Source organism: Pteropus vampyrus, unplaced genomic scaffold (assembly GCF_000151845.1).
Source record: "Pteropus vampyrus isolate Shadow unplaced genomic scaffold, Pvam_2.0 Scaffold331, whole genome shotgun sequence".
NCBI classification, from domain to species: domain Eukaryota; kingdom Metazoa; phylum Chordata; class Mammalia; order Chiroptera; family Pteropodidae; genus Pteropus; species Pteropus vampyrus.
The window spans coordinates 969,254-1,041,342 of NW_011889112.1; the positions used below are offsets into that span (position 1 = coordinate 969,254).

The 72,089-nt window shown below is 42.8% G+C and overlaps 1 protein-coding gene across 4 annotated transcripts; it reads right to left on the reverse strand.

Moving 5' to 3' along the window:
* Positions 1 to 14,263: 14,263 nt before the first annotated feature.
* TMEM72 (transmembrane protein 72) lies at positions 14,264 to 37,424 on the reverse strand. 4 transcript variants are annotated; one of them, XM_011378142.2, is made up of 5 exons: positions 36,867 to 37,424; positions 22,666 to 22,732; positions 19,030 to 19,101; positions 18,079 to 18,218; positions 14,264 to 16,639 (listed from the first exon to the last, which is right to left on the reverse strand). In XM_011378142.2, the coding sequence occupies exons 1-5, from the start codon at positions 36,934 to 36,936 to the stop codon at positions 16,161 to 16,163; spliced, it is 828 nt and encodes a 275-aa protein (XP_011376444.1). In that variant the 5' UTR covers positions 36,937 to 37,424; the 3' UTR covers positions 14,264 to 16,160. The 4 variants fall into 4 exon arrangements, with proteins under 4 accessions (XP_011376444.1, XP_023377883.1, XP_023377882.1 ...); XM_023522115.1 differs by having other exon boundaries at positions 19,030 to 19,093; positions 36,867 to 36,942; XM_023522114.1 differs by having other exon boundaries at positions 19,030 to 19,205; positions 36,867 to 36,938.
* Between the last annotated feature and the right edge of the window lie 34,665 nt (positions 37,425 to 72,089).

Consider the following 72,089-nt stretch of genomic DNA (forward strand, 5'->3'; position numbering starts at 1 on the left):
TTCTTTCTGTCAGATTCAGGTAAGGAAACATACTCAAGGAGGCTCATTATCCTATCCAAGGGGACACAGCAAGTGAAGTGGTAGAATCTGTATTTATGCTCTATGGCCCTGGGAATTCATGTTCATGCTATCAGAGAGCGAGGGGAGAACATCATCTACCTCCATCGGAAGATCAGGCCTCAGGGGAGCTGAGGCCACACAGAAGTTTCTACAAGACTCCTTGCTCTAGGGCATCACCCCAATAAAGAAGGCCTCTGGGAGTCCATTAAGGGAACCAGGCATTATCCTGTTCATCTTGGGCAGTCTCATTTTTTATAGCATTCTTGAATCAGAAAGTCTTTAGAAAAGCCATTATTTTGTGAATAGTCCAGACTGACTTGTAAGATCCATAAAAAGCCAAATGAAAACACTTATGATTCAACATTTTTAGTCAAGAAAGAACCATGCAGAGTGAATTTATATTTGATTTGCAAGTGGAGAAACTTAAAAGAGCCTAATAGTTTACAAAACACATGTGACGTCTTAAGCCAGGTAAGGCTGCCACTGGGCAGGGTGTTCTCAACTTTTGCTTGAGGCTTCTTGGCATCAGGGCCAAGAAAACTGAGAAATTACCTTCTTCCTTCTGGTGCTTCTAGAAGCAAGTCATGAAAATGTCTGGGTATAATCACATGTTGTTGAGGTGCAATTTAGATTTTTCTGAGTTTTGAAAAATAGATTTATATATGTTAATGTAAATAACATTAATAATGAGGATCATTTTTAAGGCCATTTCCTTAAAACAGTAAAGGGGAGTTGGAATTAAAATTACTAGTTAATTGCTTAAGGCCTTTTATTGATGGCTTCAATTTTTTTTTCTTCGTTGTCTCTGACATAAGATTCAGAACAAGTGACTTTTTAAAGCAAGTTTTCAAAAAAGTCTGCATGATTCCAAATGTAATTCTTTAGAACACAATTGAATAATTGCCCTTGATTGAGATCCGTAAGATCCGGTTTAAACCAAGCAGCTTTTCTTTGCTTTTAATGGGCTCTGTTTTATAAAACCTACCAGCAGGAAGAGACCACTTACAGAATGCTTCTTGTACCATTTGCTTTGGTGGAATCCTTGCATAGCGAGGTCATTCCACTGTGTGATCTTAACATACAGAAGGATTTGCCATCAGTTTTCAGGTGATTTCTCAAATAATCTGCATACCTCCTTTCTATCCTCCTTTCCTATATGAAACAGTTTCCATTAACTCCATTTGTTAGCATATCAATAATAACTTGAGGTTAACATACAGAACTCCTCGACCCACACCAGAGGAGAATTTGTTCTCCAGATGGACATAAATTTTAATGGCATATACCACACAGGTGCCTTCCCATTAAACACACACGCACACACACACACACATACACTTTATATATTAGTTGCCCTTTATGATTGTGATTTGGAAAAACTTTTGCATCCCACCCTGCAGAACTAATAAGTGCCTAGCCAGGTTTCCTAGGAGGGAAGAAGTTGCTTTCCTAGAGAAGTTGCTTTAAAAGGTAAAACTTGCAGCTGAAACTTCTTTTTGTGGAAAAATAACTACTTGGCTCAAGCTCTTTCTCCACTTGGTACTGAGTAAAGAGTATGACTGTCCTGAGGTCTGCTCCAAAAACCTAAGTGAAGATAAGGAGGGCATGAACATCTATAGGCAGCAGAAACAGGCCTGGCTTATCAATGAGTCTTTCTCGTCACCTTCTCTTCCTATCTTCTTGACACTGGACATATATAATTTGGGGTGGGGGGGGTGGTTCATCCAACACTACAAATCAGAAGGTTAGGGGAGGAATACCTCTCTACTTTCTTAGGCCTTTCCTGTGTCCCCACCCATCCACACTTCATAGATCTTTCTACCTTCAACTTGGCTATACTCCCAGAAGATGCTGACAATGCGGGACTGCTAGAAAGCCGATTATTTTGGATGGATGTTGTAATTGCTATGAGTTGAAAATGTCTTAAAAATATGATGAAAATAATTATGATGATGCAATACTCCTGAACAAACTGGATTTTCAATATAATTTTAATAATAGAACAACATAGCAAGACTATTTGCTGGACACAGGGAGCTAGGCAGGAACAGTACAAGGACAGGAGGATCTACAGGACAGTGCTTTTCAAAGGAGAATGTCTTAACTGAGGATTTACCTCCACAAAGAGTCTGGTGTTGCTTGGGAGCCAGAATTTCTATGAATAGCAAGATACTGACATTCAAAGCTGAGAGCAATTAAGACCTTCCCTCAAGCCAGGATGTTAAACGGCTGAAGGAAGTGGAAAACTTCCAGTTGAAAAAGAAGAAAACTTGAGTGCACAGAGCGTTTGCACAAACAAGGGGCATTTGTCCAGCTCCTGGGCTGTGTATTTCAAAACAGGTCAGCCTCAGGGCACTCTGGGGAGACTTGCCAGCTAGAGAATGTGGCTGCTGCTATGTCCTGGAGGGGAGAGCTGCACTCTCTACCTCTTCTTCCAAGCATGCAGCTTCCCAAGGAATGTAAGATATCCCTAATGGGGGAAGGGCAAGCCCACCAGACTTGACCTGTTAACCCTGTGTTTAAAAAGATGTTACAGCTGAGTTGACCTCACCTCCGAACCTATCATCAAAGACACCACTGTTCAGCCTCTGTTGTGACAGGGGCAGCCATCCCCAAGTTTCCTTCCAACCTTTGTAACTGTGAACCAAGCACCTTTGTGTTTAAGTGAGGGTAGTAACATATAATTGCTAAACTTCAGAAATTTTGCATTCACTTGTGAACCATCTCTGGCTATTCACTTTGAAAATTCTTAGTGTAACAAATTAGATGTTCACTTAAAGCTGGGACAGAATTAGGATAAGCAGTGTGTTAGGGTTCACAAGCTAAATAGAACTAGTAGGAGATAGGTATATTTCCTATTGAGATCAACTGATAGAATGATGGGAGAGAGAGGGAGAGAGAGATTTTAAGGAATTGGCTCATTTAATTATGGGGGCTGACAGGTCCAAAATCTTTTAGGATGGCCAACAGGCTTGAGATTCAGTCTTGAGTCTGAAATCTGCAAGCCAACTAGCTGGAAACTCAGGCAAGATTGTGTGCTGAATCTTGAGGCAGAATTATTCCTTCATTGGGAAATCTCTGTCTACTCACTTAAAGCCTCCAGCTAATTGGTTGATGCCCTGCTACATTATGGAGGGTAACCTGTTTTACTCAAAGTCTATCGGTTTAAATGTTAACCACATCTAAAAAATACCTCACAACGTCTGGACTGGTGTTTGATCAAACAATTAGTACTATAGCTTAGCCAAGTCAACACATAAAATCAATCATCACAAGTGAGTTGACCAATGGCTCATACCTCTTCATGCCCCTCTCAGGAGAGACTCTGTGGCAAGGTGTGGCCTGATACTAGGCATTCCAGGACTCTACAGAAGGTAACAGTGCTTCTTTGAATGCATCTATATTATCTACGGCAATTTTTGAGGAACTTCTGCATCTCTGTTGGCCAACTGGGTCTACATTAGGCGTTGGCTTGATAGCAATTATTTTCATCTCTCTTGCCACTACTCAAGCAAAAGCAGCCATAGGCAATTTGTAAGTGAATGGCATGGCTGTGTTCCAGTAAAACTTTATTTACACTTGATCTTGGCCAAAAAGCTGAGAAGCAATACAACTTTATTTACAAAAACAGGCAGAGGGCCTGATTTGGTCTATAAGTAAAGGGAGAGTTTGGTATGATATCAGACCTTTTCTCTCTGCCAAACTTGACAAAGGGGTGGGATGCCTTTAGCTATGAGGAATAAAAAACTCAAACAAAGGGAGTTTTTTATCTTACACAATAAAAATCCCCAGGAATGGGTACTTCCAGGGTTGGTTAAGTCAATGTCTCAAAAGACATCTTCAAAGACCCTGGTTCTTTCCACCTCTGTGCTCTGTCATCTTAAGCATATTGGTTAAGTTCACCCAGGTATTTTCAAACGGTTCCCATATTTATTGGCAAACATGACCACAATTCAATAGAAGAAGAAGAAGAGTGTGCTCTAGTGAGACTCATTTTAGTAGCAAGGAAACTTTTCCCAGAAATCACTGTTATGTTTCCCCTCAGTTTTCATTGGCCAGAACTTGGGTGTGAGTGCTGCAGAGGATGGCCAAGGGGATCAAGGTAGATCAGCCATGAAAACTCAGGCTCTACCAGCAAGCAAGGGCTCAATGGTGCCTCTAGAAAGAAGCCCAGTAACACCTGTTCTAACTGCAGAGCCCCAGGCGATAAGGTGGGCCCATTCCAAGGGGAGCGAAGTCACTGCCTTGTGATGAGTGAGCAGGGTTTGAATGGGGAGAAGGATGGAAACATGCAGGAGAGAATTCAAGAGAGCAGTTTCCTCTATTGAGTCCCATGTATGAGGCTCTGGGCAACTGGAAGAGTACCCCAGCTAGAGAAAAGTAGTGAGACCATGAGCAGTCAAGCCACCCAAGGCAGAAAAACAGGAACTGAAAATGCCAGTGGAGAAATGATAAATGGCTGCAGGGGCCTGAGGCCAGAAAGGATCCCTGCCAGCTACTGGGGAAGCCTTAGCCATGGAGCTCTGGCTGGTCTCTTTCTGCTAAACTTTATAAGCTCCAGACTGGAATGCAGCAAGCAGGAGCAGCAGGAGACTTGAGCCCAAGAATGAAACTGGAGGGGTTGCCCTGGTATTTATGCTGTCTTCCTAAGTGTCAAAGTGACATTTACTTAGTCACTTTTTACCTGCATTGGGGCAGAAGAGATGCTGCCGAGGCTGGGATTTTTATCCTCGGTTTGAAGGCCAGCTATGTAGAGGGCTTGGCACAGCTCCCAGGCTCAGCTGGGTCCAGATCTGCTCAGGCCCATCATCAACCCAGGGAAAATCCAAAAGGCATCAGGCCTTTGGCAGTATGAGCAACACAACAGGTTGATCATGCTGAATGTGGGAGAGCTCAGCAGGCCTAATCAGACTGTACATGTGTAGGGGTGGAGATGCTTAGTTCTCAGAACAGAAGTTGCCCCTGAACATACGAGCACAAGAATGAAAAGTGAAAAACATGCTCAAAAACAAAGTGGGGAGCTGGTCTTCTGCCTTGTCTCAACTAAGTTAGCTTTCCCCATTCTCTTACTTCCTTTATCTCTCCCTGTCCCTTGCCTTCTCTCTATTTATCCCTGAGAAAAATTAGAATCTAGGATAACTTAGTTGGAAGGGACCTTAGGGTCATCTGGTCAATATCCTTCTCATTCAAAAGATGAAGAGAGAGAGGTCCAGGGGAAATGGTGTGGCCAAAGCCAAGTGCTGGTGAGGTCTGTGGCCAGTCTTAGACTGGCATTAAAAATCCCAGGAACCTAGAATGAATACTGTGCCAATGTTCAAGTTACTAAATTTTCCATTCTATGGCTTCCTACCTATAAATGTGATCATGACAGACCTTGCCTCATAGGTTGTGAAAACTAGAGGAGAGGGGACCTGCAAATCACTGAAGGCCTGGCCCACTCAGGTCTCAGTTCTACCAGTTGTTATTGTCATTGTTGTTGATATGTCTCTTTGCCTTATGCTTTTTATACTGCACAAAAGTCTTCTTTGTTATTTGAGGAGACTATATCTGCTGGCTTCAGACTCTGATGGATTTGGTCATGCTTCCCTTGTCCTGGGATAGACAATTACATACCTGATAATATTCTAGTCCTATTTTTGAAGCTTAACACAAATGTACTTTCCTAGATTTCTCTCTGAATTCATCTCTCATGGCACATAGTTAGCAATTTCATTGTAACAGTTATACCTGCCTCATGTCAGCCACACGTAATGGTTCATCTATGGGATCAGACAGCATGTCTGACTCACCTCTCCAGCCCAGCACCTTGCAGGGAGCCTAGACCACCAGTAGGTTCTTAATGAATACTTGTTGAGTTAATTTGACTCTTGTCCCTGGCAACCTATTCTCTAAGTTTATGTTGGTGCTCTGGCTTAAAAGAAAGGAAGGTGTTCCACTCTGAAAAGAGGAACCCAAGACTCAGCCTACAAACATCTCATTGAGTTTCCTGGAAACTGAAAACTGAAGTAAAACTGAAGCTAGTGACACCCTCACTCCTACTCTAGGCCACATGAAGCCTCAGACAGAAGCAGTTGTATAAAAACAAATGAATAATCATAGGCATTGCCCATTCACTTTACTTGTTATCCTCTCTTTGAAGGGGAAATTTGATTTGAGACTCACAAAGGCTTTCAATATTCATTAGGTGGTAAACATTCCATTGGATGGGCCCCAGTATCCTCTCAGAATATTTTCTCCATTCTAATGCTTCTCACTTTCTCAGATCACTTTCCTGAGACTATGCACATTTCTCAGAAGTTCATACTATTAAAAAAAATCTCACCGCCTCTCTTCAGAGTCAGTATTAGATTTTCCTTGGGTTTGCTATGTAGTTTGGGCAAATGCTCCCTGTTAATGTGCACAGCTGGGTGTCTCTTCCCTGTGGCTCAGAGCTGGCAGATCCTTTAGAGGTGACCTTATTCCCTTAGGCTGCATACAAGGAATGACCCAAGGCCCTAAATCTCAGCAGAGCCAAGTGAAACCATATTCTTAGCCTCCTGGAATCTTCTTTCTGTGAAGTTGTTTACTCACCCTTGTCATAATGTTACATACACTTAAATGAAATTTGGTCCCTCTGAATTCCACTTCTCTCCTGTGTAAAGGTCTTGACTTATCAGTTCTTCCTTCCTCTTGCGACAATGATAAGATAACCTTATGCAAACCTTATGGGTGCAGCCTGTGTCCAGTCAATGAGGACAGTTCCTCGTCTCCCAAGAGCGTTACATTTCCTCTACTCTCCAGGTGCTCAAACAGATGGCTGTCCACTGGCCAGCCAGCATCTCTTGACTTCAGCTGAGCCCAGGGCTTTGAGAGGAAAATGCAGGCTGGATGACTGACCAGTTTGTAGAGGAAGCTAGAAATTTTTTGCAGGCAGAGAGATCAGTGAGGTGTGGGATGGTTTAAACCCCAGGAAAAGAGGCTCAAGTCTGTTCCTGGGCCAAACGCACTGTTGGCATGGAATTCGGTCCTAGCTGAGCTGAATAGACTAGGTGGGACTTGGCAAGAGTAATGTGCAACCTGCAGAGAGAGCTGCATCTCAGCAGAACTGATCAAGGAAGGAGCAAAAGATCGCACAGTGGCTATAGGCTCCCATGTCCAAGAAAGGAGCATTGAAAGACCAGGAAGACCAGGAGGCTCATGTTGACTGAGTCCTTGGCAGCTACTACTTTATTCATATCATCATATTTCACCTTCAGTCAATTCTTAGAGGTAGGTACTATTATTATCCCTCTTTACAAATGGAGGCTTAGAGAGGTTACATGAGCTCTGGCTACACAGCTGGTGAGAACAGATCTAGGGCTCAAGCCTGGGTCTTGTGCACTTGTCACAAAATTCTCACTAATGTACTACATTTCTTCATGGTTGTGGCAAAAAAAAAAAAGGTGGGGGCAAGACTTCTGGATTGGCAGTGTGAGGAACTCGAGGAACTCTCTTTCCAACAAAACAACTATTTAAGAAAATTTTAAATATCAATTATTTAAAATCTCTAGAAGTTGGCCCAAGGGCATATAGGAAATGGAGAAACATTCATTAAAAAGTCTATTTGACCTTGGTAAGAACGGGGAAGTCTATGGCATTTGAACCATGACCCATTCCCTCACTTCTTCTCAGCTTGGAAGTTACTTCAGGCACTCTACTCTGGGCAGGTGTGGCCAATAACACAGGGGCTCCTTCTCCTTCCGGCTCCCAGTTTAGGTACAAATTTGCTCCTAGAGGGGCAAATGTTAGTGTTTCTCATCCCCTGAGGTCTTGTGTTGAAAAAATTCTATTCTAGGGAGGCATAACCAAGATGACTGAAATCTCCTTCTCCCACTGAGCCCTCACTCATACAGCAGAAGTTCTGCTCCATGCACAGCAGGCTGAGAATACCTGGGCCTCAAATGCCCACCCCAGCTCACTCCTAAGATAGAGATTCCATGCTGGGAGGGACAAGCTGAGAATAGTAGGGGTTATTCCCCCATCCCCGTACCTACTTGTAGAGTTGGGGTATCATTCCAGGGAAGCAGATATCTTTCCCCATCTCTGGCTCTTGTGCAGTGCTGCAGAGGTTCTGCCCAGGGAAAAAGAAGCTAGTAAGGATGAAGAGCTTAAAGCTCTGTTTGAAGGGACTGATTTTACTTAGACCAGAATGTGGAGAATTTTGCGCATCAGGGAGTTGTTGAAAACAATGAAGATCTTGGTGAAGAGCAATTAAAATGATACTCATCACTCCATGGTACTGGTAGCAACAAGTAAAAGGTCAGAATAACCAGAAATTTACTAGAGAACTGGGTAGAGACAGCCAAGAAGAGTCTTCTTGGGATCACAGTCATCTGTGGGGGCCAGGAAGGTTGTGTCCATGTATCACACAGCACCCACTCACAAGCAATCAGCAGGATATGATGCAGATTTGAAAACATCCCCAGTCCAAACATAGATTAATCAACAAAAGATATATACCTTACTGGCTCAAAGAGCTTAAGCACACTCTGACCAAATACTGGACCAGGGCAACATCCAGAAATTCAGACTTAAAAATAAAATCACAAACATCCCTGATATTCTGGCATACAGTTTCATGTGCCTAAGGCTATGCCCTCAGGAATGATCAGAGAAGAAATATCCAATCTACTAGTCTCTGGCTGAATGTGGGGGAAAATCTAAATTCCTGTAACCATACTAGAAATCTTCAAATCTCCAAATCTCTCTCTCTCTCTTTCTCTCTCTCTCCCTCTCTCTCTCTCTCACACACACACACACACATACACACACACATACAATGGTAAGGGCTACAAAGGCCTTAATCATAAGTTTTGACGAATAAGTGGCTTTTGTTGATGCGAGGGAAACTCCTAGGCAACCAAGCTAAAAAATTTAAATGCAAGGAAAAAATATTGATCAGGATATTGGAGACTGAATACTGGGGAAATATTTATTGACCTTAGAGAATTAGTATAGCCAGTGAGTAAACAAACAAGTTAATAAACAAGAAGAGACACAGGCATGGGTGAGAGGAGCACTAGTATCTAGAGCAGCTACTATATATCATCTAAAATGTCCATTTTAGAGATATACAAAGAAAGAACATGTGATAAACAGTAGATAAAAGTAGGCAATAGACACAGTGTTTGAGGCGGCCAAAAGTGGGATTTAGCTGACAAAAACCTTCAAAGCAGCTTTTATAAGTATGTTCAAAGAACTAAAGGAAACCATGTTTCAAGAATTAGAGGAAAACACAATGATGTCTTACCAAATAGAGAGTAAGAATAAATAAAGTAAATAAAACAAAGAGATAAATTGTTTTAAAAAAGAAACAAATGGAAATTCTAGAGTCAAAAAGTACAATAAGCAAAACGAAAAATTCACTAGACTCAACAGGAGATTTGACATAGAGGAGAAAAGAATAAGCAAACTTGAAGATAGATTAATGGAGATTACGCAATCAGAACAGAGAAGAAAAAGTATTGAAGAAAAATGAACAGAGCCTCAGACTAGTATATACCAACATATGCATAATGAGACTACCAGAAGGGAAGGAGAGAGAAAAGGGGGAAGAATAAATATTCTAGGAAATAATGGCTGAACAATTCATAAGTCTGATGAAAAATATTCATATATACACCCATGAAGTTTAAAAAATTACAAGTAGAAGAATTCAAAGAGACATTTAGGCAGATCATAGTCAAAATGTTAAAAGACAAAAACAAAGAGAGAATCTTGAAAGCTATAAGAGAAATAACCCATCCTGTACAAGAGAAACTCAATAAGAATAACACTGACTTATAATCAGAAACAATGGAGGCTAGAAGGTAGTGTGAGGATATATTTAAAGTGCTAAAAGTTGACTCAACACACACACACACACACACACACACACACACACACACACTAAAACTGTCCACCAAGAACATTATATCCAGCAAAATCATCTTTCCAAAACTAAATGAAATAAAGATATTCTCATACAAACAAAATCTGTGATAATTTGTTGCCAGCAGATCTGCCTAATAAGAAATATGAAAAGAAGTTCTTCAGGCAATGACAATCACAGCACAAAGAAGGCAGATAGAAACAAAGCTATTTTGAAATAAGGAAATGACCAGATGGTAACTTAAACTTAAAAAAGGAAATGAAGAGAACCAAAATGGCAAATAGGAAGGTTACTATAACAACCTTCTCTCAGCTTCTTTAAGAGACATTAAGATTGCAGAAAGTAATAATTACAACAATGTATTGTTGGGTTTGTAACATTTATAGGCCATATGTATAAATAATACCATAAAAAGTGGGGACAGAATGGAGCTATATAGAAGTAAAGTTTCTCTATTTCAGTGGAATTAAGTTAATATAAATGTAAACTAAATTTCGATAATTTAAACTGTATATTGTAATTCCTAAGACAACCACTAAGAAAATCATTAAAAATACAATTTAAAAAAATATTAAGGGAATTAAATTTTACACTAGAAAACATGTACATAATACAAAAGAAGGCAGTAAAGGAGGAGTAGAGAAACAAAAAATACATGAGAAATATAGAAAACAATGAGCAACATAGGAAATATAAATCATATCAATAATATTAAATGTAAATGAATTCAACAACGTAAACAAAGACAGAGGTGACAAGATTGGATAATAAAACAAGATTGAACTATATCTTGCCTATGAGAAAAATACTTCAGTTTCAAAGATACAAATAGGTTGAAAGTAAAAGGTGAAAAATATATACCAGGCAAACAGTAATCATAAGAGAGCTGTAGTGGATAATGTCAGAAAAAAAATCTACTTTAAAACAAGAAATATTACTAAAGATAAAAAGAGACATTTCATAATTATAGTCAATACATCAAGAAGATATACAATTAAAAACATATATGTATCTAACATGAGAATCCTAAACACATAAAACAAAAACTGGCAGAATTGAAGAGAACATAGGGGGTAAGCAAACTTTTTGACATCAGTCTTGGTGATCATTTTTTGGATTTGACATGAAAAACAAAGGCAGCAAAAGCAAAAATAAACAAGTGAGACTACATCAAACAAAAAAGCTTCTGCATAGTCAAGAAAGCAATTAACAAAATAAAAAGGCAATATATGAAATGGGAGAAAATATTTGCAAATCATGTATCTGATAAAGGGTTGGTATCCAGACTATATAAAGAAATCATATAACTCAATAGCAAACGACAAATAATCTGATTAAAAACTGGGCAGAGAAACTGCATAGACATTTTTCCAAAGAAGACATACAAATGGCCAACAGATACATGAAACATAACTAATCATCTTGGAAATGCAAATCAAAATCACAATGAGCTATCACCTCACACCTGTTAGAATGGCTATTATCAAAAAGACAAGAAATAACAAGTGTGGGTGAGGATGTGAAGAAAAGAGAACTGTTTTGCACTATCGATAAGAATACAAATTGATGCAGCCATTAGGGAAAACAATACAGAGGATCCTCAAAGAAATAAAAATAACACTCCCATGTGATCCAGTAATTACATTCCTGGGTCTATATCCAAAGAAAATGAAAACAGAATATCAAAGAGATAGCTGCACTATCATTGCAGCATTATTCACAATAGCCAAGATATGGAAACAACCTGAGTTGGTCAATGGATGAATGGGTAAAGAAGATGTGATATATATACATACAATGGAATATTATTCAACCATGAGAGAGAAGGAAACCCTGACATTTGCAACATGGATGAAGCTTGAGGGCACAGTGAAATAACTCAGATAGAGCAAGACAAATACTGCATAGTATCATACAATACCACCAACAAAAAAAAATCTAACTCTTAGAAATAAAAACAAAAAGTAGAAATAGAAAAGTCTAACTTTAAGATATAGAAAGTAGAAAAGGGGCTGCCAGGGGCTGAGAGGTAGGAAAATTTAGAGAGGTTCATAAAAGGGTACAAACTTTCAGCTTTAAGATATATAAGGTCTGAGGATCTAATATAAATCATGGTGACAAGAGATGATAATACTGCACTATATAATTGAAGTTAAAAAAATAAGGAAGTTCAGCAAGTTTGTGAGATATGAGAACCAGTTGTATTTCTACATACTAGCATCTGAAATGAAGTGTTAAATAAAGCTTGCTGTGTTATATGATAGATACGTTAATTAACTTGACTGTGAAAATAATTTCATGATATATACATATATCAAATTATCACATTGTGCACTTAAATATATGTAATTTATTTGTCAATCATATCTCAATAAAGCTGGGGAAAAAGGAAACCTCTTCCATTTACAAAAACATAAGAAAATAGAACAAAAGTAGTGCAAGATTTGCACATAGAAAACTATAAAACATTATTGAAAGAAATTAATGATGATCTAAATAAATGGAAAGTCACCCTATACTCATGGACTGGAAGATTTAACAGTGTTAAGTAGGAATACTTCCAAAAGTGATCTGGAGAGTCAATGAAATTCCCATCAAAGTTTCAGTTTGCTTTTTTGCAGATATTGACAAACTGATCCTAAAATTCATATGGAAGTGTGAGAGACCTCTTGAAAAAGAACAAAGTTGGGGGCTTACACTTCCTGGTTTCAAAATGTACTTACTACAAAGCTACAAAGCATTTGAGTAGACATTTCTAAAGAAGCTATACAAAAAAATAGTCAATAATTACATGAAAAAATTCTCAGTCCCATTAGTAATTATAGAAACACATACCAAACCATAGTAAACAGATGAGTATAATAAAAAAGACACACAATAATAAATGTTGGCAAGGATGTGGAAAAGTCAGAACACTCATACATTGTTGGTAGAATGTAAAATGATGCAGCCCCTTTGGAAAACAGTCAATAGTTTCTCAGGAAATTAAACATTAGGTTACCATTTAACCTAGCAATTCCATCTCTAGGTATATATCTGAGAGAAATGAAAATATGTTTACCCAAAAACTTGTACATGAATGTTCATAGCAGTGTTATTCATAATAGGCACAAAGTAGAAACAACCCAAATGCCCATCAACAGATGAATAGAACATAATGTAGTATATCCATATGATGGAATATTATTCGACCTCTAAAAGGAATGAAATAAAGATACATGTTACAACATGAATGAACCTTGAAAACATTATGCTAAGTGAACAAAGCAAGTCACAAAAGACCGCGTCTTATATGATTCCATTTATATGAAATGTCCAGAAGGATAATCTATAAAAACAGAAAATAGATTAGTGGTTGCTTAGGGTGGGGTTAGGGTAGGGGAGAAAGTGACTACTAATGTTTTATTTTGGGGGGCAGTGATAAAAATGTTGGGAACTTAGATTATGGTGAACTTGATTATGAATATACTAAAAACCATTTAAATTGGTGAATTTTATGATATGTGAATTATATCTCAACACAGATTTTAAAAACTAAAATGAAAATCTCTTAGGACTGATGGGAGAGACCTGTTATACTAGGTGACCTCTAGAACATGGCTCCTCACATTTAGGGGTCTGCTGTGGCTCCCTAAGGTGGAAGATGGTGGCGGCACCCTCCTTAGGCTCAAGCACTGGATTCTAGAACTGAGAAAGAAGCTTTTGGATCTGCACTGGCCTGGCCAAGGGACAAGTGTTAATGGTGTTTCCTCAGTGCTTCCTTACTTTAGGGCTTTCTCACTGTGAGGCCCACACAGCAATAGGAAAGTGCATTCACACTCACGTGGGTGATCTGTAATCTGAAGAGCACTTTCTCCACCTTTCTTAGTTGAGTGATCACACTAATCCTGAGAGAAATTCTGTTATTTCCATGTAATAGGGGAAACTGAAACCAGAGAGGATGGCCAAGATCAATCAGCATTTAGTGGCAGATTTCATGATTCCCAGCCCAATTTTCTTTCTACTTCCAATTGCGCTGTTTCACATCTACAAAATGTCTGCTCCGCTTTCTGCTGAGAAAGGGAGACAGGCTACAACAGTGTCAGCCCTTCTGTTGTTCTCAGCAGAGATGAGGGCCATTATGGCATCTGTGCAGGATATCAATAGATAAGAATGTAGTTGTCTTGGGCTGAGAGTCAAATGGAGACATATGATGCCATCTGCTTATGGTTCTCTGACAGAGGTCTATGTCTCAGAATCACATGCACATCATATTACCTAGAACTCTCAATGCCCCCTCATCTTTAAGACACATCAAAAACAATGCTCTAGCACTTGGATTTACAGAAATATTTATTAAATGGAATCTGACAGCTTTGACATTACATTTTCAGGTGTGCTTCTTGCAACCTGGTCATTCATCCAGCTCTGCAGGCTGGGGTTCTGAGAATGGAGTGCGAACATCGGGGTCCACAGAGGGTGGCCGTGCCTGTGCTGTGCCCATCCCTCTTCTCCACATGACAGGTGCAAGACCCTGGGTTCTCTCTTCTTGCAATCCTTTTGTGCATGGGTGTTCTGCCTAGGACACCTCCCCATTAGGAACTGGGCACAATTCCCACTTATCCATACCCCATGTTTCATATTATTCACTCTCGCCTGATTGTGACTCACAGATCCTGAAGTCTCTCCTCAGTAGCAGGTAAAGAAACAGCTTTACTGCTTCCCCCATGGAGGACTTATGGGAATGTGTTTGTCTTTATTCACCTGGTTTTATGTATGAAGTGGGTTACTAAAGAAAGAGGTCTGCTTATGTGAGACACTTGCTGAATTTAGGTACCAAAATGATACTAGCTTCTGGTTGGCTATTTCCATACTTTTGCAAAATACCTTGTAGAGGGTGTTGAAAAGGGTACCAAAATGAACACACATTTCTTATCTAGACCTTAAAGTATGTGCCCTGAGGTATGTTTTGCAGAACTGTTGTGTTTGCTCACACACACGAACTGGGGAGCCATGTAACTGTTTTTTCGGATTGCTCATTAATTAAGATTGCCTGTGAAGAAGTGTTTGCTCTTTCTTGCAACAATCCCATGACCAAAGATACTTTTTAGAAATGAAAACTACATTGCAAGTCTTTTAATTAAGGAATAGCTGATGGAAATTTCTTTGCTCAATCTGGGTTAACTGTCACTTTCATGGCCTCATGACAGAGAGCTAGCCTGCCTGCTCACTTTTCTCCTTTCCTCCCTCTTCCTCTCCTCTTCCCTTCAATTTTGAACAAACATTTTTATTGTTGTTGTTCTGCTACCAGGCATCTAAGCATGGCAGAGCCACTTCTCTGTGCTGTGTGAGTCTTCAGGGCATTACCTCTGTGGTCCCTGCATATAATAGTAGGCACTGTGTCCTGTGCTGTGGCATTCACTGCTGAAGGTTGACATTGGTTTTCAGGATCCTTTAGGTTACATCATCTACTTGGAATCTTGGAAAAGTTCATATGGTTGGGATGCAGAGAGCCCTCAGTGATGCTTCTGGAATGAGTGTCACTCATCTGGCCTGGCTCTCCCCACAGTGAGCACAGAATGGCATTGTTTCCCTGAGCAGCTCTGTGACTCTTTGCTGCCCAGCACCAGCTCCAGAGCAGACAGAATGCAGCTCACTGCTGGGTGCTGTTCCACCCTCTGCAGGCCTGCAGCTTGGACTGTCCTCCCCATTCTGAGCAATATTGGTTAGGGGTCAGGACCCATGGCTACCTTCAACTCCTGCTTTTGACATGCGTAAGTTTCCAGTGCATCCCTGGGCCTTCAGAATGGAGATCTTGCCTCAGAGATGGGACAGGCCAAGTCCTTGCTAAGTGCTGGGCTCTGTATCAGGAGCAGAAGAAGCCTGGTGGCTTCTCCTGGGGCTGAGGCAGCCTTGTGTGAAGTGGGTGTGACGATCTCTTTGGGGGAAAGCACAAGGGTTTTTCCACTCTGTGTCCAGAAGGAGGAACTTGTGCTGGCTTGAGGCAGCGTGGGCTTCATTTGTACTTCCCTCAAGGCTTCTGCAAGACCAGACAGGCTACTTGATGGCCCCAGAGGCCCAGTCATCACAGGATATCTGGTTACCCATTGAAGAGCTGACCTGCGAAGACTCTGTGCTCCCTAGAGGGCCCACGGATATCAGGAAACTTCACACAGGGCCATCAATCTAGGCAGACCCCTCACTGAGTGTCCCCTAGGCTGGAGCAAGCAGTTCAGTAGAGGCCAGTGCCCGTGAGAGAAGACAGGAAGAGCGGAGTCTGAGGTGGAGGGATGATAGGGGTGGTGTCAGAGGTGGTTTCCTCTGGCTCACTGTCCTCATCTTCCAGGCCTTCAGTGAGGGCTGGGATGATCCTGACCACACTGTCTTCAAAGTGTACCTGCTTCTTCTTGGCCAGAGAGTCAGCTGGCTCCAGCGTCAGCTCTGTCAGGGCATCGGGGCACTGGAAAGCACTGGGCTTCCTAGTTCCCTTCAGAATGCTCTTCATGTGGATGAAGAGGGAGCTGGGCCCCTCCTTGAGGGATCCGCGGAAAGTGTAGGTTTGCTCAGTGTCCCCAGAACCAGTGGTGCTAATGGCGCTGCTAGAGGGGTCTGTGTACTGCTCTGGAGGGGCTAGCACCTCAGGGGCAGCTTTACTCTTCTTCCGCTTGCTCAGCAGGAAATAGGCCAGGCCAGTGATGATGAGCATGGAACCTGGAAGAGATCTGGGAGGTCAGGATGCAGGATATGTCCTGGAGAAAAGCCAGAGGCTGTACGGGCCCACTGTTCCAAAAGGCCACTGCAGCATTCTTGTGTGGCTACGCTCAGGCCCCCTGTGCTCTAGTCTTTTCACCTAACTTGTCCTCACACAACCACATCAGACTCAGGTGGCAGGCCTGACACCCAGCCGAGGCATGTCAGCAGGGCCAGTACCATGCTAGGGCCCTTACCTTGACCATTAGCTAGAGGACACTGTGCCTGAGGCTCCCTTCCTATTGACAGCTGACCCTAGTGCTGCCTAAACAGCCTTCTGTCACCGTGCTCAGCGTCCCTCTCAGAATGACTTGTTGGAGGTGGACTTGTGATACCTTCACTGGGCTTGGACTCTGTCTTAGATACAAGGCCCCATCTGCTGAACCTCATCCCCATCCCAGAAGTGGGGGACCCCTTCAGTTCACAGAAGGAAGTACAGATACCCTTGGGTGGGGCTGGTGTAGCACTGGCCCCACTCCTGGCCCTTGCACAGACTCCAGGAATGAGGACTTTCTGTCCTAGGCTGAGACTTGCTGCTCTAGTTTCTCTGCTGGGAGCCCTGCTCTGTCCAGAGGAAGGAGGGATGGTAGCTGTTCTTCCTGCCAGGCCCAGAGCCTCCTATGACTCTCTCAGTTTCTAAGGAGTGGGAGGCTGTGGCTTGCTTGAGTCTCTGCAGTGCTGAGCCCTGCCCAGGAGTCCATTGGAGGACCACGTGGAGCGGCCTTGAGAGGCTATGACTGGTACATTAAGAGAAACCACAGGAAGGGAAAGGAGGCTCTGCCTTTCAATCTTGTCTCACTGGGAAGTTGGCTTCCTGGCATTTCAGATGGGTTGTGAGAAGGGCACAGGTTTCACAGCTGGGAGGAGGGTATTAGCAGAAAACATCATGGACAAAACCCAGAGGTGGGAGCATTGAGTCCTAGGAACTGGGCTGACCAATAGGGTCTATGTGGTGGAATTGGAGAAAATATTGTGGCTCTGAGGGTTTTTTTGGGCCCCATCATAATGTGTCTTCCAAATCAGGCTGAACAGTTTGGATCTGAATCAGTAGACACTGGGGAGACAGAGACGGGTTTGGGCAGAGGAGTGACCATCTTATACTCTCTGAAAGCTCAGTTCGCACACATGCATTGGAGGAAAGACCAAGTCCCTTTTGGAGATGCAGCCTCTAGACACCTACAGGAAAGATGCCCTTCTTGGGACATTCCTGCCACTTAATCATCATGGACGATGTCTGACAGGTCCTCATCACCACAACCTAAGCCAGAGAGGGCAATGGGCCAGTGGGGACCTTGTAGTCAGTGTTACTGCAGGCCGAGGAGAGGAAGATTCAGCTCCTCCTGTTCAGAGCCCACCTGTGGTGGGGACTGCCTGCCTCAATTACCTCTTGGAGCTCCTACCTGGGATGGTCACATGCCAGACCAGGACAGGATGGAGAAAGCAGGCCACGGACAGCAGCATGTAGGCAAGGAACTTCTGAAAGCAGCCCAGCCAGTGGGCCTTCTCCCTTGCTCTGTAAGCCAGGGACCCAGGCTGACACCTAGGAGGAAGTCATCCAGGATTAGTAGGAAGCAGGAAATGACTCAGGAAAGCCCCAGCAATACATGAGGCTACAGGAGGCTGGGATAGTATCCTACGGTGGCTATGTTCTTAGCAGTGGCCTCTGGCTAAACACTCCCCTGGGTAGGAGTTCTTACTTAGGGGTTCTAAACTCAGGGGTCACACCTGAGCCCCTCCAGAAGAGCGGCAAAGGCAGTATAAAGGAGAATAGGAAACTCAGGGATCTACTGGGAAGTCCACGGTGAATTGGAGGTGTGCATTATGGAGCTACATAGCTGGGATAGTTGTATGGATTGTGCACTGCACATGGGCCTGGCTAGGTGGGGGAGCGGGCTAAAATCCAGCTGCACCCTGCTCACAGAGTCTTGCCTAGGCATGAAATAGCATTGGCCCAGAGGGGCTTCCTTCTTAATTGGCATGCACAGTCCATACGTGAGCCTGGCAGAAGCCTAATACTCAGCAGGTTTCCTCAAGTTTATTGCCTTCAACTTTTGAAGGAGAAAAGCACTTGCCTTTAGGTTTATCTCCTTCATCTTCTGAATTGGCCTGGAGCAGGGATCTGCATCCTGCCCAGGCTAGTTTTGGGGAGTGCTGGTCCAGACCATGGCCCACCTTCCACACTCAACTGCCATGGCTCTCTGGTGCCTCTCGTTGGTCATTCTTTTGTGACCAGACCCTGCCTGGGAGTGGAGGAGTCCAGAGCTGGTAAAATGCCCCCTTTAAGTCCAGGGCTCTTCTCTCCTCTGCCCCCCAGAATTTGCAAGGATCCCTTGGTAGTGGAAGCTACTTACCGGAAACATATTGCCAGCAGATGAGCCACAAAGTAGGCCCCTTCACACACGGAGATGGCGGCTCCTATAAATCTATGATGGAGACAGGTGAGGGAGGCTGGGCACCCTCTGATTCTTCCTTTGCTTTCCTGTAGGCATTCTTCTCACAGCATCTTGGCCTCTTGGGCATCTAAAGACTACCGACTTACTTAATCCTGTCACCCAACCAGCAACCCCAGGAGCTGTCTCTATGCCAGGGCGTGCACGTGGTGGTGGAGGGGTTGGGGTCTGGGGCCCATAGATAGATGAGGAGGGAACTGAAGGCCAGCAGGAAAGACCACTTTGACCACAGCATTCCTGTGTGGATACTGGCAGGCAAGTCCTTCTACCCATTGTCACCAGGATGGACACCCACTGCCCAATTGTGAAAGCCTTACAGTTGGATCCATTCCTGAACGCTTTACTTCTCCCTCTTGTCTCATCATCCAAAAAACTCACCAGGAAAAGCTGATCACTTTACTTAAATAGCCTTAGAATCAGTTCCATTCTCTCTGGCCTCATCTGTATCGCCTGAGTTTGAGCATTGCCCCCTGGACACCTGCACCACTTTCCCCCTTTTGGCTTCCCTGACTCCCTGGCCCTCACCTTGTGCCACCTGGCCCTCCACTCTGTCACCGCCAGGCTGCCCCCAGGGTTCCTTCTGATACCCGAATATCATCATATTCCTCCCAATCTAGAATGTTTAAATTCCTCCTCATGCTCCAAGTGTAGTCCAGGGACCCTCCAATCAGAATCTCCCGGGGAATATTTAAAATCATAGATTCCTGGGCCAGTTCCAGACTTTCTATATCAGATTCTTTGGGACTGGAACTTACATTTTTTATTTTTATTTTTATTGGAGACTATCACTGGCCTGTAGAATTGAAATTTCTTAGCATGTCTTTTAAAGCCCTACATGAGCTTCCATATTCCTTTGACTACACAGGAAGCCTATCAGGTGCCATAGGGCCATAGGTGTATCTCTCTTGGAAGGACTCATCCTTCCTCCTGTTGTCTATCTAGTGATCTCTTGCTTCTTCATGTTGTACTGTGTGACTAGAGCCACCAGTTTGTGAACTCCCTTAGGTAGTTCTCTCTCTAATTCTTCATGAAGCCCACGCCCACTCTGGGAAAAGCTTATTAAGCAATCCATGGACTTGCATTGGAGTAAATGAATGAGTGAGGGAAGATGCTACCTTGCAGGAAAAGGTGACTTGGGGGTCAGGGTTTTCTCAGGGCCCTGGGAATCGCTCCTGCTACTAATCAGCTGTGTGACCATGGGCAAGGGGCTTGGCTGCTCTGCGCCTCAGTTTCCTCAGTTGTAAACTGAGAGCAATTATGGTGCTTCAACAATAAATTGTTATAAGGACTAAATGAGTTTATTTTTGTAAAGCCCTTCAAATGTGCTTGGCACATAATGCTCATTATGTACATATTAGTTTCTCTCTCTCTCTCTCTCTCTCTCTCTCTCTCTCTCTCTCTCTCTCCCTCTCATCATTTAGTATTTAATCTCTAATTTCTCCCACTCTCTCTATGCTTCCAGGTCTTCCTAACTCTTACTCCTTAGCTTTTAAATGGTAATAGCCTTTAGCCAATAGTGTGGTCACTATTTGTGGATAAGTGTGAGGAAGGCAGTGAAGAGAAGGAGGAAGTGTCTTATGGGAAGAAGGAAGATGGGAGAGGAAGCAAGTATGGAAAGAAGTGGAGAAGAACAAAGGGAAAGCTAATGACAGATCAGTTCTTACTGGTGTCTGCTTTTGACCATGGCCCCTGCTTGGTCCAGGGGATACAGAGAAGGCAGTGACAGTCATACATGAATGCTCCAAGTATGAGGGAACACAGTGGCAGGAGTCCCAGATCTGTAGGGGGGAGTTCATATGTGTGTAAGGGAATATGGGAGGAAGAAGGGGTGAAAGGAGGGAGGGAGGCAGGACATTTGTACATTTGGATGGCCCTTTAGGAATTAGTAGGCATGAGTGTAGGAGGGATGGGCAAGGTTGGCTGTGGGTGCCAATTCCACGAGGTTGGAGAGCAGGGCACGTGCGGAATATATAAAGTAGTTCACAGTGAGGTGAGGGGGACCTGCTGGTGGAAATAATGTTTTCTAGGACTAGATCACAGAGTTACCAGATGTGCGTAGTGTCCCCTCAAGACAGGCAGAAGAGTCAGGAAGAGGCAGGGTGATAGGCAGAAAGCAGTCAACATTAACTGGCCAACATTACCTGTTACAGTAGGATGATAACCCCCAGGTCTTACCCAAAGTGATGTTTGTGGGTGAACTAGGCAACCTTATGGAGAGGAAGAAGGCCCGGGCCTGCTTTGGGATTCTAGGAAGACAGGGTATAGCAGCTGGGACAGGCTCAGTAATACATGGAGGATGCTCAGAGCAAGAAGGCACTTCTAGCCAGCTAGGCAAGTGTCCCAGAGCAGGATGCCAGGAAGAAATGTCAGGCTTCGGGAATGCTGAAGTGTGTGGAAAGGCACCCATGGTGCTCGCTCCACAGGATGAGCAGAGGTTTAGAGGTGATGTGATGTGGGTGAGTTTGGGAAAGAGTCAGAAGCTCCTGGGGCATAAACTGAGTGACAAGGAATAAAGTGGATGTCAGAAGATGACAAAGGAGTGTGGACTGGAGGCTGTGGCAACCCTCACAGGTCATCAGAGAGATCTGTGTTTCTACGTGGCTGATGTTGTGGCTGTGTGGGATAAACTGGGAGGTTGGAATGTGGTTGAAAGATGGTGGGTGTGATCCACCTGGCACACCAAAGAGCTTGTCTGAGACAGGAGGATCCTTAGGATGCAGACGAGGCCACCATAATGAGGGTGGACAGGGAGAGGGAGAGTAGGGGAGAGAAGGATGTAGCCTGGTGATCCCATAGGCAGACAGGGCTTCCTGTATTTCTCAGGATTGTGCAACTGAGAAACTGGGTGGTCATAGCCGACAGAGACACCAGGCTTTCTTCCCAGTCTGGGACACACTGCATAGTGACCTCCTTCCCACCAGGGGGCATTTGCAGAGGCAGCTGGTAGAAAAGAAAGGACAGGGGCTGGGGAACTAAATGAACTGGGCCAATGAGTACGGGCCCTGCTCATACTTATGTGGGCTGAGCTGCTTACTCCTGCTAAATGTTCTCTTCTGCAAATCTAGAGTAATATTCACTTCTACAGTGCTGTCAGAGTTAAAGAACATAATGTAAATAAAATATTTAACTGTGCTTGGCATAGAAATGAGTTCAAACTTATGGTCCTTTGAGCCAATTCCTCTCTCTTTAAAACAAGATCTTAGTCAATATTTGCCAAATAAAGGTCTTATTGAAGAGATAAATGGGTAGGCAGATGGATGAGTGGGTGGATGGATGGGTGGGTGGATGAGTAGATGAGAGATTGTATGGGTAGGAGGATGGATGATAGGATAATTGGTTGATTTATGGGATTGTCTCTCTAAAGCTCTTCCCAATGCAGGGAATATCCTAAGGTCTCCTCTACTCCTTTCACATCTGGGATTGGATGGACTTAACATGGGAAAAGGTAGGCTGCCCTGGGTTAGTCTGAGCAAATAGATTTAGGGTGAGGTGGAACAGACTATGCAGGCAGGGAGGGTCACATTCACATGTACTCACAGCAGGTAGAAAGCCAGGCTTTTGAACTGCCCCTGGAAGAAGGTTTCAGTGCCCACGCTGATCAACACTAAGAGGGGAAGAAGAGAGGGGAGAATGGCTCAGGCGCTCCAGCCATAGCACTTCTCTGAGGAGGGCTTCTTGGCCATGGAGTGAGCCTTCTACCTGGGGATGGAGGCACAAGGTGTGTGGCACAAGGATTGGTGGCTGGGAAGATACAAGAAAGCAGAGGCCTTCTGAATCGGTCTCTAAAAACCAGAGTAGTTACAGGCAGAACGCTTGAGGTCTTTTTGTACATTCTCTCCAGAGCACCGACTCCATCCTTCTCTGCCTGCATTAGTCATGCCACTACACCTACACCTGAGTGCCCCCAAAGACAGCCCATGCTGACAGGCCACCAAATGCTCTGCTTCACAGCTGTCTATGTGTCTTGGCCTCTAGGGCTTTCACCACCCTTCAGGCCCACACCTATGTGTGCTGTGTGTCTGGGCTTTGGTGCTTGGCCATGGGTTGGACCTGCTTGTTCTTGCTGTTTCCATGACCTCTTTTCCACTTGCTGATTTGGCAGCAGCATCACTCACCTTTGGCTCGTTGCTTTCGACCCAGTGCTGATTAAGCCCGTGGGGTTTTCCTCTGACATGGGATGCTGCTCAACCTCATCTCTCCACCTGCCCTTTCTTGGCAGTTGATGCTCAAATGCTTGTGCTCAAACACTTGACTTTCCATTTGTCCAGGGTAAATTTCGTCTTGGACCTACCTTTCCAGACTTGCTGGCTCCCTGTCATCTCCTCACAGGGACGTCCTTGCTCTCACAGTTTTACTCAACCAGCTGTGGCTCTGACCCCACCCACTCACGGTTAGAAACATTCCACAGACAGCACTCAGATGTCCCAGGAGACCTTTCTCCAGGACCATGCTGGCCCAGTAATCAGACTTATTTCTGGCCCTAATTGATCGCACCTCAAGTATCCTGCATTTCTCTTTTTGGGCTCAGATGACACACTCTGGTATTTGCCATTGTGGCTTCACTTTGTATTCTCAGAAAGTCAAAAATGTCAGGCTGGACTGTTGAATTTGGCTATGAGTGGTCCTTCATCTCTGCTACTCATGGGCTGTTTCCCTGGGCCTGATGCCTCTCTTCTCTGACAGAGATACTGTATAAGCTTCTAGCTCTGGATGACCTGAGCCCTTTGTCCACTGCAGAAATGCTGCATCCTGAAACACAGTGTGGAACCCCTCACTTCTGGGGGGATTGTGAAAGTGCTGCAGGGTGAAGGGGATAGAGCTCTTTGATTCTTAGTGATGGAGGCTTTCAGCTCTCCTCTGTGCTTGAGAGGAGTGGAGGACACTGTGTCTCTGTCCTCTGTAGGTACCAACTGCTCGCTGGTTCATCCCAAGTCAGGGGCCAGGGATGCAAGTCAGCCACACACTCCTCCTCAGTGTCAGTATAACCTGTAGAGCACTTAATAGTTTACACACAATGGTCACACACATCCTGGCTCCTCATGGCAGCCCTGTGACACAGGAGTTCTATCCTCCACGTTTTACAGGGAGGAAAATAAGGCTCAGTGACTTGGTGTTGTTCTTATCAGAACACACATATGCCAGTATGTAAAAGACCTACAGATCAAACTTGAGAATTCTGGCTCCAGGTGGTGGGCAGTTTCTTGGTTTTCACTGTCTACTAGTGTATGTCTATGTTGTGTGGTGGTGTTGGTGTGTGTGTATGTGTGTGTGAGTGTGTGTTGTAGGCAACTGCTCATTTAATTTTCAGTATGTATCCTGTCCTGTTCTCAACACTTAACTTTTATTAACTTATTTAAATATCACAATGTTCCTATGTGAAAGTACTATGCTATCCTCATTTTACAGAGGAGGAAACTGAGGTACAAAGAGTGTAAGCAAAACAAATAAACCAACCAACTTTGGATACCTAGGTCAGATCCTGCATGTCAGTCTCACATTTGCTAGTTAATAGCTGAATCACTTAATCTCTCTGAGCCTCAGCTTCCTCATTGTCAATAAGCTAATCGACACCAAGCACATCACAGTTGCTCAATGAAATTGTGTGGTAATTTTTGGCAGGGGCTTTATTCACAGTCTTTTATCATAGTCTTTGTAGATTTGCATGGGCTTGTGGTGGATGACCAGCAGGTGGCAGGAAAGGTTCTTGAGAACTTGGCTCCTTTCCCTGACTTGTACTCACGTGGCGTGTGGAAAGCTATTAAGGAACCTTTTGACTGATACAAAGGGTCAATAGTTAAAAGAGAATTGGAGGAACAAGAGAATTGGAGGAACACTCTAGAGCCAGGGCTGGTTTGCAGTTAAAAGAAAATCAAAATAACAACAGAGAAATGAAATAGCTAGGTTGGAATTCCAGTTCTGTGTGTTATGATCTTGATAATATGGGTAAGTACTTAACCCATCTGAGTTGGGGTTTTCATCTGTGGAACAGGGAAAATAAGTTATACCTCACAGAGTTATTGCTTGGATTGGAGAAAAGTGACCGGTCTGAAACGCAGGTTTTTGTAATTGTGAGTGTCAGGTGGCCAGTACACATGAGCTCCTTTCTTACTCTCACTCAGGCCCTGGCAGCTTTCTCAAGCTCCAGCTAGCTCCTTTTGCATGAAAGGAAGTGGTGTCACCACCCAAAAGCTCTCAAACAACTGCAGCCATGCTAGAAACTGCAAGCCCAGGGACAGAGGGTGCCCTTTGGCTAGAAGAGGAGGGAAGGTCAACGGAGGCTGGGCATGGGTCCTCAGATGAGGAAATCCCTTAAGGGGATCCAGTGGGATTCTCATGGGAGCCCTAAGACCCTTTGGTACTGGGGCCAAGGGTAACCTGATTTCAGCTTGATCTTCCCAGTTCTGGGGCTCATGTTCTCAGAGGCAGACCATGTGATGTTGCGACAACGCAGACCACCATGAAATCCTTTCTTCTGTCCCCAGCATCTGTCTGCCTTTAGCCTCGACCCATGATCCTCCCTTTGTCCTGGAGCTATCTGGCCATACTCCTTGGTGTCTCCTGGCAGCTCTTCCTAGAATGTGCTTTCATCTTGTCTTCTGTGGCTTCCCATTGGGGTGATTTGGGGTCAAGCCCAACAAGTGGGCTTGAGTCAGGCATCAGGCTCCACTCTGGGGTTTGCTTGGTTTAGGGGGAGAGATGTGATATGGACTGAGAAAAATATAGTGACTCAGGCTGTAAGAGAGGTTCACCTAAGTGCTCTGGGGGCCAGAGAGAGAAGGGCCATTCCTTGGGATTATCAGGAAAGATTTTATAAAGATTGAAGCAAAGTCGACTGGGAAAGGAGGCAGAAAATGCATGTGCAAGTGGAGGGGCAAAACACTGCAGAAAGACCCTCCTCCTCGCCATCATAACAGCAAGTTATTTCTTTTGGATCAGGGGCATATGGAGGGGGCAATGGGCAGTAACTGTGGACTGGGGCCAGAACTATAGGTCTTTAAACACCAGACTCCACAGGTTGGGCAGGGGAGCTTTGAATGTTTTGAGGCAGCTGAGTGACATATTCAAATTGACACTTCAGAAAGCTTCCTGACCTCAGGCAGAAGGGATAGGAGGCTTTGGTGATATTTGGTTAAGATTGCCTGGCAGACACAAGGTGGTGGCACAAGTACAGGACTCTGCTCAGAATGCTCCTGGCCTCCCCCTCTTCCAGTTTCTTTGTTGGTTTGGCTTGAAGCAAAGTTCTGATTGGGGGCTTCTGATGGTGTGCCCAGGTGGCACTGTTTACCTCTTTGCAGTGCAGGGTGCCCAGGAGAGGGGAGAGTTGCTCTTTCTGGGGGCCCAGACAAAGAGGCTTCTGAGGCACAAAGGAGAAGGGCATGCCCTGCTATCATATGATGGTCTTTCACCATTTTCTGGGGAGTGGAAGCAGAGGTGTGAGATGGTCACAGGTGACCAGAGGCATTTGGGTTTGGAAGCTCCCTGGGTGTGCTAGCTCAGCTGCCTCTCCAGAGGTCCCACCACATGCCATACATTGGAGTAGCTTGACTGGAATCTCTGCCTTTACAGGGCTCTAGTTCAGTATTAGATGGGTGGCCTTCATCAGCAACTCACCCCAACAAATGACACTGAGGTCTTTGCCCAGGGGTCAGCATGGTCAGAGGAGCTGACAATTTGACATGGACACAGGGAGACAAATGCCATACATGTCCCCAGAATCAGGATTTCATTATAACAAATTCTCTAGGGTCAAGAAAGACTTGTCCCCAGAACACTCTGAATCTTGGCTGTGTTATTCTCCAAGCTGCAAGTGGGAAAGGTGCTGGCAGGTAAGTGCTATACTGCTTTTACACTGCTGATAAGTGGCCTATCATTCTATCCCTTCTCATTATCTGTCCCTTGGAATCTCATTACCCCTTGTCCCAGCCCAACAGAACCACATGACAAGCTCACCCTAGCACAGTCATCTGCACCCCTCTATCTCATGTCCCTGCACAGTCCCCAGGGAGGCTTCTTGCACGGCTCAGGTTAGAGCCAGGTCTTCCTCCTCAAGAATTTGTGGACAAACCTGGCCTCCTCATCATGTCCCCTTCCCTCTAGTCTTTGTCCCTCCTCTCTGGGCTGGGTCTGACCCTCTCATAGTATTTTCTTCACAAGGTTCTCTTCTGAGTTGCCTCCTTGAACTATGTTCTAGTTCAGGCTTAGCAGGATCTGAGATTCTGGACCAAGAGGCTGTGGTGTAGATCTGGGCAGGGCAGCTACCTTCTGAGCATCTTCTGGGCATCCTGGAACTCTGGTCCCAGAGTGTGGGTGAACTAAAGGTAGGGGGGTGCTGTATCAGAGAAAATGTGAGACTTGATCAGAAAGTATAATGTGGCATTTAGTAACCTCCAATAACTCTCACAAACCTGTTTGGGGACAATTTTCCAAAGGTGAGAGAGTCCACTCATTCTCTACTAGAGCCATAGACTCAAGCTGACTAGTGAATACATCAATTTTGTTTGGCCTTATAGAAGTCCTTGTGGTAAATTGCAGTGATACCCCCAAACCTTCACCCCTTTTGGTATCCATACACTTTATGTGACTTCATAGTGAAGCCTGTTTCCCCAACCCTTGAATCTGGGCTCAGCAATGTGACTTGCTTTGAGCACTATGCAAGCACAGACGTGAAATCTGTGAACTGGCATGCTCTCTTGTGCCTCTGCCATTATCACGGGCACATGCCAGAGCCAGCCCGCTGGAGCATAAAGGACGCAGAAAGCAGAATGGCCTATTTCATTCCAGCCGAGGCCAGTCTAAATAAGCCAACAGCCCCCAGATAGGTAAGCACACCCAGCAAACATTAGCAGAGCTGCCTAGCCTACTTCCTCAGGTGTGTAAATAAAAGCTTATTGCTGTATGCCATAAGGTTTTCAGATGTCACACAGCATTATTTTGGCAATAGATAACTGACACATCCACTTTCTAAAACAGCTTTATTGAGGTATAATTGATGTATAACAAACTGCACTTATATAATGTATGCAAGTTGATAAGTACTGACATATGAATATAGCCAGGAAACCATCACTACAATCAAGATAATGAATGTGTCTATCCTAGTATCTTTGTAATACTACCCTCTTACTATTTCAACCACCTCCAGGCAACCACCAACGTACATTCTGACACTAGAGATTAGTTCTCATTTCCTAGAAATTTATAGAAATGGTATCATATAATATGTACTCTTTTTTTGGCTGTCTACTTTCATTCAGCATGATTATTGTAAGATTCATCCATGTTGTAGCATGTTTTAGTTGTCATGTTTTTCTATTGCTAAGTAATATGGATATACCTCAATTAGTTTATAATCCATCTGTTGATGGGCACTTGAGTTGTTTCTAGTTTGGGCTATTACAAATAGAGATGCTCTGAACATTCATGTACAATATTTGCATGGACTATTCTTTCTTTTCTCTTGGGTAAATACCTAGGAGTGGAATGATTGGATTATATGGTAGGTTTAGGTTTAATTTTTTAAGAAACTTCTAAGCCATTTCCAAAGTGAGTGTACCATTTTACATCTTCATCAGTATTGTATGAAAGTTCCACATCATTTCCAACACTTCAACATTTGGCATGGTGAGTCTTTTTACTTTTAGTCATTCTAAAACTGTGTAGTAGTATCTCATTGTGGTTTTGATGGGCATTTTCATGATTAATGACATGAAACATTTTCATGTGCTTATTTGCCATCGTGTCTCTTTGTTGACTTGTTTTTTCATCCTCTTAAAATTATATTTTGAAGAGTAAAGTTTTTAATTTTGATGGTGTACAATTTATCAAGTTGTTCTTCTGCGGACTGAAATTTGGCATTGTATCTAAGAAATCTCTGCCTAACCCATCACCAAGTTTTTATCTAACTGTCTAGGAGTTTCATAGCTTTAGTTTTTACATTTAGGTCTACAATCCATTTTGAGCCTTTTTTTTTTGGTATATGGTACAAAGTACACATAGAACTTCACTTTTTGATAAATGGATGTTCAGTTGTTCAGTACCATTTGTTGAGAAAGTTATCCTTTTTACACAAAATTGCCTTTGTATTTAAGTCAAAATTCTGTTGTTCATATGTCTAGGTCTATTTCCGGGCTCTGTTGTGTACCATTAATCGATTTGTCTTTGTGTCAAAACTGCACTGTCTTGAATTCTATAACTTTATAATAAGTCTTAAAATCAGGTAGTGTTAAATTTTAACTTTGCTCTTTGTTTAAAAAGTTGTTTTGGTTATATTATGGCTTTTGCATTTCTAGGCAAATTTTAGAAACAGCCTGTCAATTTTTAGAAAAAAATTCCCACTAGGATTTTGACTGAGATTGCATTCAGACTACAGGGCAGTTTTGAGGGGGAGAATTGACATCTCAATGATATTGAGCCTTTTGACCCATGAACAAAATATATTTTTATGTATTTAGGTCTTTTTTACTACCTCTCAGCAATATTTTTTGTTTCCAGCATATAGGTTTTTGCCAGCTTTATCTCATAATATTTTATATTTTTGATGCTATTATGAATTATAATAAAAATTTATTTTTCTAATTATTTCTTGCTAATATATAGAAATACAATTAATTGTTGTATAGTGATCTCATATTCTGCAATTTTGCAAAAACCCTTTATTAGTTCTAGGAGCTTTACTGGTATATTGCATCAGCTTTTCCAAGACAATCATGCCATCTGTGAATAACAAGTTTTTCTTCTTCCTTGCCAGTCTGTTTGCATTCTATTTCTTTTTCTTGCCTTATTAAACTGGCTAGAACCTCTGTTATAATGTTGAATAGAAGTGATGAGAGTGGACATTCTTGTTTTGTTACCAATTTTAGGAGAAAAGTGTTTAGTGTTTTACTTTTAAGAAGCTGTAGGCATTTTGTAGATGCTCTTTTTAGACTGATGGCATTTCTTTCTATTACTAATTTGATGATAGTTTTTATCAAAAAATAATGAATTTTATCTATTTAGATAGTATCTATTTAGATAGTAATATGGCTTTTCTTTTTAGTTTGTTAATATGGTCAGTTATATTAAGTTATTTTAAAATATTAAAGAACCTTGCATTTCTGAGATAAACTCTATAATATATTATCATTTTTATATGTTTTTATTTTAATTACTAAAGTTTGGTTTAGAATTTTTCTATGTTGATGGGTGATACTAGTCTATAGTTTTCTTGTGATGTCTGTCTAGTTTTGCTACTGGAGTAATGCTAGTTTTGTAGAATGAGTTGAGAAACATTCCTACCTTTTCAAATTTCTTGAAGGGTTGTATAGAGTAGATATTATTTCTTTCTTGAATGTTATAGAATTCACCTGTGAAACCATCTAGGCTGATACACTACTTTTTGGCGATGACTTTATTTACCTGGAAGGACTCTGAAGACTTGACGGGTTCACTGATACTATTGAGAATATTGCCTCCAGCACAGAATGGCTTTTTACTTGTGAGGACCCATGAGGAGTATTCCTTCTATGTCTTGATTTTAGGCCAAGATATTTGCTTCTTCTTCTATCTTGCATTCAAAGAGAATACAACTGCTCATTCTTCCCCATGGCAGCTTTCCTGGTGCCAGGAAACAATGACCATGCCTCCAGGTGTTCTCTCTCCATGCCACACAGGCTATGTTTCTTCATTTGACCTACCTTGCCTATGGAAAGCTAGGAAGGCTCAGGGAAAAGCTCCAAGAGAACTGCCTCTCCCCAACGTCAGTCACTTGTATTTGACTTCATTCCTTTATGATAATAACCCGCTCCAGATGTTTGTACAGAATTAAGGTCAACTTTAAAAGAACTGTCAGCCCATGTAAAATAAAATGAGGCTACAATATTCCTTCTTGTTGATATAGAAATCCTTCCTACAAGTGGTATAGAAATAAACAAGTTCCTGTGGGTTGATCTTAATGACCCAAGCTCAAAATATGACAAGAAATGTTACTCAGTGTAAGACCTTTCACAGTGTAGCCTATCCTCCCTTTCCTGCTTAATGGTCATATATTGCCTTGTTCCTTTCCTCTGATCTTCCTCCTTTGTCTATCCTGCGAGAAGAATCCTTTACTCATGCCGTGCAGTTCTTGTGTGTTCTGTGTGTTCCTCTAAAATAAACCAGAACGAATGAGAATCTATGTACCAGACATTTTCCTGCTTTAGTTATTGTTTCATTGAATGTTCACAACCCCAAAGGGTAGATACAGTTGTTCTCCCCATTTCATAGATGAGAAAATTGATGTTTAAAGTGGTTAGGTAACATACCTAAGGTAGAGAAGAACACAAATTCATTCTGCCAAAAACTATAGATTAGTGCTTGATGCCAAGATGTATATTTTCTAGCTTATCTCTCTGGTCAGACCACGTGCTTCTCTAGGCAGAGGTCATGCCATCCTAATATATGTGTCTACATTGTACAATGTGGGAATAAATGAATAAATGAATCCTAAGTGGAGTAAGAGATTTCTTGTTCTTAATCTAAGAAAGAGGACACAGACACAAATAAGTAAAGAAAGAAATGCTTGAACCAAATTATATTATCCGTCAGTGATAGGAGGATAGATATTTTACTTATTAGGAAAATCAGATTGGAAAAAGAAAAGAGTCAACATCCACTTGGAGGATCTGAGAATAATGTGGGTAATAAATCCACCTGTGGATGTGTTGGAGTGCATGAAGCTTCTATGTCAGGAGTTGGCCATGGGGATGTACATTTAAGAAGGGTAGAAATTAGCATGGAGAGCCCAAGATGATTGCCTCAGAAGCATTAGTTTCTGAAGGCTTTGAATAGGGCTAAGGTCAAACTATGCATTTGCTGTACTCTTTAAAAAATAATGAGAACATCTGTGTTTAAATGCTTCTTTTGTCCTAGTCTATATTAATAAGCCAACTCTCCATTTTGAAAGGAGTGTGTCAGGAATAAGGCTGCTGGGAATGTGGCTTTGTCCTTAATGTAGAGGAGAGGTTAATGAGTCAAAAACTGGAAAAAAACAAACTCCTAAGTGATCCCGGGTTGATCCAAAGTAATTGATTTAAGAGAAATAGCACGTTACCCTGACAAGCAAGGCTTGCTCAAAATGGCCTTGCCTTAATCCCAGCTCATATCCTAGTTGGCTGTGTGGTGCCTTTCTCTTTGGAACTGTGTACCTATAGGCTCCAAAGTTTCCACCTATCATTGCTCTGTGAGTGGGCAGACTGGAGCTCCACTACCAGACTTGCTGGCTACTGGAATGTGACCTCTGCAAATCTATCTAAACATTCTAAGCCTCAGTTTCCTCACTTGTAAAATGGGACTAAGCTCAGCCTTTGGCCCTCAAAGACATTAGTGGAGCTTCAGTGAGATAATGACTTTATAGCAGGTTGTCAGTCATGCACCTCTGGATCCATAAATGGAAAGTCCTACTGTGATAGTTCCCTCTGGAAACGTGTACAGATTTGTCCCTGGATGAAGTTCAGGCAGGATGGTCATGGTAGTATTAGTCAAAGCATGCATGGCAATCATTCAGAGACAGAATGAGCAGCTGGATCAAATATTAGGAAGTGTTCGATCATTCTTGACTATGCTTCATTGTAACTATATCCATCCTCACCATGGCCCTACCTGCATGAGCTCATGCATGGTCAGGCTGACTCTTGACAGGGGTGCTAGGATAGACTGATAGGTGTTCTTAATTAGGTTTCATTGGTACCTTCTGTGTGTTTTGCATCCCGCATCCTGGGGTCACTCAAATATGGAAATATATGTTCCTTAGCCTGATTTAGGTGGAGGGCACATCGACTAACAGTTGAATCTCAGGAGTAGACCACCATCAGTTCAAATATTGCCTTCCTGCTTCTTGGTTGTGAGACCTTGAGTAAGTTGCTTCACCCCACCAAGCCTCAGTTTCCCCCTACATATAATATGGATGAGGATGACCATGATAGTACTGCAAAGGATAGTTATAAGGATGAAATGAGATACCACATTTGAAGCATGTAGCAAAGTTTGGCTCACAGTAAGTATTCAAGTAATAATGTTCATTGTCAGCTATTATACCTAGAGCAGGGGCTGGAAGTATTTTTTAAAAAGCCCTTGAGTGTTGGCAGCAAAGAACTTGAAATGTGAGCTCCTTTGCTCTGAGGAAAATTGGGAGGCCTTACAAAAGGGCCCAGAAACATTTTCTTGGCATCTTCTCTTTTGGGGAAGCCCATGCCCATCCATATGCAAAGACATAAATGTGAGGAAAAGGCTTTCCCTCCAGTGGTCAGGGCCTAGGGAAATGAGTCTGCCTTCTTTCCTCTGCATTCCACACAAGTCTGGGGCCCTCACGATGCCTCCTGTACCAGAAACAGGGAACTCCTCCCATTCCCTTCCTTGTAGGCTTGGGGCAGGGCTGAGGAGTGGTGAGGATGTTCATGGAGATTTACACTTGGGGTTAAAGAGGACTGCAGAAATTCAAAGGGAAGCCAATCCTGCCTTCCCAGAACAGGCATGAGGTCCAATCCCCATGCACAGGCCCTTTTCTCATTTTATAAGGGAGCATCGCCCTGGAATGCTGCACTCCCATCTCAGTTATAACCCATTTTCCTAGGTCCCGTATCCAGATGGTTAGTCTGCAATGAGAATAATTTATAGGTTTGAGACTCCCCTGGAGGCTGAGTCTCTAACTTAGGATGTCATGACTGTGCATTCAGGTAGACCCAGTGAGGACTTGCTCTGAGGGGTAGACAGAAGGTATCCGGCATCTGCACAGGGAGTGCGGCACTCTCACGATCTGTGCAGTTCCCCAGAATGTCTGCTTCTCTGGGTAGCTGCTGAGGCCACATCTCAGTAATAAGCACTGAGAGGTCACATATGTGGATACACACACACACACACACACACACACACACACACACACACACACACGCTTTCCCAGCCAAGGAGGTCATGCAAATGAGTGAAGCCAGCTAAGTGTAAGACTATGGAGAGAAGTGGATTTGTGATGACCTGGAAACCTTATGACGGATTTAAAGTGAGAGACTTTTTAATTTCAGAAACATCTCTAGCTGGGTTCAGTCTATCCATGGACTTTTTATTTCTATTTGGTTGTAGCAATGCTCTGTCTGTGTCCATTCTGTGATGTGGGGCTGGACAAAGGGGTGAGACAACATGGCCTGTGGGACCACTGGACATCCTAATGATGCTTCATCCAGAGGGGGCTGAGTAGAGAGGGAGAGATGAGCTCAGCCAGCAACTGCGGGCTTTGCCATCCTGGTGGAGTTTCCTGGGGCCTTGTACCTTTGTAGCTTCTAATAGCCACAGATCCTGTCTGCAGAAGGGAAGGAGGTCCTCAATGGGAAGAGGGAGGGGAAGGAGGAGGAGGATGGGAGCTGCCTGGTCCCTGTAGGTGACTCTGGGCGACTCTGGATTACATACTATTCCTAGATTTTGTAGAACCTCACTTCTCTCCACAGTTCCACAGTGGGATCAGGAGCTACAGTACATCTCCCAGAGATTCCGCGAATTAACAGCCTCTGTCTCAAGTCTTATTTCCTTTCTAGCAGTGATGCCCCTGTAAATGAGGTCTGGACTTCTAAACAGAGATTTCAACAGCAATGAGGCTTAAGGGAACAGGAATTTGCAAATCTGACACACTGGAAAAAGGCCAGGAGTTCAGTGATGCTGGAAGAAACTCGAGATATGCCCAAGAGCACCAAAAGCCCCTCTCTCTAGCTTTCTACTTGCTCCTAACACTCTAGAAAGACCCAGCAAGATTATTGGAAAGTTTGGCCATTAGGAGGTAACTTGTGGTCAATTTTTAGCCTGGATCCTATATCAAAACCAAGTGAGAGGCCCTTCCTCAGCACTAACAGTCCTCTCTGTACAGAGATAAAGGTTGTGGTCAAGAGGAATAGTTGCATGTGCGTGTGTGTGTGTGTGTGTGTGTGTGTGTGTGTGTGTGTGCGCGCGCGCGCATGCGCGTGTGCATGGCTGCAGATCCTTCCACTGGCTAAGATAAATCAGACTTTTAAACTCTCTTTAGATAATCCATTATAAGGATAAATATATTTTAAAACAGTTTCTAGATAGAAGGCAGTCCTCAGCTCTGGGTAGAATGTGGCAGGGGGACTGTCACCATAACATCAATAGCTGGAAATGGTGTGCATCCACATTTGGAAACCAGGGCTTATAGGAGGGCAGGTTGAGTCAATATCAACAATCGTAAACCAGGATTTGAACCCAGACACGGAAACACAACTTAGAGTGACCTTCCCCTCCCCAAGATGGGTAGTTGGGGGCCTTGGTGGTCATTCCCACACATGTAGGAGACAAGGTTCTTTTGACAGAGGCTGGAGCTATCTCTCCCACCAGGTCATTTACTCAGGGCTTCTGACAGAGCAATTTCAGCCCCTTCCTGGTGCCTACTGAGTAGGACTTTCTATCCTTCAAAGCAGGGAGCTCTTTGGCCAGAATTCCAGCCTTTTTGAAAGTCAAGGGATCAATGCTCTAGTCTGGCTGTTTCTCTGACCTGAAACATGACTTTGGGCAAGGTCACTGTCCCTATTTGAGCTCAGATGTTCAATCTTATAACAGGAGAATGTGGGATTGGGTTATCTTGAATAGTCCTTTCTGTACTAACTCAGGGCCTACATGCTTCAGGCCCACTAGCCAGTTTACCAGTGAGACTGGCCTGGTTCCTGGGAATGACATGGGTCCCTTTAAGCTCTGAAGTCTATCATGGAGCTTCTTCCAAGAAGTATTCATCCCCACCTCCACCTAGCTATGATTAGTTTGTGCATTCTTGATCCTCCAAAATACCTGGCCAACAGGTCCAATTATCTCCATTACATGAACTAGAATGTTCAATCCCAGAGAGCCCAGGTGGTTCTCCCAAAATCACACATTGGCAAGTGACAGGGCTGGGGCTGGAAGCATCACTATTTGAGTCTGAGCTGGGGGCCATTTGCACCCACTAAGATCCATGCATATAATTTAGTCCGGTTGCAGGGAAGGACATGTCTCCTTCTTGTCCCCAAGAGACAATGGGGCTCAGAGCTAAGGGCTCAGAATACTGCCTGCTTACTTCTTCCACACAGATCCTGGCCATGGGGGCATGGAACTAAAGGTCAGGATTTGCAATGGGGAAGTGAGCAAGCAGCACTCAGGATTGTGCATCTGTCTATCTTCCTGGCAAGTTAAGCAGCCCATTATCAGGCAGATGAGGAAGAGGAACCCACTTTGGGGAACCATTTTCCCCCTAATCCCACAGTGCATTAAGGGAAGCTGGAGATCTCCATGACCAGCCCTCTAGCTCAGCCTGCTTGAGTGCTGGGAAGTTTCTCTCCATAAAATGAAGCTGTGGTCTGAGTAAAGCAAGATGTGCTCCATTTTCATAACTCTACAGTGAGGCATCAGCCTTTTATGCTTTCATCTTCAACCTCCATCCCTATCTCACAACAGCCCTCCAGGAGGTGGGGCACACCCCTCCACTCATTTCTAAGATGAGGATGCTGAGGGATCCCAAGGTCACACAGATGGTAGGTTGTCAAACAGATTCCGCACTGGGCCCCCTAGTTCCCAGTCCCAGGCTTACCCCACTGTACCAGCTGCTGCCCTGCAGAGCAGTGTTTCTTGGGGTCTTGGGAAGAAATGTGAAGGGCATTGTGGTCAGATGTGTCTGCCAGCCAGCTTCCACGACTTTGGCAGCCTTGTCTGCTTTACCTAGTGTGCAGGGGGACTACAGGAGGGAGGCGGGGTCTTACCTGCAGCAGTGGTGATGCCTAGGAGCCGGCAGGTGTATTCCAGCCCAGTCCAGAACACCTGCAGCTTCATGGTGCCAAGGGCAAGTGCAGGGTCCCAGTAGGGCAAACAACAGAGGCTCTGGCCTGAGATGCTCTCAAATGCTTCTGTGCAGTGGGAGGTTCTGGCTGCCGGCTCAGGGCCCCAGTGCCCTGGGGCCCTGCCTTCCCAAACCAGTCCCAGCCACCACAGCCTGGCCGAGGTGTGAATAGGACTCACCTTCCTGGCTTGACTGCCTGTGCCCTTTCCAAGCACTCAGCTTAATCATTACCTTGGAAGAATGTCCCCACTACTCTGCACAGCCAGGGCCTGACCTGCAGTCTCTGCAGTCCCAGTGGCCGCCTGCGATCAGGCCTATTAGGGCTGCGTTGGAGGCTGACAGCCAGGATCTGGCAATTAACTCTTTCTGGCTCAGAGGAGGGAGCCTGCCCTTCTCCCTGGCCCTTCCTTATTGGGCAGCTCCAGGACAGTCACACTGACCTCAGGCTGTTGGGATCCGGAGAGTCAGTGTCTAGAGGTGACAGTAGGAATGCAGGTCCCTGTGTGTGCATATGTGAGAGAGAGGGATGTGTCTTTAAATCACCAGCAGAAACAACTTTTGAAGTGAATTCTGAGCTTCTATTCTTTTGAATATAGGTGGATTAGAAAGCTTTTGAGTCTGTAGCAGGTTTGGACTCTGACCACACATACTTAGTGCAGGCCTATGCCATATAGGCATCTTCCTTTATTCCTGACGTGCATTCTGACATGCAATGAGGGAATCACTATGATTCTTTGAGAGGGGAGTTGCTGTGTCAATAATTAACTGGTGACCTTGATAAAACACAAAGGTATTTGGGAGCCTTAGTAACTTTTGCTGAAAATAAATGAGAAAGTTTGGCTGGATTGGTGGTTCTCAAAGTATGTTCTGAGAGCTTCTCCAAGAAGCCCAGCCTCTAAAATTTGGCATTTGTGGGCTTTCACTAATTTTTAATGTACTAATTGATGTAAGAGAGTAAATAATATCAAGTTTCAGCTTTCCTTCCAGGCATTTTTCTGAACTCTTACCCCTTCACTCACATAGGATAGACAACAAACAAGAAAGCAAATTAGGGAAACAAAATAAACAAACAAACAAAAGACCAAATTCTAATCATAGGGGAAAACTCAAAAACTCTGACATAATCTGTCTTGCTTATTTTATTTTATTTTATTTTATTTTATTTTATTTTATTTTATTTTATTTTATTTTATTTTATTTTTGGTGAGGATACATACACCCTCAGATAATAAATAGATACTTTTTGCTATTAAAATTATTCTGATTAGATTGATTAATTTGATCAAGATTTCATAGCATTCCATAAAGACTGCCATTATTTTTCATCTCCCTCCAACCTTGAATGAGTTTAAGAACCTCTGTGTTCATGTGATTTTTAAGAATAAGTTTAAAAATATGATTTGATATATTTATTTCTTGGGTTAGCTGACTGTGTTTAACAGCAGACTGTGTTTATCAACTCCATACTTTCAAATTTTCCACAGATCTTAACACCTAAAAACCCTCCACCAAATTTTACTGCCTGGGTCTCTGCTGCACAGATAGAGCTGTTGGGTGCCATGTGTCAGCAGCCTGTGGCTCTACTTCCTGTAGGAAGCTGTTCTCTCTGAGCTCCTTGGGAAGCTCTGGCTGGACCCCACAGCATGACTTGCTTCACCCTTGCTAATAGCAGCTGCTTTTTTTTGCATACCTGAATCCTGCAGGCTCTGAAGGCATGGAGCCCTTCCAGGTCTTGTGTGGTGAGCTCTGTTCAGCTCACCAGTCCTGGTTATAGTAGTCTCCCCTTCCTAGTGACTTTGGTTTAGGAATAGGAGTGTGACCCAATTCTGGTCAAATAGCCCAGAAGGTCATGTGTTGGTCACATATGGGAAAGTATCCCTTACTTTTAATAAGGGGCCTGAGAACAGGCTGTGCTCCTCCCTTTGGATTCCCCTGTGTTTGGAGGGGCAGCTATCCCAGGATAAAGGGGTGAGGGGGCAGAGACAAAGGGCATGACCAGCGCATGGAGTCTGCCCAGTGAGATGGGGAGCAACACCAGACATTAGATGTGGTTGTGGAGCTGCTTAACTTACCTGTTCCTTATTGTTAAGCTGGTTGATTAAAGTTTCATTACAGCTGAATGCATTTCTTAGTGGGTGGTGCCTGAACTGAGTTCTGCCAAAGCCTTTTCCTCAGAAAGCTCTTTCCTGTGCACTGTGCCCAAGGAGGGTGGGGTGAGGGAGACTGAGAATTAAAGAGGCTGATGATTACGGATTTTTTTACACCTGAGGGTGCCCGTGCTTCACTTGCACTGCCCCTTAATTGGATGGAAGAGGGCAGTGTGGGTCTAGTGGTGGAAGGAGAGTAGGGCTCACTGCAAAAACAATGAGGAATCCCAGAAAGGGCCCCTTTTGAAGAACCGGCAAAAACTCTAGCAGCGTTCACAACTCCTCTAAAACTCTAGCAGAGTTCACAACTCCTCTTACTACCATTCAATCATTTGTGGAGCTCTCTGGGGAAAGGAGACATCTGGCTGTGCAGACAAATTACTCAGACCTCTCAGAATTCAGAGAAGAGATTGCCAGGAACCAGGGGCCAGAGACCCTAAAATAGAAGCTGACTGAGTAGGTGGTGAAGCTCCCAGACATAAAAGTCTGGCCTTGCAGTCACTAATGTGTCCAGGGGAAGAAGGGAGGGGCATTTCTTAGAGAAATATGTGGATGCCCAGCAAGCTTGTAAAAAGCTGAGATGGGGGAAGGATGGAAGGAAAAAGAGAGAACTGTGGATGGCTGCATGAAGATTGTAGAAAAGCACTCTGAGTGACAAAAGAGGAGTCTCAGATTACAGCAGTACAGGAAGCAGGGTGCCAGGGGACATTCTGCTCTAGACAGTGCGAGTGATGTGGATGGATATTACACAGAGAAAGTACAATTTCCATTTCTATTGCATCCTAAGGAGTCCAAACTTACAATAGTGAGTAGAAGTTATTGAGGGAAACTGTTAGCTCAAAAAAGGGGAAGCGGTTCTAACAATCATTTCCCTATTGATAGGATGGGCTATTATGGGAGGTTGTGAGCTCCCAAGAGTTCTATGAATATATTAGGGGCGGGGGTGGGGGGCGGGGGGGAGGAGGCTAGCACTGTGGGCAATTCTGATGGAATGACTCAGACCTGGGAGTCTGTGATTCTAGATGGTTATGATTCCTGAAAGAATTAGGATAAGTTCTCTTAGAAGTGCCAGGGATACCACCTAGAAGACAAAGGAAGGGAGCTTGGGTTTTCTACCATGGTCCCCTGATGCCAGGCCAGGGCAGAGAAGCAGTGTGGGGAGGGGAGAGAGGGACAGGCTCAACTCATAGTTAACAGTCCTGTGGCCTGGGACATTTCTTACCTTCTCTTAGTCTTTACCTCCTCATCTGTAAAATGGTTTTACAAGGCATCTTATTGAGTTAGAAGTACTGTATCAAAAGTACCTGTTTAGAGCAGATGCCAGGAAATGGGAGCTGATAATATAACTGAATACAGAAAACTGAGTGCACTGCGGCCAGTCCTATGTAGCTTTTGTTACTATGGGATTCCACTCACTGAGCCATAACACCCCAAATTGGGGGGCACAGCCCGGCCCCAACCTCATGGAGAGCAAGGGCAAAGGGAATACTGTTCTTTGGGATAATAGGGCTTACTCAGAGCTTTATTTACTATATTGTTTCATTTCATGGTACACCATCCAGACAGAGTCTCTGTGCTATAGCCGCCATAGGAAGGCAGGCTGACTCAATAAATTTACTATAATTCAAGCCACTTGGTAATAAAATATTCTGTCCCCAGGTCTATAAAAACTAGTGATGTCAGTAACAGTTATCATAACTAGTGTTTGCTCAACAATAACTGGATTCCAAGTACCATGCGAAGTGCTAGATATACATTCCTATTCTTCTCTGCATTCACATTTACAGATGAAGCAGAATCATACTTGGTTAAATGCATTTGTTCAAGCTCACACTAAATAGAAATGAGGGGACCATGAGTCCAGCAGCCTCTGCTCTGCCCACTCTGTTGCACCCTTTAGTTTTCCAAGTCCCTCCATCATAAATCTGCTCAGTGAAAAGAGACCATCCCAGTAGCTCTGGGGCAGATAATTCAGAAGAACTTCAAGTAGAAACTGGGTGTTGGTTTCTTCATAGCTCCTAGACCCAAGGAGGCAGTGGTGGACTCAGAGAAGCTCTCCACTGTCTTCTGATGGTGGTTCATGGAATGCATGCCCACAAAGACTGAGCTGCAGCTCTCCCTGGCCTTGCTTAGAGCTTCTGTGTGTTGCTATAAATGGATGCTTCACAGACACTGCCTGCCTTATATAAGTGTGTACCATTAATAGCAGCACAAAAATTCCAGATGCCCAGGATGGCTTGAGAAGGCAGGAAAAGGTGAAATGTGGGTACATGCTAATCTTCATCAGTTGGGGGTGAGAAAACTTGAACAAAATAGTAGGAAGCTCATAGGCATAACTCAAAGCAAGTTCTGGGTCCTGGAAACAAATACCTAGAGCTGATCTAAGCCTTTGGCCTTTGACCTCTATGGATCCCCATGTCACTTTACCCCTCATCTCAGCGTCTTCAGAAGAAAATGAAGACTCAGGCTTGTGCCCTCCAAACCCCTTGTGTTCTTCCTAACTGCACCTTCCCTCTCACCTGTTCTTTCCTTCTGATGGAGGAAGAGGGGTTAATCCTCGCACTTGTGCTTTCAATCTCTGTCCTTGTACGTCCTCTGGGACCAATGTCTTCCAACTTTTCCTTCCACTTCTTCCCTCTACTCATCTATAACCAAGAGTAAAGCTTTTTCTGCAAGATACTGCTTTCCTCTGCAAGTCACAGTCTCCCCTCCCTTTACTACCTAGACTTTTGAAAGAGGCCTAAATTTATCAGTCTCTCTCATTATTTCTTCATTTCTGTTCATTTGTTCATTTACTAAAATGTGATTTCTACCTGCTTCCTCGTCACTGTGACCATATTGGCCTGGCAGCTGACCACCAGATCCAGTGGCCTAATTTCTGTTCTCATTTAGCTTGTTTGGCTCTATTTCTTGGACTTTTTAGCATTTGAAACTGTTAACTGCTCTTTCCTTCTGGAAATATCCCTATGATATTATTCTTTGTTAATCATTCCACATTCATCGGGGCTTACATTCTTTCTTTCTTCTGTGTGTCCTTTATTGAGTCCCCTGTCTTTGTTGATTTTTTAGTGGTGCGCTGTGGTTGGCAGCCTCCAAATGGTTCCAATGATGCCCCCTCCTGGCATTCACACATTGTGTGGTCTCCTCCCACATTGTACAGGGTTGGTCTGTGCGACCGCATATAGCAGAAGTTGTAGTATGTCAATTCCCATGTTAGGCTATAAAATACACTACCTTGGTCACTTTCTCTGAAGGGAAGCCAGTTGCCATGTCTGGAGGAAAACTTCTGAGAGGCCCATGTAGTGAGGAACTAACACTTTCTGCCAACAGCAGCTATTTGTGTGAGCTCAAAAGTGGATCCTCCCATCCCAGTTGAACTCAGATTACTGCAACCTCAGCTGACAGCTTGATTACAATCTTACTAGAAACCCTCAGCCAGACCCACCCAGCTAAGTTTGTTTCAGGTTGCAAAGTTTTAGATAATCTGTTACTCAGCAATAGCTAACTAGTATATCATTTGTAACACTCTTTTCTCTCACTCATTCTCTTTCTGGTTATTCTCTAAGTCCATGGTTTGTGTATTACCAGTATGAGGCTCATTCCCAGTGAAACCCTTTGGTTCCAGCTCCCTTTCTTTAGCTTCAGAGCTAAATTTCCACCTGTGTATTGAGCGTCTGTTTTAAACTCCATATGTCCAGAATTGAACTTAAGCTTTCCACTCAATTCTTTTCCCTTCCTCCCTACCCCCAGTTTTACATCTTGGCTACTAGCCTAATTATTACCCTAGTCACCAAAACTAGACATATCAAAATTGATTTTAACTACCACATTTTGTGTGGTCTTCTTTCTCCATTTCTGCCAATTCTGTGTTATAATTGCATTTCAACTGCCTCCTTTTGTATGCTATCCCTAGCCTTCTTTGAGTTTAGCCCTCACTATTTCTTGTTCAGATCACTCCCACAGCCAGATCTTCTAGCCTTCAATTTCATCCTCTCTCCAGTCAGCCCTTCATAGTGTGCCTAAGTTGTTCTTTGGAGATTGCAGATCTTTACAAGTTACATCCAATTAAATACTTTCAAAGATTTCCCACTGCCTAAAGAGGAAAGTCTGAATTCTTTAGCCTAGAATCCCAGGCCCTGTGTAATCTGCCCCACTCCACCTCTCCACCTCTCCAGTCTTCATCTCTTCCCTTCTCTTTCTCCAGGCTGTCTGGGCTCTCAGACTCATCCCAACCAGGCACATACTTTCATGTTGCCTTTCCTCATGTTGTTCTCTCTAGTATCTTGTTTCCTTTTCCAGTGTTCTCTCTTCCTCATCATCATTATGCTTATTATTCAAAGTCCAAGTGAGTAGAACTTCCTTGTCCAATTTTTTTTCAACCTTTTTATTTTTTCAAGTACAGTTGACATTCAATATTATTTTATATTTGTTTCAGGTATACAGCAAAGTGGCTAGACATCTATATACCTTATGAAGTGATTACCCCACCTCTGCTGATAAGTCTAGTTCCCCTCTGGCACCACAGTTTTTGATCAACACAGAGTTAATTACCTCTCCTCCCAGCCCCTCAGCACCCACCATACTGTATATATTTGAAGTCTCTAAGTTAGTGTTGGTCTCTCTGAACAGCTGGTACAATTAATGGACTCAGGGAGGGTGGAGCTTGACTAAATGATGGAGGTTTATCCAAGGAGATGCTTTATTTATATTTTAGTTCTTTGGGATCTATTTACCCCAAACAGAAGAGTTAGGTAAAGCCATATATCTAATAGAGTAATGGGGAGCAGTGGATAATTTTCAGGCAAACTCATATTTGCCCTTCCCCTCTCCCTCCTTCTCTGAGTTCAGTGTAATCCAGATTTCCTTCCTTATGGTACAGGATCTGTGTTAGTGTATTGGCTTGTGTTAACAATTTCTCTCTGAATCTTTAGCTCACAGGGAGACAGAGCTGCCCAGGGTCCACCAAAGCATTGGTCTGGGTTGGAATGGGGCAGGAAGGGCTACCTAGCTGTCTGGGTCTGTCCCCCTTCACCTCAGATAAGAGCTTTGGGAGCTGTCATTTTGCTACCCTGGTTCTAGCAGAGGGGGTGGTGTAATTGTCTTCAGGCCAGGTGATCTAGGGGCACAGCAAACTTGCCTCTAAATGTCAGTGTGAGCTTGGACATACTTCTTGGGCATTGCTTTTTCTGTATTTATAATGTGGCAGTTGGATCCTTAAGATCCTTCTGAGTCCTGAGGCTGAAGTTTTTATAGCCCTGAACTCCATTTCAATTAATGTGCCTTGAGAGAGAAGATTGAGAAGTAAGGGACTGCCATGTTTGGAAAGGGCCTGACACAGGCACAACCTGCTTTGTTGAGCAAGCCTCATTGAACAGATGAGGTGCAGCTTGGTCTCTTGAGATGATCTGTCAAGACACAGATTTATGGTGTGTGGCCACAGGGGGTTTTAAACATTCCATGAGCTTTGGCCCTCTTGATGACCACAGATTTCTGGAAAATTGGTCTCTGACATCAGTCCTTTCAGGGGACATGGTGAGACTAAATACCTGTCTAGGTTTGCAACATGTAGAAGATGAAATCCCCAATGCTCCAAGAAATGGACTCCAGCATATGGAGGAAAAATATATTTGTCAAAGGTTCTGAGTCTCCATGGACAGAGTCCCTCTCTGCTGTTCCTGTGAGGAAGGGGTTTCCTCATCAATCAGAGCCCCAAGAGGGGCCCAGCAGAAAGAACACAGGCTCCTTCATGAGGGTCCCTGTGAGTGATGAGTGCTCTCCCAGAAAATCATACACACTCTGGAATGTTAGGGCTGGTGTGAAACTAGAAAGGAAAGCTACAATTTCCCACTTCATGGCAGTGCTTTTAAGGATAAGTGTCTGTGAACATTTTGATTCTTTGTTTTAAATTCATTCTTGAAAGATGTTTAAATCTGGGTCAGAAAAAAATGCAAATCCTGTTTGTGAATTTTGTTCAGAAGCCATCCAAAGTCATTTGTAACTTCTCTAATTGCTAAAATCATGTTTTATTTATTTGGCTCGGTTTATTCACCCATCTTCACCCAATTGCTAATCTGCATACTAATTATATATATAGAACATATATATTATATATGTATATATTTTTAATATAACTGGAAAAAAAGACATTTATCTTTGAAATCACACGGGCTTCTAGATGAATGTGGTGATTTAGTAATAAGCATTTGTCTCCTCCCACCAAAATAGAGGATGAGAATATAAAAAGTGTTCACTCTAAGGATGCAAGATAAGGGCCAACAGGGGAATTCAAGTGAAGGAGGATGGAGGAGTACAACTGACTTTGCAGAACATGGAAAGGTTTGAGCTACTCACCTGCAGTGGATTTTCCCTGTAAGTGATAAGTGCTTCCTTCTACAAATCCTTAAGGGGCTCAGCACCCAGGGACACCAAAAACCAAGGAGCAGGGGTCAGGCTTTTGAATAAAAATGAGGGGCATAGTTGAAAGTCTATAAATAGGGCAGATGGACCCTCAAGACCTTCCCCCACTCCACTGCATCTGGGGACCACACCCCTCCTCTCCTCCCTGCTCTTCCTGTTCTCCCCTATCAGTGGAGACCAGAAGTTTATTCTCGAGATGAACTTAATGGCAATGTGTAAGGCCTTGGGAGACTAGACAAAGCAGAAGAAAGAAGATAGGGACTAAAGTCAAATGCTGAACGGTGGGCTCTTCAGCCCTTTCTGCCGCCCTTACTCTAGAACAGCAGCAGGCAGACCTGTGTCCCCTGGCAGGCAGCCGAAAGACTCTTTCTGGGGAGTGTGAAAAGCCCAGAGAAGACAGGAAACTAACTTGTGGGGAACCAGAAAGTCTGACAGTTATTGCTCCCATCCTCTCTGTTGTTTTTTCCTTTTGTTCCTGGAAAAAATTCCTATAGATTTAGTGGCTTAAAATGACACAAATACATTATCTCACAGTTTTGGAGATCAGAAGTCCTACACAGGTATCACTGGGTTAAAAGCCAGGTGCTTCCAGGGTTGTGGTCCTTTCTTGAGACCCTGGGGAAGGCCCTTTTCTTGCTTATTCAGATTGTTGGCAGAATTCCATTCCTTGTGGCCGTGGAACTGAGAGCCCCTTTTCCTTGCTGGCTGTCAGTTGAGGCTGTTCCCAGCTTTTGAGGGGCAGGTGAAACCACAGATCCTGACCCTGCCTACATTTCTTAGTATGTGGCCCCGTTTTTTCCATCTTCAAAGCCAGAAAGTGTAGTTTAGTCCCTCTTACCTTTGAATCTCTCCATCTTTCACCTCCATTCTCTCCTAGATAGGAAGGTAGCTCCACTGTGACATTGGGCCCCTTGCATAATTTAGGATGTTTCCCTTTCTTAAGATCAGCTCATTAGCAACTTAATTCCATTTGCAACCTTAATCCCCCTTTTCCATGTAAGGTAACACTCACAGGTCCTAGGGATTAGGACATGAACATTGTTGGTGGCATTATTCTGCCTGCTACACTGTCCATTCTTCCTTTGAATACTTTGACTCCCACAGAATATTAGGGTGGGGAACCTGAGCAGCAGAAGTTGGGGTATTTTACTTAGCTTTTCAAAGAATCCTCACAGGAAGAGCTGTAACTGTAGGAAAAGTATAAAGTAGTAGCCTTTGGACCAAAGGTTCTCAAAGGATGCTCCTCGATGGGACCCAGCAATCTGGGGTTTAATCAGACCTGCAGGTAACTGATGAGATCCCTTGTTCCAGAATAGCTGTCCTCCTTGCCTCATTTTTGTTCTGAACTGGCCCCTCGGGGTGGCTTTAGGCTGGTCATTCTTCTTTGCACTGTGCTCAGCCACTGAGGGATGCTTCTTAGGCTGCCAGGACCTCCAAGACACTCTGGAGCCTACCAGAGTGGAAGCTCAATTTCCTCTGAAGTCAGGCTGCTAATGCCCTGCAAAAGTAACATCGCCCAGAAAATCGACCAGGAGGAACTGAAAAGCTTCTGGCAGAGTTTTCTGGGAAGCCAGCTGGGCTCACAGCTCAGACAAGGATGCGGGAAGTTAGGTCAGCAGGGAAGGAGTCTCTGAGACAGCTCTAGTGCAAGACACAGACTGGCCTGGGCTCTGGAGCACAGGCTGCAAGGTTCTGTGTGTGTGTGTGGGTATTTGAGGGGCAGGTGAAACCACAGATCCTGACCCCGGAGAATGGTGTGGGTGGAACCCAATGGGGTAACAAGCACCCAGGTGACGGAGTCCTTTGACCTTTCTGAGAAACCCAGACTCACTCTTTCCTGAAGTGTCATCTAAGACATTGGGCCTTATACTTGACTGCTCATAGGAATCGCCTGGGGAGAATGACCAGTTAATACCTCAGACCACTTTAGTCACAATATCTGTGGGAGGGACCGAGGCTCAGTACTTGTTTTAAAGCTAATGTGCAAATAATGTAGAGAACCACTGACCCCAACTGCACATTAAAATCAACTGGGAAACAAACAAACTAAAAAAGAGCAGCTGCTAAGTGACATAAACCGTCCCTGGGGAGGCCAGTTGGGTATAGTAGGAGTTAGGAATCCTCACGTGATTCCACTAAGGTGCAGCCAAGTTGAAACCCAGGTCTAATAGGAGCAGTATTATCTCTTGCTGGCTGTGTGCAATTTTTGAGGCTCAGCTTGGCCCATTGTCTGTGGGCTGGGGACCTCACTGTTTAATTGTAAGATGGAAAGCAAGATAGTTTAGCCTTGGTGCATGGCAGTGCTCCGTGAAGGTTCCTTGGTCCTCTGTTAAACTGGCTCTTATTTGTGTCCAGCAAGGAAACCTGTAGCAGAAGAAAGGCTTGGGCCCCAAATATATGAGACCTGGGAGGTGTCCCTGAAATGACTGATACTGATCTGATGTTGGCTTTAGTCAGAGCTCTTTTTTCGGTCATTGATGAATGCAGATCTAGTACTCATATTTTGATGGATTGCAAAATGATTTCTCTCATTTTTCTTCTCTTTCTGCTCTGTTCTGTGTAATGTGTGGAGACTAAGTAACAGAAAATCTGACTACTCCTCAGACAAAGGACTAGTGATTGCAAGTGTGACAACACACATACCTTCCAGGCCCCTGTCTGGGGAAGGAGAATGAAGCAGCAGTGTCTAGAAGCCCAGCTCCTAGGGCTTTTTGTTTCCTGATGGACAGCAAAGCCATCTCACAAGCTATTCTCTCTGCAGGTGTCAGCCCCAGGCTTCATTTCATGGCTACCAAAAATGACATACTGTTTTCCCTCAGCTATAGGCACCCAGAATATCATGTCATGTGGTTGATAAAGGCAGGTTTGGTAGGCTATTCAGGGTTTGGCTTCTTACTAGCTGTGTGACCCTAGGCAAGTTACTTTGTCTCTCTGATCCTTGCTAAGTCCCTTAATTTGTTTTGAGGCTGTACAGATTTTAGTCTATAACCCTCAAGTATAAGAATTGCCACATTTTTTTAAAGTAGGTAATCTACTCCAGCTTCTAATGACTAAGCTGGAGGAAGACATGTTCTGTCCAGTTGGAGAACCTATCTCTCCACAGGGCTGACAAAAGTCTCAGGAGATTTAAATGGCCCAAACACTCAGAAGAGGCCCTCTGGCATTCATTCCATATTTTTACCCTGAATTGTTTTGTTCAATCCATAGGATTCTTAAGAGCATGTATTTCTGAATCACCTGTATCATGTCACGAGGCTGGTGGCAGAGAACAAGAATGGCCACACCCTTCACTCCTTCTTGTGTCCACACTCTTTGCAACTCCTTTCCTTCCCCTTGAATTTGGGCTGGTTGTGCCTTGCTTTGGCCAATAGCATATGGTGGAAGTGAAGTTGGGCCAGCTGTGAGCCTCAAGTCCTCACATGCTTCTGTGCTTTCTCTTTCTCTCTGTTACTCTGACACCACCTAGCTACCATTGGAACAAGTCTAGGCCACTCTGCTGGAATATAGGAATAGAGATAAACTGTTCCACCTGAGGTCATCTCAGACCACCTGACCCAGCAACAGAAGAGAAAGCCATTTAGCCAACCTGCAGAATTGTGAGATCAGAAATGGTGTGTTTTAAGTCACTTAGTTTTAGGATGTTTGTCTACCAAAGCTGACACAGGGACTTTTACTTCTGTGAGACTGCACAGAATAAGATATAGCTGCTGCTACTTGCTGAAAGAAATCCAACTCATGCCCCAGACTCAGGAGAAATTCTCCTCCATCCTCACCTCTGCAGGTTTCCCAGCTCCCTCTCAACCTGGACCTCTTTGGCAAATTGAAACCTGTGAAAATGACATCTTTCTTGTGGATATTGTGCACCTTCGGCTGTAGTCCTTGGAATGTGAGTCACGACAGAGCACAGAGAGTGGATGCCTTCTTAAAATGGGAGTGTCATATCACTTCATTCTCTGTAGCCCCTACAGCAAGGAAAACAAAATACCATCTCCAACATAAAATGAGACTGATGCCTGCCAGGACCTAATAAGTGAGGATGAAATAATGTGTGTGGTGTGATGAGCATGTTTGACTTCCCTCCTTTTGGAACTACCACAGCACAATGATATATTCATAATTCCACTGAAGAGAGTCTCATGTTGGAGCCCACACATTGGCATGTAAATACTTTGTTCTTGCTAAATGGATCAGAGAGACTCATATGTCAGCTTTTTTGACCAGATTTGTCAACAATCTCAAAATAAGTCACTTATTTAAGGAACAGCAGGTACTGCTCTTAAAGGGCCTTCATGGGAGTGTGAGGGCCACAAAGCCAACTAAAGGGACAAGCTTGGAGCACGCTTACCTTATACACATCTCAGCCCTAAAATGAAAATTTCCTGAATAGGGGGATGAACTGCTAGCCAATGACACAGATATCTTTGTTCCAATCTCCACTTAGCTCTTGCTGAAGTCCCTAAAAGTGCTCCTCTATAAGAATTCAAAATCTGACGATGTGTAAGTAACTTTAGCCAGGAAAGCACCTCCTTACCCATTGAATTTTCAGACCACGGAGTGTCAGTGTATGAACGAGGTGAGATATACATCTGTAGTGTTGGCCTCTGATTAGAACTTGCTTGGATTTTGACACATACATTACACATGTGAATGTGTCCTGATCCAGGACACATGTTATTTATTGAGATTGAGATACATTGAGGATCAGATGTGGGAGACCAGGTGAGTCTGGCTAGGGACAGTTTACAGATCTTATATCATTTTCTGCTGTTCTTTATTCACCCGCCTTGGTTCTAGTCATTTTGAAAAGGAGCAATGGACCATAAATACAAATGTGATGCCTGAGTGAACTGCCACTGCCCTTGCCCTTGCTGTCCTTCTCTAAGACTGGTTTGTGGTGGGTAGAAGAGGGAAGAAAAGTGCCAGAACTGACTCTTAGACTCCCTAGGTCTGCACATGACACATTACCAAGCTTTCCAGACAGGCTGCCAGTCCCTTGTCATCTCTATTTACATGGACAGAAACACAGAGGTAGTTATAAATTTGTCGAGATTACCTTTGACAATTCCTTAACTTGTCCATGAGATATTGAGTAATATGCTGGTGTATACAGAGCAATGGAGGCATGTAATTAACATACACAGGACACAATATGACAGTATTTCATTGTGATTACATCAAAAAAAGGCAAAAGACTACTTTACATCCATTTGGATGGCTATTACTAGAAAAATTAAAAATAATGGTCATTGTGGAGAAATTGGAACCTGTGTACAGTTGCTTGTGGGAGTGAAAAATGTGCAATCGCTTTGGAAAACAGCTTGGCAGTCCTTCAAAAAGATAAACATAGAATTACTTTACGATCCAGAAATTCTACTTCTAGGTAAAGCTAAGTGAAATAAGTCAGACACAAAAGGACAAATACTATATGATTCTACTTATATGAGGTGTCTAGAATACACAAATTCATACAGACAAAAGTAAAATAGAGGTTGCCAGGAGCTGAGAACATAGAGAATGGGGAGTTACTGTTTAGTGGGTGAAGAGTTTCTGTTTGAGATGATGAGAAATTTTTAGAGAGGAATGGTGGTAATGATTGCACGACATTGTGTGTGTACTGAATACCACTTAAAATGGTTAAAATAGTAAATTTTAAGTATATTTTACTACAATTTAAAAAGAGAGAAGCAGCATCTGTGGTTGAATTCAGCCCACTCACTCTGCCTTCCTGAGACTCTAGCAGGCTCTACCTGTGCTTCACCATGGTCCTGTCCTGGGGTGGAGCTGGGGGCAGCATCAGCACCATTTCATAAATGAGCAAACAAGGGCACAGGGAATTTTCCCAGGTCTATTATTCTTCTTTAGTTTCTTCATAGCTACATCCACACATATTCTCATTTGTATGCCTGCTTACCACTCACTGGCATATGCATTCTCTCATGGCAGGGACTTTGCATATGCATTCTCTCATGGCAGGGCTGCTCACCTCAGTATTCCCAATGCCTGGCACACAAAAGACATTTATACCAAACAAAGAAGCACATGACACTATTCATTAGAGGCTGGTCCTGAGCTGGCAGGAAACAGACACAGAACATGTACCTTGTCCTCCTGGGTCTAGTTCCCTGTGTTCTCCAATGCACATGCTGCCTAATGGACAAATGGGACCCTATATACATGGGAGACCTTCATGCTCCAAACCAGGATAAAGGCCTCAGAAGAGCTACACTCTAAGCAATAGGGGCCTCTCTTGACGCTTGTGGGGCCTCCGCCTTGGAGTCACCCATTTTCTTGTCTGGGACTCTTTCTGGCCTCCTGCCTTACTCTACCTTGACCCTCTCCCAGAACCCTCAGTACCTGGACAGGTGTGCCCTCTTCTTTTCCTTTATTGCCAATGAACCCAGGCTATTCCACCTCCCTAGTCCTGGGCCAGAATGAGAAGGTCATGCTGCCCCTCTCAGGATGGCCAAGACCCAGAGCCTAGGCACATTTGGAGAAGAGGTAAAAGTTGCTCCAGGCTGAGCAGCATTCCCCTTGCAGCAGCCTTCTCCTTTTAGTGCCTCCTCCCCACCCCAGAGCTCCCTGGAGTTGCCAATTCACCTTCACTTGTCACCCCATCTCCAACACAACTGTCCTGTCAATGTTAACTTCAAATCAAGTGGCCCCTACTGAACTGGAAAGTGCTGCCCCTAACAGACCCTGGCCCCACCATGTCAGGATTGTGGGGCTGGCATAGGAATGACAGGCGTGGGGCCTGCTTATTTCTCATAAACACCTGGCTATGATGATCTCATCTGTACAATGAGGTGAGAGGGTCTGAGGATCACAAACATCCTTTCAGCTCTGACACCCTGAGATTATAAAACACGGTTGAAAACTTGCTGAGCAGGGGGACGAGCTGCTAGCCAAGGACATGGACATCTTTCCTCTAATCTCTGCTTAGCTGAAAAACTGTATTCAGGGTCATGGGACACCACCAGTTACTTCTGCTTCAAAATAGCTCAAAGAGATTCATCTTTTCTCAATCCCAGTCCTCCTTCTGAGACTTTTAACTTGGCTGATGACATCAGCATCCACCAATCATTCAGGCTTAAAATCTCAGAGCTAACTTTTGCTTCTAGTTTCCCTTCAGCCCTTCCTGGTCAACATAAGCCCTGACATTCCTAATTCCCTGGCTTTGTTTTCACTCATCTGCCTCCTTCTTACTCCCTTATGGCTGTAGTCAACACCAAGGCCCACCTGTTTATCCTCTGTGTGCCATTGACTGCTAGCTGATCTCCCTGCCTCTTGTACTTCCTCTTACTCTTTTAAATGTCACAACACAGTTAGAGGGGGTCACTCCCTACAAATTTCAACAGTTTCTGAAGGGTATGTTGACCCTCACCAGGTTCTGAAACAATGGTGTGCTGGCTGGTTAACATTTAAAGTAGCAGTCTAGGAAAAAAGTCCTTATTTGTAGTGTTTGCTTTCTTTTCATGTAAATATTCACATCAAGGCTGATTTCTAGGTACCACATGATGTTCCTAAGTGCACAATTGGGAAAGACATGCAATAGCACACACTGTTACATGGTATTTCCTTTGTGCAAATTTAATGGGTACTAAATGACTTCAAGAGCAGAAAAAAGAGTAAAATGTAATAAATTAATTAGATCATGATGAGTTTAAAATATTTATTACATTTCACTATGTAATTTATTTATTTGGATATAATTTAATTTTTAATTATGGCTTTGTTTAACAACTAGCTCTTAAAATACCTGAAAATTTAACAATCAACTCTCATAGGACAAAATGAGTTGACCCCAGCTGGTCTCCATCTTGACTGAGAATATAACAAAGGGCCATTGACTTTGGAGTTGAATCTCATTAGCTTGCACATGGCTTCTTCTCTGGTTTCTGATGACAAGTCCTGCTTAGTAGGTCTTGTCCTACTCTAGTTTCCTGTTCAGAATCTCATGTCTTCCAAAAAGTGGTCCTGTCTTGCAGTTCTCTAGTTCCTTCCAACTCCAATGATTCCCTCCCAGTCGTGATATGATGTATTTGCATGCAGCCAGTGCCAGTCTCCAGCTGTGGGCCAGCATAGGGCATGTAGTCCAGGGACACTCTCTGTGTGGGGTTCTAGATTATCTGACCACAAATTTCATTTCCACCCTCATTCTTGCAAAACATGAAGGCAAGGACTCTGTTCTGTGACCGCATGCTGAAGTGGCTTGAATAGCCTAAGGCCTGGGTTCTGTCTGACAGCCCTCTTGCTACACAGCATACACATCATCCGGCTTCAATAGACTGCGTCCCAGAAGGACACATAGGGCTCCAGAGCTCCTCTTCAAGAGGAAAGAATATTAAAGACAAAAATGAAAACCAACTAAACAAAAGAAGTCCTGAGAACATCAGGATGATGTACACATCAGAATGTGCTGTGTTTTGAGAGTGCAAGAAGTTGGAAGAGGCCGGAGAAATTAATGAACAGAAGAAAAAGAAAGGAGATGGAAAGTTCTACCCCACTTACCCTCTTTAGTGAAGTCAGTCTCCTGGAGGATTGCTGTGCTGTTCATAGAGTCACAACAGGCCCCAGTTACCTTCACGCCCACCTAAAGAGCTCAGCTAGAATAGACCCTCCGAAGAGAAATCATTTCCTTATCTCACAAGGAGGGGCTTGTGCACACTTGGGAAAGCTGCAGTCTGATTTGGATCCAGATGGAAGTAAGTGGTAGAGGCATATTCCCTCAGAGAACCTGAAGGGGAGACTATCCTGAAATATTAGACTAGAGAAAGCTATCCATGGAATTGAAATATAAAGCATCATATACTCAATATTCAATCTTTAATCCATGAGTCCTTTTCATTTATTGAAAACAAAGGGCAGGTGGCTTTGGAAAGCCCCTGGAATTTGATGAAATGCCATTTGAAATCATTCTGTGGTTTCCCATTATAAGAAGTCCAAGGAATTGGTAAGATTTATGGCTGTCATTGTAGAGATCACTGTGAAAGAATTTTTATTTGCAATCAGTTGTCCTTTATCTCTGCTATTCATTACAAATATGTGGCATTGAAAAGGGAAGGAACCTCTTCCTGGGAGGGTAATAAAAACAAAAATGTAGCTTGCCTTGAAGACTGTTCATAGCAACAATGCTGATATGAGCTCAAATGTGAACTGGTGTGATCCTTGGGCCAGGATTCTGGGTTCTTGGCCAATTTCCTGTCCTCCAAAAGGGGCTCTGAACCCTCAGGCAACCTAACACACCCTTTTCAGTTGGCCCAGACATTTTCCTGACACTCTACATTGTGTCTCTTCCTCTGCCCACCAGCTTAAACATCCCTTTATCCCATGGGCCCTTACCTGACCATCCAAATAGACTTGTCATTCATTTTCTATGCTACTGAAAAACCTCATTTATATCTCTCTCTATTTGTCCTTACCTCACTGTCATCATTATCATCACCATAGCTACTACTATTTCTGAATAGTAAGAGGTTGAGCACAGGGCTGAACAGTTTGAGTTTTTAATGTGTTGCCCCCTTTGCTCAGACAGATGCAGTTATTTCAATCTGACCTACCTAAGGGATGTGTCTGAAGCAGTAGCTATAAAACCCCTTCTATCTCCAACCTGTGTTTCAGTGCATAAGAAAGCTGGAGAAAGCAGAAGTGAGGTGGATGAAGTGAAAGACTTCATGTGGCTTTTTTTTTTGCCCCAATAGATCTCTTTAGAAAATACATATGTGATTTTTCCCATCAGCTTGGGGAGAGAGAGAGAGAGAGAGAGAGAGAGAGAGAGAGAGAGAAAGAGAAAGAGAGAAAGTGAGTCGTCTATGGCCATGCCACACTGAACATGCCCAATCCCTGGTCTGGGAAGCTATGCAGGGTCAGCCCTGGTTAGTACTTGGATGGGAGACCACCTAGGAAGACCAAGTGCTGTAGGTGTAAAAAAAAAAATAAAAGAGAGAGAGACACACACACACAGACATCTGAGTTAGTGGTCTGCACTCGCTGTCTCTTTGATGTATGGCATGAAGAGAAAACTATTCCACTCCCATCACCTCAGACTGTAGAAACTGTATAATTAAATGATTAATATAGTTAATGCATGTTGACAAATTGGACACCAAGGTTGGGTTGTCTGAGTCATCCATAACCGACCTTGGTATTTAGCAATTTAGTACAATTTATAATTTACAGAGCACCTATGGTCTGCTTACCTGGCCAAATATGAAGGATATATTGATGAATGACATGCTTTGCTGTGTCCTGAAAGTTTCTGGCTTGAGAGCTCGGAACTGGGGGAGACAAGCAAGAATTATGACTCAGAGAATAGATTTAATAGGCACTGCCTCTGTAGGATTCAGGGAGAAGTAAGGTTAGAACCATGTTCATGTAGGCATCAGAACCCTCCCTTAGCAAGTCCCGGACAACTAATTCAACTCTGAAATTCAGGGTTGTGCCTATAAGATTAGATAGGATTTGTGCTTTATAGCCCAGGGCCCCTCTTTCTTCTAGAGATCTCTATACAGTTCTTAGTCCCATGATCCTTACTGAGAGGGCTTTTAAAAATTGTTTTGATTGAAGTGAAAGATTTTAAGCGTTCAGTTTGGAGAATTTTGATAATCATATTGTAGATGAAAAACAGGCCACATTCTAAACCTGACAGGCTCAGGGATGGCCTGCGTGGTGGTTCTCACAAACTCAGAAACTGAAAGTAATCACACAGGATTGTCTGAACATAAAAAGATTTAACTAAAAGTGAGTCATGTCAGGTAGTTATATCCTAGGCCTGTAGCTTCCTTGACAAAGGTAATTCTTTACCTTAAGTAAGCCTGTCTATTGTCTTACATGAAAGATAACATACTTTTGAAATGTCAGAATAATCCCTTTTTCTGGACTGCGCAGAGCACACACCCTGAACCAGAGCACAAGTGTGTAGAATACCTCATTGTTATCTTGTTCTTGGAATACCATCTCTGTATGCTGTAAATGTTAATTATTAACTATCTTATACTCACCAATGTAAAAGAAGTATATGTTTCTTCATTTTGCTTTTTATCCAGTCATAGAGATTTCCCTGTTTTTCTTTCTTCCATCCCCTTATTCTACCAACAATGGATATCATGTAACCCTCTTTATGTCTCCTCCTTTGATTCTAAAGTATAAAATAAGCTCCATTTGCCAGAGCATTTTCTCAATCTGTTGAGATTTTGCTTTCTGGAAATTGTCAGTTTGGCTCAAATAAACTCATAAAAAAACTCTAAAGATTTGGACGTTTCTTATGTCAACAATACATACTCTATAATGATCACTGCAAATAAAACAAAGAGTCTACAAGACAACTTTCTAATATCCCTCTCCAATCAATCACCTAATAACTGTGTTCTTACTTCTGTCTCTCTAAATTAGTTTTGACAATTCTAAATTTAATATAAATGAAACCATAATGTATGTGCCCTTTTGTGTCTGGTTTCTTAAAATTTTGAGATTTATAACTATTTGAATTTTTATATAAGTAGTTCATTCCTTTTTATTAGTACCACAATTCATTTATCCATTCAACTGCTGTTTCCTTTTTTTCTTTTTTTTGACCATTAAGAGGAAAGCTGCTCTGAACATTCAATTCTCTTTTGTAGACATGGATTTTTATTTTTCGTGGTAAATACCCAAGAGTGGAATGGCTGAGTCATAGGGCAGATGGATGTTGAACTTAATAGAAACTAACAAACAATTCTCTTTTTGGGTGTGCCAATCTATACTCCTATTAGCCATGAAAGAGAACGCTGGCTGGTTCTGATTTTAGCCACACTAGTGGATGTGAAATAGAATCTCAGTATGTGGAGAGTTTTAACTCACACTTGTTTGACACCTTTCACACCCTCCTGGATGCTCACAGCCTACCTTTTAGGTAGAGTGGGGAATGTTTTAGGATGTTTACAGATCAAAAACCTAATGCTCAAAGAGTGTGAGAGCCTCTCTCAGTCAGCCAGGTGATGCATGACAGTGCCAGCATGCCGGCCTGGCTCTGACTATGTGGTATAATAAAAAATAGTATTTGATCTTTGTCCCTGGTTCCTGGAACAGAGGTCTTAAAATCCTTGGAATTTCCTGAGTGATGGGAGTGCCTCTTATTACCCAAAGGAGTCCCTCTAGACTATACCTGAGTTTATGCTGATGAGGTGACGCTAGGCAGGACCCTAGAGAATTTTAGGATGAGGGCTGGTTGCCAGAGGAACCAACCATAGAATTAGAGGATTGGGACTTTCATCTCCCCCACCCTTGCCCCCGCCAGCTCCTGGGACGAGAGAGAGGCTGGAAATTGACTTCAGTCACCAAAGACCATGATTTAATAAATCATGCCTACCTGAAAAAAAAAACAACAAAAACTTGAATTAAAAACTCTGAAACAATGATGCTATTAGAGCTTCCAGGCTGCTGAACACATCCAGGTCCAGGGAAGGTGGCATGCCCTGAAATTGGTATGGAGGCTCTATACACTTCAAATCCATACCTTTCCCTATGAATCTCTTCCATTTGGCTGTTCATTCGTATCCTTTATAATAAAACTGTACTTATAAATAGAGTTGCTTTCTTGAGTTTTGTGAATCTTCTTAGCAAATTATCAAAATGAGGAAGAGTTCTGGGAAACCTGAACTTTTGGCCAGCTAGGCAGAAGTGAAGGTTATCTGGGGGATCCATTTACAGCTGGCATTTGAAGTGGGGACAGTTTTGTGAGACTGAACCCTCAACCTATGTGGTCTGTCCTAGCTCTGAGTAGTTATTGTCAGAATTGAAATAAGCTGTTGAATTCCCAGTTGATGTTGGAGAATTGAAGAACTTGAGTTGGAATTAGGTATGTTACATCAGTAAAAACCACAGAGGCTGACTTTTAGCTACCTTCTCTCATAGCTTCTCTGTTTGCTGTGGGCACATAATTCTAAGTTGCTCTTTTAAATGGTGGGACCTGCCAGTGTTAGGACTAAAGAGTGGCAAGAGAGCCCTCCTCTGAGCCATGTGAAATGTGCTGATGCTTGTGTTAAACAGCAGTCTTATTTATTTTTTTTTCTTTTTAGTTTTTCTTGCCTGAGGAGACATAGCCCCCCAAAATATTGCTAAGAGGTATGTCACAGAATTACTGCCTGCCTATATTTTCTTCTAGGTATTTTATGGTTTTAGTTTTACATTTAAATCTTTAATCCACTTTGAGTTTATTTTTCTATATGGTATAAGATAGTGGTCTAGTTTCATTTTCTTGCATGTATCTGTCCAATTTTCCCAACACCATTTATTGAAGAGACTGTCTTTACCCTATTGTATATTCTTACCTTCTTTGTCATAGGTTAAAAAAAGGCTACCAGCAGTCTCATGATGTAAGACTACGTCTCCATGGATTTGCCAGATACTATTTATCAAGCTTCTCAAGACAGACTCTTACAAAGACCGAATTCCAGAATGTGTCACAGAGCCAAAGGGAGAACCAGACAACATAAATTGCCAACTGTGAATTGAAGAAGACAACATGGAGAAGAATTGCAAGAATGCTTTAATGGAAATGTGAATATCATCAATGAGCAAGACTAAATGGCAATAAGAGATACTGAGGGATGTTTTGAGTTTTGTTCTATTCTGAACATTTCAAAATACTAATAACAGGAAAGGAAGGACACCCTTAATTTACTCTGTCATTATTTTTACATAATAAAATATCCATTAATGTTATTTGAACTACTTGTTTATTTAAATTTTTTCAGAAATGATATTTTCCCCGAGTGTCTAGGACTTCCTCTCTTAAACTGAGTTGTTGAGCCTGGAGTCTGTTGCAATTTAGATTCTGAAGGTGACTTTATCGTGGGAATATCTAAATAATAACACTAAATTGCTAAGGCAACCCTTCCCGTTATCTGTCCATGAAAGCATCTGAGCAACTCCTGGTACACTGAGACTACACAAGCACATGAACATGTATCGACAATCATGCAATGCTGAATTTTCTGTTCCGTAGATTTTTACAGGAAGAAGCCCTCCACATCATCTATTTTCACTACTTGCTGACAGATGAGAAGCTCAACCCCGGAGAGATAAAGTGCTTATGTAAGTCCAGCTGGTCACTGAGAATTGTGAGAAGAGAACCTCATCTATTCGGGCTTTTGCTCCTGTGTGGGATGCAGGTTGTGGGGCAATGCCACATCTCTAGAGAGGAAAAACAAAGGAAGAGAGTATAATGTTTCAGGAAAAGAAAAGCTATTGAGCATTTACCATGCGTCAGCACTTTGTTAATATTTATACACATCTCAGCCCTAAGGAGAGAAGGAAACTGAGCCTGGGAAAGGCAAAGTCAGTTTTCCAAGGTCAAAGGTCAAGCAAGTGGGCATCGACCATGTGGACTGAGCTCTAACTGTGCAGTGGTCCAGTGCAGTGACTGCTGTCCTCCTCTGGTTTAGATAGTCTCACTTTTCTTTTGTTCAGCTGATGTTGTGATTTGGGGTCTTCTCAGCCTCACTGTTCCAGAAGCCATTGGCAGCTCTTAGGCTGCCAGTACTCCTAAGACTGGTCCCCGATCACCCAAGAACCATGTCCCCATTGTTCTTGCGGGGGATGCTCAGGCTGATTCTGAGTTACATGCATCCATTTTCTCAGATATTTCCTGTAGTTCTGAACATGGGACACCACACATGAAACACTACTGTTCCAGGGGTGACAGGGTTCAATCATGCCTTTTATGCATGTGGAATGCCTGCAGCTTCACTTTGGTCTAGTCAATCGCTCTCTTTTCCAGTGGCTGAAGGAATAGGTGCCACCTGTTTTATTGCATGTTCTGTGACTTCTACAGAGTCCCCCATGCTATGTGTGGGCCTGGGAACTGCATAGTCCCCCAGACACAGAGAAGTCTTTCTTTTGGCCTCAGGCAGTCAGCCTCAGAAGGGAAAATTCCTGGTTCTCTATGAGCCTTTGCCGCTGTCCTGAACGCTTCTGATTCCCAGTCCCAACCCAGGGACAAGCACAAACCTGCCTTTAACAAGACTTTCCTCAGCTTGGATTTAAATTGAAAATCTGGAGAGGAAAACAGTGGATCCAAAAGACTTGAAGGCCAGAGCAAATATTTAGTGAGACTTTCACATTTGGTTGGGAATAGAAAGAAGTAGTCTGTGCTAGGTTGCTCAAGGTAGGCCACGCTCAATAAAATGGTGTGACAGCAGCCTGTGTCAGGGCCCTCAGTTTCTTCCTCTTTATCCCTGAAGCCCTGATCTTGAACTAAAGTGGTCGATCCTCACCTACAACCTGCCTCACCTGCAGTTTCAATCTCCATTCCTATAAGTGACCGATAAGCCCTCTAACACTCATGATTCCCCTGATAGGATGATGGGGGTGTTAGGAAGATATTCTCTCCCCATTCTACAGATGGGCAGACTGATGGTTAGAAGCAGTAAGTGGCTTGCCTTTGAGGGTACAGGGCGGTGCGGAGCCATACTGGGGCCAGGCCTTCAGACTTCTCCTCTAGGGTTTCTGCTATCTCACTCTGATTCATTGTCTAGCCTCAGCCTTGAAGTTCCCTACTAGGGATCTGCTCTCCAGAAGGCCAGGCAGGAACATCTCCTTAACATCCTTGGGGAATAATTTGTTCTTGGGGTGATTTCCAGAACTATTCAACCCACTGCCTCCTGAATGTCTTTACCTGTATATTCTGCAGGTGGATCGTCCTTCTGTGCCTATCAAAGATCATGTCATCTCCCTTTCCCACACCTGTTTTCTTTGCTAGGACCCCTCTTCCATCCAATACCCTGGTGGTGGGCTCCTCTTCCATATCCAATCCTAATGTCCTTGTCTTCCCATTAGCTATTTAATCCATCCCATTCTCTGTACACTGCTCCTGCCTCAGCCTAGACACTAATCATTTTTTCTTACTGGGGCAACTGGAATAGTGTCAGACAGAGTTCTCCTGGGGCCAATGTTCCCTGTTCCCTGTTGACCTGGGTATCTTGTCCTCTCTAGCTCACGCAGGGAGACTTCTTTGGTTGAAAGCAGTAAAAGCCTATTCTGGTAACTTACACAGAAGAGGATGCACTGGAGGGATGTGAATTGGTCTATGAAGTTGAAGGGAGGGCTGGCAAGTTAGAACTGGAGCAGGCAGATGTCTAAGGTCTCCCCTATTTTCTTTAGTAAATCAAATGTCCACTACAGTTGTCGACTGTTATAGTGTCTAGAGGTAAGGGAGCAGGATCTGACTGAAGGCAAGACTTCTTAGGGCTCCAAGTGAAGAATTTGGGAGTAAGGAAATTGGATGATGTCTGTGTCTTTGGGAGTAAAATGAAACCAAATTTTGAAAGGCCATGCAAACAGTCATTAACTGGAAGAAATAAGGCAAGGAGAGAGAGGGAGGGTGAGAGATAGAGAGAGAAAGAGAGAGAGCAGGAGGGAGGGAAAAAGGGGTGAAGAATGAGACAAAGAAGGAAGAAAGGAAGATAATTCAAAACAGAAGAAAGGAAGATAATTCAAAAAGAAAGAAAGAAGAGAAGGAGGGATTGAGGAAGGAAACAGGAGATTTGAGATTTGAGATAGTGGCAGTGGCTAGAACTCAGGAAATACAAACAGGTGTCAGTCAGAAAGTTTGAAACAGAGGGTTGGAGGTGGATCTTGGGAAAATTCCTTGAGCTGTGCTCATGGCCTCTGGAGCTTTGTGTGGGAGATTTGAGGCCAGTGTGAACAGAAAGTGATTCTTTAACAACAACCACCTAGAGCCACAATGGGTATAGGAGAAGGAGAGGAATGAACCACAAACCTGTCCTCAGTGACCACAGGGTGGCAGAGGCACTGAAACAGCCTAGGAGATTTGAGAGCAACCAGAGGCAGGAGAAGATTCAAATAGCTAAGGCTATTGAGTGCTAGGTTGTTTTAGGTCCTCTGCAAAGTGGACGTCACTGATCCCCTCACAAATGAGGACAGTCTGACTCAGAGAGATTGAGAGGCTTCATCAACGTCACAGCTAGAAAGAGGCACCACTGGGATCTGAACACAGGGCTCTCTGCTTCCAAAGCGCACATGCTTTCCTCCATACTACATACATGGCCTCTCTGAGTGTGAATCCTGGATGTCAGGCTCAGGGAGGCTGGGGGACAGAGAGGGCTTGGGGCTTCTTGGGTAAGGGAATTTGAGGTAGGCAGAGGTGCTGCCGTATTAAGACGACTTTTCCATTTGGGCCCCTCCTCAGATATCCCATTTCTGCAGTTGGGTGGGCAGCACAGGGGCCCTCCTCATCTCCCCCATGCTAAGCTTTCAGTGTCACCTGGCTGCTCCCTCCCAAGTTTCCAGCACATTCCCAGCTGTTGATTGCTCCGGGGCCTGCTGAAATAGGTCCTGTGACTCGGCTGTTTTCTCAACTAGGTATGGTCACAAGAGGCTTTTTTGTTTTCTATCCCTGCTATTAACCCAAACATTGCCATGCAACATCTGAATTTGGCCTTCAAGCACCCTTATTTTATCTCATTTCCAAGCCTGCCTCCGTTTGTATACCTTTCAATACATTGTCTGGAAATCTTGTAACCATTCTGAAAGACAGGAAACCTTAATACTTGGAATTCTTTGCTGTCTCTTAATTAGTGGATTGAATACAAATCAGTCATTAGATCAACTGAAAATGTCAAGTTCAGATGGGTTTGAATTTTCATTTATATGATCTTGGCCTAGTCCTAAAACAAATAAACATTTGAAAATTATCCAGTTACTTTGTTTGATATGGTCACATAGAATACCAGTCTCTCATAAATGACAATTCAAGTGTCATCTCGGTGAATTCCCTGATTAGCCTTTCCTCTGATTAATAAGAGAATTACTAGCTTTTCTTTTCTTTTGGGAGACGCCTGAGAAATGCCAGCTTCCTATGTTCCTTTGAATATAAAAATGATACTGGAGTTGGTGGCACAGAGCATCATCACTCTCACTGCTGTTGGGCAACACTTCTTCTGTGGTCCCTGCTACATGCAGGATTAGAGCAAGGAGCAGTGACTCTCATAGTCGAACACTCGCAGAGGTTGGGGGGCAATTTGGAGCAGAAGCCTTTTCATTTGGAAGATGACTATGAGCTGCGGTGGGAGGATCTGGGACTGAGCTTTTGGATCCTGTGCCTGCTACACTGTGGGGTGGGGGATTCAGAGGAGAGCAGAAGGAAACAGTATCCTCACCAGGTGTGGGGAGCTGAGGGTCACATCCTGACTCAATAGGGTTGCTTATTCCACTGACCCAAATTGTAACAGCATCTCTACAGACACAGAAAATATTGTTTGTATTTTATACTCAACCACATTCTGTACTTGGTTCCACCCAATATGTGGTGCAAGTTCTGCCCAGTTGATTCTCTTGCTCTTCTTTTATAATCTCCTTACTTTAAGGGAGTGACAAGAACTGGCTACACATAGTGAGAGTTTGTCAGTCACCATCCTAGCTGGGAAGATAGCCTACCATTCACATAAGTGTGATTTTAGGTTCCATTTCCAGTCTGGGACCTTAGTCCATCACCCGCTGCTTCCAGCTTTACCTTCTTGGCCTATCTGTAGGGACCATAATGTTTATTCCTCTATATTCTAACGGCACGCAGCCTACAGCCAATTCTTCCGGTTTCAGTCCCCTTTCACACCCCAAACCTTTCCCTTTTTCCTCTTACAATAACTGTATTGCCTTTACAAACACTGGCCTCTGCTGTTGTGCTCTCTCAAGACACATTGAGAAACCAAAGGGTGACTTAAAGACAACATAGGCTGATGTAGATAGAGTAAGGCCCAGAGCTCAGATGTGACTGTGTCATAAGTACGTGTGTGTGGAAAGGGAGATAATAGCTTTAGGTAATGAGAGAAACTTTATTCTCTGGAGAGTGGGGAGGGACTTGCTGGCAAGAGCCCAGTTACAGAGGCCCAGACATGGCTGCGGACCAAGGGTGGGACCAGGCCTTGTTTTTTAGGCTGGATAAAAGCTCTAGTTATCTATAGGGCTAGTCCCAACTTTCCCTTAACTTATTCACCTTAGTTTGAATATGCAGCTAATAAGATGATGGCTTACTTTCATCTAACAGTCTGTGAACATAGGAGAAGCCTACCATCCTTAGTGCTATTCTTTTCATTAATCATCATTTACTGATCATCTTTGGATGCTTGAAGAGCAAGAGCTCATGAGACAAAACCACTCTCTCTAACAAGATAGGGCTATATTTAGTTAACTGAAATATATGTGTGTGTATATATTTATGGATAAGGATAAACATACATTTATGTCTATGTGGGATCATGTCACTGCAGAAACATGACCACGGTGACTGAAGTCAGAGTCATCCTTATCTCACATAGGTGGAATTATCTAGCATTGTTCCATCAGTGAAACATCTCACAGCTTCCCTTATCTGTTTTAATTAGACATGGAAATCTTATAGTTAACTCTGCTTAGGGAAAGTGACCTCTCTGTTCAGTATTGAACTCTAAAGATAGAACAGAGTTTCTACTTTGCTTACTATGTAGAATGAAAATGTATTGGATGGGTGAAAATGTTTTGGAAATGATAAAGTATACAGAAATGTCAGAAATTGTTTTCATTATTATTACTGGACCTACATATATGTATACAGGATCCCTAGCTTTCAACACATTCATTCTTAATTTAAGTACATGTAACCAAAAGTTATCTGGGCCTGCTTGCTTTGGTGTCAAGGTCCAGTCTTGTCACTTGAAGAATCAAAAGAAATGTAATTTCAACTCCAAAAGCATCTCAGATTAACATAAGACTTATAATTAAGTCTTTTGGAGGGCCAGAATATGGGGAACACAATACACAACAAAGGTCTCACAAAATCCTTAAGATTGTTTCATTGCAGTCCTGCCATCATGGTCTTCTCCCGCACCCCCTTTCACAGGCTACAGTTCCTTTTCTGGTCTCTCCCAGAAACTCTGGCCAGCCCCACCTTTAGGATCACATCTTATCTCTTACAGCCATTCTCTTGGTCCCTGGCTAAACACCACAAATGATTCAAAATCCTGCTTCCACTTATGCATCCAAGGTAATGTAGGGAAAAGATTATGAACACTTTATGCCATATTTTTATTTTGGCGATATATACTAGAATACTCATTTAAATTGGGTCTGAAGCTTTTTTGGACTACATGTTCCATAGTAGTCCAAATAGTGTGGGAAATTGCACCTTAATAACCACTCACAAAGTGGATACACAGGGACAAGTATTTCAGTGTTATTTACCCATGAAGAAACAAAGGTTCAGAGGGGCAATTTGACTTGCCCAAATCATGGAGCCCTCAAAGGGCAGAGGTTGATGTTAAACCCAAGTCGTCTGGCTTCAAGTTTAAGGCTATCTCCACTAACTCTCAGAAAGCAGGAATCGAATCTCAGTTTTATCTTTAATCATGTGTCACATCTTCACACGGAATAAATTGAGTCTTGTTTTGCTGCACGAGCTGGTGGTGTTTCTAGCAGTAACATTGGCTGAAGGATGATGAGGGTAGGTTGAGAGTATATGTGGTGGGGAGCAGCCTTTGGGACTCAGACTGGGTGACCATCATCGCATTTTTGCTCTGTGCTCCCTCACAGAGGAACAATACTGTCTAGCCACTCAAGTGAGGCCCCACTAAAACTTCTGGTTCCTCAGCCCCCAAAGCTGCTTTTCTTGATGGAATGCAAATCTTTCCCTGCCTGGGGCCTTGCCAAGCCTTGGCAGGATTAAATGTGACATTCAGTTCCAGATTAATCCACATTGGAACAGTTTTGCTAAAGTAGAGACTAATTTATTTAATTTTCTGAAAACTTGAAACAGCTTTAAGGACAAGGTTTTGGATTTCTGCATATAAGATACATAAGCACGATTTGTTTTATTTTTATAATGAATATCCATGATAATTATAATCAAATGACATCTTTTTATATTTATTAGAGTTTGTTTCTTCTTTTACTCTTGATCTCAGGAATTTGGTCTGGAATTTAAAGATGTGTATAACTTCAGTATGAGAGGAGTGCAAGTGTCTTATCTGCTCTCTGAATCCTCTTTATGAATTTTCCACTAAGCGTGCTCAAGCTTGGACTCCCTCATTCACAAGAAACCTCCTGCCTCACAGAACAGCCTATTTCTTCTCCAACAGCACTAACTGGATGAATGTCTGTACTTAAGTGAATCAAGGCACATAAAACCTGAGTGGAAGAGTTATTAAGTCTGGGAGGGACTTGAATTGGCTCCTTCATCTTATAGTTGTGAAAACTGAGGCCCAAGGGAGGGAAGTACTAGGAATTAGAGGCTCTGGCTTTGATCAGTTCTACAAACTGTGAGATTTCTGACTTTGCCCAACTCAGCTATCCTGACTCCTAGTGCCCTTCCACTATACCTTAGCCCTGTCCAGCTGACCAGTAATGACATGCCTCTATGGCTTTGAAATATTAATTGAATTGATTTAAATCAATTAAATTATTAATTAATAAATGTATTAAAGGTGTGTACTTACAACTTTTTAATATAATGTTATGGGGGGCTCAGAGCTACATGAACATTTTTCTGGGGGTTAAAAAAATGTCTTATAAAAAACTTAAATATTAGAAAAAGTTTCAAATTATCATGCAGAGAATATAGATCAGAAACACATATTTCTGTGATGATTGTTCATGATGCTTCAAAGTCATTGCCTAGAGCAAAGTAGCCATCAACTATACAGCAGGGGTTCTCAAAATGTGGTCTCTGAACCAGCACCATCACCATCATGAGAAATTTGTTACAAAGGAAGCCCTGCTCTACTGATGCAGAAGCTCAGGGATGGGGCCCCTGCAACCCTTCACAAGCCCTCAAGGAGATTTCCATATGTACTTAAGTTTGAGATGTACTACTGTACAGAATATTGTCTTCCTGCCTATGTAACTATGTGATGATTACTTTTGTATGTCAACTTGGCTAGGCCATGTTTATTGGTCAACCATCAGTCTAGATGTGCTGTGAAGCCATTTTTTTTTTTTTTTTAAGATTTAAATAAATAGATTTGGGCTAAAGCAGATTACCCTTCATAGAGCATGTGGACCTCATCCAATCAATTGACGGGCTTAAGAGACTGAGTTCCCTTGCAGAGAAAGAAATTCTGCCACAAGACTGTCCTGGAACTCAAGAACCAAACATCAACTCCTGCCAGAATTTCCAGTCTGCCAGCCTGCCCTCTAAATTTTGGACTTGCCAGCCCCCATAACTATGTGAACCATTTCTTTAAAATCCCTCACCCTTTCTCTCTCTGTGTCTCTCTGTCTCTCTCCATCCTATTGGCTCTATTTCTATGGAGAATACAGTGTTAGAATCCAATTTCTGCAATTTTTCTCACTTAGCCCAAACTTAGCTGCACAATCTTTCTTAGTGCAAGATTCTAGAGAGCTACATTCATTAGTCAGGAATTAGTACTGGCATGAAACTTAATAGTTATTCAAGACTTAAAGGATTAACTAGAAGCTTAAAATTTTGTAGATGTACCTGATTTATTGTATTTATTTATAAATCTTTGTATAGATGTATATTTTTATTTCTCTTGCGTAAATACCTAGAAATGGAATGGCTGGATCATTTGATAGGAATATGTTTAACTTTTTAAGAAACTGTCAAACTGTTTCCAATGTGATTGTATCATTTTACATTTTCACTAGCAGTATGTGAGAGTTTCAATCCCTCCACACTCTCTCCCACTTCAGAATGATTAGGTTTTTCCATTTTAGTGATTCTAATAGGTATATAGTGGTGTCTCATTATGGTTTTAATATGCATTTCCATAATGACTAACGATGTTGAACATCCTTTTATGTGATTATTTATCTTCTTTGTATTGTCTTTGGTGATGTGTCTTACAAATCTTTTCCCATTTAAAAAATTGGTTTGTTTGCTTTCTCATTATTGAGTTTTGAATGTTCTTTATAGATTCTGAATACAAGCCCTTTTAGAGTTAGAATTTGAAGACATTTTCTCTCATTCTGTGTTTTTTTTATTTGCATCATAGTGTCTTTCGAAGAAGAGAAATTTTTGTTTTGATGAAGTCTAATTTACCGTTTTTTTTTTTTTTTTTTTTTTTGGTGAATCCTCCTTTGGTGTCATAGTTAAGAAATTTTTGCCAAACCCAAAGGTCACAAATAGTTTCGCCTGTTTTTATTCAATAAGATTATAGTTTTATTGTGATTTAATAGTGATAGATGGTACAAAGTATGGTTTAGAATTTATTTTTATTCATATAGATACGAAATTACTTCAGCATCATTTGTAAATAGGCTTCTTCTGACATTGAATTGCCTTTGCACCTTTGTCAAATCTCAGCTATTTTCCTGTGTAAGTCTATTTTTGGACTGTTCATTTTCTTTCATTTATCTATTTGTATATTTTTGCCCAAATGCCACATAGTTTTGATTTCTGTAGTTTTATAATATTTTTTTTGAAATTAGATAGTGTTAATTCTTTAACTTCGTATTTTTTTCAAAATTTTATTTAGATATTTCTGAATTTTGGAAGCAGTGTCTCAGTTTTGATAAAAAAGAAAGTCCTGCTTTTTGGGTTTACATTAAAATTAGGATTACATTGAATCTATAAATCAAATTGTAGAGAATTGATATCATAATGGTATTATATCTTCTGATCCACAAATGCAATGTCTCTCTCTAATTTTTGAGTTCTTTTACAATTTTTCTCAGCAATATTTTGTGTATATAGGTCATAAAAATACATTGTCAGATCAATTCCTAAGTATTTCATATTTTTGATGCTATTGTAAATGGTACTGTGTTTTAATTTCTGATTGTTTATTGCTAAAATATACAAAACACAATCTATCTGTATATTGATTCTCTATCTTGAAACCTTGCTAAACTTGCTTATTATTTCTAGGGTTTTTTTTTTTTTTTTTTTGTGGTGCGTGGATTTTTGACATAGATTAGCAGGTCATCTGTGATAAAGATGGTTTTACTTCTTTCTTCCAATCTCAATGTCTTTTTATTTCTTTCTTTTGCCTTGTTGTGTTTGCTAGAAACTCAGTGACATGTTGAGTGGAAGTTGTAAGAATGGACATCCTTGTCTTGATCTTTATCTTAGAGGGGAAACTTTCAGTCTTTCACTATTAATTGTAATGTGAACAGCAGATTTTTCATAAAGGTCCTATATCAGGTTGAGGATATTCCTCCTATTTCTAGTTTCCTGAGAATTTTTATGTTAAATGAATGTTAGATTTTTGAAAACGTTTTTAGTATGTCTATTGAAATGCTTATTTTTTTTTTAAATTTACAAATATGGTGAATTACACTGATTGACTTTCAAATCATAAGCCAACCATGCATTCCTGAGATATACCTCACTTGGACATGATTAGCTTTTTATATTGCTGGATTTGATTTGCTAACATTTTGTTTAGCTCTTTTTTTTTCATTCATGTTCACGGGGATATTGGTCTATATTGTTTTTTACCTGTAATACCTTTGTCTGGTTTTGATATCAGGGTAATACTGGTCTCTTAGAATGGATTGAGAAGGATTTCCTTCTTAACAATTTTCTGGAAGAGTTTATGTAGAATTTGGTATTAGTTTTTCCTTAAATGTTAGGTAATAAAGCCATATGGGTCTAGAGTTTTCTGTTAGGGATGATTTTAAAGTAAAATTTAATTTAAAAAAACAACAACAACCTCCACCTTTTAATTTCATTGATTTTCTCTCTTGTTTTTCTATTTTCCACTCCACTGACTTATGCCCTTATCTTTATTATTTCCTTTCCTCCTCTTACGATGAGTTAAATTTGCTCCTCTTTTCTAGTTTTCTTTCTTTCTTTTTTTTTTTTTTAAGGTGGAAGCTGAGAACATAGATTTGAGCATTTTTTTTTGTTTGTTTTCTTTTAGCCTACTTTAGTGCTATAAACTTACCTTCAGGTACTGCTATATCCACATCCCATTAATTTCGCTGTGTCATGTTTTGACCCTGAAATCACTGTTTTCTTCTTACCATGGGTCATTTTCCCTGCCTCTTTGCACATAGGTCATTTTTTGTTTCATGGCATGCATTGTGCTGGATATTTTTGATTTTCTGTATGTACTTTTTAGCTTTGTCTGGGACACAGCTAAATTACTTAGGAACAGAATGACCTTTCAGGTCATGCCTTTAAACTTTCTTTGGGGGAACTGGGACTGTGTTTACTCTAGATTAATCATTCTCCTCTCTGAAGCAAAGCTCTCCCTAATGCCTCATGATTTGTGAGGTGTTCGGTCTCACTGGTGGGAAGAGACAGTATTCCAATCTTGCATGGATGCTGGGTATTCTCCCCTCTGATCCTGTCAGGGCATTCTTTCTGGGCACTGGTAACTCCCTGTGTGCATTAGCTGACCAGCACTCTGCTGCATACTGTGCAGTTTTCTGGAGTTGTCTCTCTGTGCAACTCCCTCTTCCTTCCTCCCTCTGCTTCAGTTTCTTTGGACTCTGCTTTGTCTCCTCAACTCATGGAGTCTGTGAGCTGTGCCAGGGTCTCCTCTTTGTGCTGTGGCCTGGAAATTCTCTGGGCAATGATGTTTGTTTCTTGACTCTCAGAGATAACTTTCTTTGTGTCTTATTTCACATAGTCTGTCAGTTTTTTCCCCCTGGTTCTTTCAGATGGGAGGCTAAATCTTGTTCCTGTTACTCCATCTTGGCCATTTAAACCTCTTAACAATCTTATAGGTCAGGATTATTATTACCCCATTTTACAACTAAGAAAACTTCTGCACAACTCTCTTAAATAACTTCCCAAGTATACCCACTAGAAAGTGGCGGTGTCTGAGGGGAACCCAGTTTCACAGTGTGCTCTCTCTCCATATCTGGGCTCACACAGCAGAGGAGGTGGTGTGCCCAGCGTCTGCTAGAGGGCAGCAGAGGTCCAGTAGTGTTTGGATAAACCCGGTGGCTTTTCCTGCTGTGGCTTCTTTCACTTGGTTCTTGTTCTTGTCTCCTATCCTGTCATGGCTTTTGTGTCCACTCTTGGTGATTTCTTAGCTTTAAGCTTTGTTGTCCCAAAGACTTTACTTCTTGGATGGTGGGCTGAGATGAAGCCACAGAAACACTCCTCTGAGGACAACAGGTTACAGAGCCCTGGGCAAGGGGAGCGAGAGGCAGCTGTATTAAACTAACCACAAATGACACATCGTGTGGAAAAGTTGATTTCCCTTTGCTTTCCAGTATAACTTAAACACAATCGTCTAGGGTTTAAAAACATGTCTACAAACTTTTGCAAACTTACACATGGTCATAGTTTCAATTGGACTTGGTGGTCTAAGGCTTCTCTGGCTTCCCTACCTCCACACTCATAGGTTGGACAATTATTCTGCTTATTTAAAAAAAAAAAAAAAAAGATTGCTTTCATAGACCTTGATGAAATGTGTAAAAAGTGATTAAGTGCCATAAATTCTTTCTTCAAGTAGGCTATCTGAGGAACTGATATCAATTGGTTACTCTTGTCGAAAATTCTGGAACTAAAATAAGCTATCCACTGAATGCAGAGGCAGCCCTTTTGACGTTTTGGAATAGTCCCCTTCCTCCAGGCACAAATATGGGAACTTGAAGGACAAGAGGAGGCAGAAGACAGACACCAGAAACCTTAACAG

Bases quoted from the DNA above. Each gene is read 5' to 3' on its own strand.
- TMEM72 (XM_011378142.2), bottom strand. From the start codon at position 36,936: ATGAAGCTGCAGGTGTTCTGGACTGGGCTGGAATACACCTGCCGGCTC. The intron at 19,102-22,665 runs GTGAGTACATGT...TCTCCATCATAG, and splicing joins AGCCTGGCTTTCTACCTGCT to ATTTATAGGAGCCGCCATCT. The intron at 16,640-18,078 runs GTAGGAGCTCCA...GATCTCTTCCAG, and splicing joins CTGGCATGTGACCATCCCAG to GTTCCATGCTCATCATCACT.